This window comes from Cololabis saira, chromosome 19 (genome assembly GCF_033807715.1).
Source record: "Cololabis saira isolate AMF1-May2022 chromosome 19, fColSai1.1, whole genome shotgun sequence".
Taxonomy (NCBI): Eukaryota; Metazoa; Chordata; class Actinopteri; order Beloniformes; family Belonidae; genus Cololabis; species Cololabis saira.
Window position 1 is genome coordinate 32,334,807 of NC_084605.1, and position 65,015 is coordinate 32,399,821.

Below are 65,015 nucleotides of genomic sequence, written 5' to 3' on the forward strand. Positions count from 1 at the left end.
TGACTTTAGAATATAAAACAGGTAACAAGAAAATATTGACGGTGGCCAAACAAATTGTAAACACAGGTCGCACACATGACGCTGCACTGCAAAAACTCAAAATCTTACCAGGAATATTTGTCTTATTTAGTTAAAATGTCTAATTTTTAGTCAAAGAATCTCATTACACTTAAAACAAGATTCATCACCAGATAAATAACTTGTTATTTGACCATTTTCACCTCTTTCAAGTAAATTTTCACTTTTTTTCCAGTGAAGTCTTGTTTTACGTGTAATGAAATTTTTTTTGACTAAAATGAAACATTTTAACTAGAAATAAGACAAATATTCTTGTTAAGATTTTGAGTTTTTGCAGTGTAGTGACGTTTCTGTGGCATAATGTGACGTTATGAAGCCTAAATGTCCGTTTCTCTCTGTTTACAAGCAAACGTGAAGACAGAGTTTTTGCAAATCTCCACTTTGGCCGGAGTTTTCAGAAATGATCGTTTTTGGAGACTTTGAGCTTCGTTTCGTTTTCGTGTAAACGAACGGCCAGATCGCATGAAAACGCCACCGTTTTTGCTACGTGTAAACGGGGCCTGAGACCTCCACTTTCAGCCACTACCCCATCACACAGCACACAACACCCCACCTACAGTATATGTGGTGAGCCCACACCAGAGCGACCCTACATCCCTCTTTCTGACTGAGCCTGGCTGGGCCTTATGGGTGAAAGTATCTCACCAACGCTAACCAGTGGACTAATTTCCAGACCTGGCTCCAGGGTGAGGCCCCAGGGACCCATGTTTGGAAAAATTAAATTATGCTCCTTGATTTAATTTGTGTCCATATATAGTATGTACTCATGAATTGATTAAAATTAATGAATTTCCCTTTGGGGATGAATAAACTATTTTTGATTTGATTTTGATTTGATTAAATTTGTTCTAAGCCTGGTCCAAACTGAAGGACCAATTTGCCTTGAGACACCCTACAAGAGGTAATAGCCCCAAACGAGACTCATATGAGCATGGAAAGTAATGGCGAAGGAAAGAGAATCAGTTGAACGAAGAGGAATCAGTGCATCGTTTTACTTCCCTGAAATACGACACATGCTGTGTGATTGTTAGCTCACTATCATGGTTATTGTAGTCTCTACTTACCAAGGATCTTACTGAGATCAAAGGTCTTTTCTGCCAAAACAGCAATCGCATAATTACAACACAAGAGCACTTGACAAATACACAAAACAAGATTAAATGTGAATTAAAAATACATTACTGAATCACTAAGAGTTATGTTATAGTTTACTAGTTTCCAGTGCTTTGAAAATATTGAGTCACTCCAAAAGTAAAAGAGAAAAGCATACTGCAAGCAGGTGTCGGTTAGTGTGATTGTGCTCCATGAAACTGCTGTTTACACCTCAGTTGTCTTTTTAGCTCACAGGGATGCAGATGCATTATTGACCAAGCCACTTGGAAAGTCTGGACAGAGCGATTATGTTGCACATTGGCTCTCTGCCTGTGACTCTCCCTGGAACATCTCAGTCAGTGCTAATCACGCCATTTCAGCGACATCGATGAACAGATGAATGCTCATCCTGTTTGTAAACACTTCTCTAAACACTTCCATGTTGCGAAATTACATTAAAAACTGTTCAAATTCATTAGTGTGTCGTAAATTATTAATGATCACACGTTTGTGCTTTCCTTAAGAAATTAATAAGAAGAACGTGGAATGCTTCATTTTTCAATCAGCCATAACACGTAATTGCATAATAAACAATTATGCATTTGTCTTCAGAGAAGAGACTAAAAATATATAAATACCCAGTTTACAGCGGTATCACCTGAACACACCACTTTGAGCATGAAGGGAGGTATTATTCAGGATAAATGGATTATCGGGGACATGAGCATAAATGGCTCGATAAAACTGTTAAGCAGCCAGCCAGCAGTGGCCAACATGATTAACGGAGGCGTTCCAGGGCTGGATTCACTCTCTGTTTTATTTTTTCCTTTAATGACTGCCTGCGAACACCTCTCTTAATATATCGTCCATGTTTCTAGATTACCAGTGACTAATGAGATTTCAAAATGTGTGTTATCTTCATTAATGTGTTTTTATTCAAAAAGTCAATAGTGCTTGTGTGTGAGAAAGAAAGATTCTTAGTGGTGATCAGTTATATCCAATAGAAGCGATTCTGGAAAGGTGCGCTGGTATTCATGACAGTATGCAGCATATTTCTTGGATATTTATTCACACAAATTGGTCTAACTGTTTATATATAACTACATTTTCCAGCCCCCTAGGTTCATCTGAATTGTGAAAAGGCTAAGTTGCCACTGTTTCTTTTTTTCTGCATAGGATCAATGTTTTGCATCTGTTGGATAAATGAGGCCATACTTCACATGGTGTTTTAAAAGCCCGTGGAGGTAAAGTCTTGATAGAGGGCTTTTGGAAGTGCTTGTGTTGAAGCAGGGAGCATAGCTCAATTAAATGAAAAAGTCCAGCACAATAATGACCCATCTGATTCATATATTCATTAAAGAAATCAATCCTACATGAGTTAAGTGCAGAAACAGGATCCTCAGCAGCCTTAAATCTTAGCAGCGTGTAGTATGCACTTAACAACAAACTCAAATGTGCAGAATAAGACAAATTGTGTTCATTACGGAGCTTAAAACACAAATGAGGACAAAGCAGTGTCTTGAATAACAGGTTCTTAAGAAAATGTATTATCCAGGTCCAAAAAAAGTTAAACCACCAGACAATTCTTTTAATCTATGATTTAGCACAGCCCAACATGACTAGATGGCACCCAGGAGACGAGTTGATTTCCATGTTTGCCAATCTTTTCCTTTATACTTGCCTGTAGGGACCATGAGTACACTTTTATGCCTCCCGGAGAAGAGCTTAAAGAAGCAGTTTGTTCAAGTCCTGCGTAGACTCGCATAGTAATATACTTGATTGACGATAGCAAAGTTTAGAAAAGACCCCAGAAGAGTTTCCAAGCCTCGTTTATTTGGGAGTTCTATATTTGATCACAATTCCCGCTAGGCTGGATTTCTGTGGGTTTTAGGAATCCACTTCTTTGACTCTTTCAATGGTGCAGTTTACTGATGAGGAAAAGGCCAAGTAGGGACATTGGTCATCTTAAGTAGGGGCCTTCCTTCATCAGAAGTTGAGAGGCTTCAGGATAATTGATGGGTAAGCTTCATACCCCTATGACTGGGAAAACCTCATTTAGACCACAGCCAACAAGTATTTTATTTTTATGTATTCATTTCATACTAGATATTATCAGTACTCGAGTTGTAAAAAAAAATCAGGGGGGATGGTGGATTTTGTCATATGGGGACAGATAATTTGTGCTGATTACAAATAATATAATATATTACAAATAATAACACTGACCAAAACACCTCCAGAAATACTGCAGGAATGACATAGCAGCAGTTAAATGCAGCCTTCTGTAAGCTTTAAATATCCACTGGGCTTACATTAAATACATCAAAACACAAAAATAAAAACAGTTTTCTGTACTTATCAATATGTCTCTGTCCTTCACAGCATAAGTAAAATGGATCACTGCAAAAATTCAAAACCTTAACAAGAATATTTGTCTTATTTCTAGTTAAAATGTCTCATTTTAGTAAAAAAATCTCATTACACTTAAAACAAGACTCATCACTGGAAAAAACAAACAATTTTCTCCTGTTTCAAGTAGATTTTCACTTAAAATAAGTAGAAAAATCTGCATGTGGAACAAGATTTTTTTGCTTGTAATAAGAAGATAAATCTTGTCCCACTGGCAGATTTTTCTACTTATTTCAAGTGAAAATTTACTTGAAACAGGTGAAAATTGTCAAATAAGTTATTTTTCTGGTGTTATTTTTCTGATGATGACTCTAAATGTTGAAATAGCAGTAAAACCACATTCATGGATGAAATGACATAAGGGATGGAAAGGGGGGATGGAAGTTTTAACAGGGGGAATGATTTTGACCGTTTTTATTTCAGGGGGGATGCCACCCCCCCTCATCCCCCCTCAACTCCAGTACTGGATATTATGAAGAAGAAGAAAAAAAGAAAAAATGTAGTCATATTTAAACAGTTTTGGTGTTGCAAATTCTGTAATATTCAGTAATGATTTATTTAGTCAGCCCAAGCAAGTTGGTGATGAAATTAAAAGCACTCTTTGTGAATTTTCTTGCTAAACATACAAAGTTGTGTTTGCATTAATAATGCACATTTTGTTCTTGGTCCCTGCTGAACACAGCAACCGTAATCACCCCCTCACTTGCAAGCTCAGAGCTTAAAAGTTAACCAGTTGTCATAAGTGACATTTGTTTAAAAGAAGCATATTTTAAATGACAGGAAAGCTTGTTGTCCTAAATGTCAGCGTCTCACCACTCCTTAAACACTCCAGATACTAAACCGTGACTCAAGCTGACATGACTTTGTACAAATTGCAAATGACCCTCTGTCAAAATAAAAGCCTGCTAGATTATACATAGAGAAGCAATATAAAAGGCAAATGAAGAAGAAAGGTCAAAAGTGATTGACTAATTTTTGAGACGCCCAGCAAAAATGTAAACTTTAGACCTACAAAAGAAATGAAAGCACGGATCTGTTTCAGGTCAGCTCAACTTTACTTTTTTAACCCAATATTACACATCAATTTTTGTTCAAGGAGCTTTAATATCTAAATATGAAGTTTGTTTATTAATGCTGCTAAGTAACTGTCACAGAAAAATACATTTAAAAAAATGCTGTGCTTGTGAACCCTGTCAAAAAGAAAATAAATAAAAGTTATTTCTGAATCATGACATTTCCACGATTAAATAAAGTATCAACAGAACTGCCCTAACGCCTTTTGTGTTATTTCCACTAAAAACGCACAATGCCCTGAGCAAAATGAACGAGGCTGAAGCAGAATGAACAAGCGGACCATATGCTAACAAATAAGTACACTGTAATGCAGTAGTTAGAGTCACATTACAGCATTATCAGTCAATAACAAGATGATTGGTTGGCAGTGGCATGTCTAGTTAGCGGGACATTTTTGCGCTTGACATTTATCATAGCTCTAGGGTCATGAACTTGAAGCTAAACAAGTGAATCATTAAATTTGAATGGCTGCAGATTTGCCATCTCTGAGGCACTGACAGAAGTGTTTTCATGCTGAAATGAGTGACTAACTTCCGCTAAGCTAAACACATCTTTGTTCAAACTGGAGCATTACGTGCTCTGAGGGGACATATACCAATGGTTTTCAGTGAAACAATGGCCACTTTAACAAGGGGATCATTTGCTGGATGTGATTTTAATAAAGAGGACTATTATAAATTGATTTCTGCTGTGAATCTAGTCATGTGTTTTATCGAGAAAAGCCAAAAAAAGGAAGTTTCATTTCTTTTTAGTAAAAGAAGAACACGGTTATTTTAGCATATGAAAACCATTTGGTACAAAGACAGAATTGTCCCTATTAGCATCAAAAGAATCATTTCAACAGGCTTTCAAAGGGGTAATTCAACTCTGTTTTACCTTATCAGAATCATGTTTAGTGGCGACATTTGAAAAACTCCCTCTGCAAGTGGATCTAAAACACAAAATTCCAGTTATTCTTTTTTTTTTTTTTTTTTTTTTTTACCTTGTCTGCACACATATTAATGATTGATACCATGACGGTAGAAACCAAAGGTATATATATGTGCATTATTACTATATTTAATATATATACATATATATACGCATACATATGCATACAAGCACTGGAAATCTGCAACAAAAAAACTACAAACAAAGTACGAAACCGAACAGAAGAACACGGTTATTTTAGCATATGAAAACCATTTGGTACAAAGACAGAATTGTCCTTATTAGCATCAAAAGAATCATTTCAACGGGCTTTCAAAGGGGTAATTCACCTCTGTTTTACCTTATCAGAATCATGTTTAGTGGCAACATTTGAAAAACTCCCTCTGCAAAAAAACACAAAATTTCAGTTATTCAATGAATGCTTTGAGTGGCAGAATCTCCACTAAAACAACCAAATAGCATGTTTTCCCTTCTCAATCCATCAATCCACTCATTTTAATCAAATAGGCCTCGTCATAAAAAAAGAAAAAACAAAAACATAACAATAGCAAGCGGACGAAGAAGCTGTAGCCTTCATTTAATTCTCTTATCTGTGGGATTTAGGGGACAGGGGTGATGTTAAACTACCATACACTAAATATTAACTTTGACTTTGTGGGTGGTTTATGGCATTTCAGCAGCAAACCACAACAGCAGTTCAGACGCAGCATGCCCATACCTTCTGCCGGATGCGCGATTTATAGCTTTATTACTCTTTGTCTTAAAGAACAGAGAAACATAATTGAAAGGAAGAGATAGCAGTGAGTGAGTGGAAGAGCTGGAGAGGTCATGCAGGAAGTGAGAATCATCAATGTTAGAGATGTTCCACAGTGACAGATTTACGACTAAAAAGCCAACCCCTCTCTTTTTTCTTTTTCTTTTTTTTTTGTGTGAATGCCCTTTTTTTACCGAACAAGTAAGATCCAATTTTCTGATTCATCTGCAAACACTCCAGATTGAGTTTAGCATTCTGGTGGTGCATTTAAAACGGGCATACATGAGTTTAGAGGTCACCAAAAGGGCTCCGACTAGAAGTCATAAGTTTGCACCCACACCATCACAGGCCCTTCTCATATTTTTGCCCCCGACTGACAACAGGCCTATTGTTCTCTCTGATAAGGCTTCAGTGTGCACAGTAATAGGAATTAAGCGGGGCATAAGTCACGGAAAATTGGGTGACAGCAGATCAATAGATATTGGTGAGGCCCCAGGGTCCATTAGTGAAGAAGACCCCTTTGTTTGTCCAGCGTAAGAGAGAGTTAGTGGATGTTCGGTTCTGAATTAAGTGTCTGAACTAAGAATACAAGAAGCTCATGGGACGAGGAGAAAGCTGCTTCTGGCAGAAGTTCACTAGCCTGACGTCTGTTTCTGTATAAATAGAAAAACACAGGCGATGTACTGTTGTTACAGGATGTAACGCAGCATTCTGTCACCCCTGCCGAGGAAATGGATCTTCGGAGAAAGTCATGTTCCCACTGAAGTTTTATTATGCGTTCACACTGAGATCAGTGCAGAGATGGGCTGCAGTAATGAATTATCCCTTTAGTAAGATTTTGCAAAGGTTACATGGGTCAAAAGCCATAAAACTCTGTTTCACTGTTTCATCTTTGTAAATCTCTTTCATGAGGGTCATGGGGAAGCTGCAGTGTACCCCAGGTAAAGAAACACCAATACAGATTATTTCCCACCACAAAAAAACTAAACAAAAAAACACCATCCAAGTGGGATATAGTAAGATCCACCAATGAATGAATGAAAAAAAATGTATTGGTCACCACCAAGCATGTACACTTAGGTCACGACCAAAGGGGCAGGGCTGAAGCCTCGGCTTATGAATGCCCCCCCTTCTTACATATAAATATAAATAAATACAACAAATGAATAATAGCTAACAACAACAAAAAACATATGCATATTTACATGCATACCTAACTAGTTATGTACTAACATACGTACCTACACATATATCCATACATGTACATACATATATACGAGCACATTACATATCCACATACATATGTACACTACACATGCTTACACTTACATACATGCATGTATCTGCACACACATGTTAAAAAAAAGGATTATTTAAATTATTATAAAAAAAGGATTAAATCAGTCAGTCAAACTTTATTGTCACACAGCTGTAAATACAGTTGTGGGGGAGGCAAAATGAGAAAGTGTTTCTCTAGGGTTTGCCCAGTTAAAAGGCTTTTTAAAGTATTTACGATCACACACACAACCCTACCAAGACCCTCCTTCCACTGCACACACACACACACACACACACACACACACACACACACACACACACACACACACACACACACACACACACACACACACACACACACACACACACACAAGACATAGTGACTGCGTTTTCATTGCAGTTAATAACCCTTTTAAAACCCGAATATTGGCAATAACCCGAATTTGCACGGCCATGTAAACACCAATAACCCCTTTGAATAACCCGAATTTGCTCATATTCGGGTTTTTAAAAACCCCTATATAACCCCTGGTTTACTGTTTTGTTTTCTGCGCATGCTCTGTTCGCAAGGAATCCTTGAGTCCAGGAAGTTCTTATAAACACGGAGAAACGCAAGACCAGGCCACACTTTTGGAGTGAGGAGGAGACTAATCACTTCATAAATGTAATGAAGGATATGAACATTTTGGCATTTGTAGACGGTAGAAAGTACCGGGATAGCCAGATTTACAAGAAGGTGAGCAAAAAGTTGCGCGAAGCAGCATTTGTTTTGAATTTGGATACAGGAAGAAGAAGCGGAAATGACGGGAATTGCGTCATGATGTTCTCCACGCGTCGCTGGTTTGATCCAGATATCCCGAATGAGTAATTACCATGTAAACGGAATATTCCGAATGTTTCAGTAACTGGAATATTAGCAATAACCTGAATTTTGACTGCATGTAAACGTAGTCATTGTAGTGAGAACCCAGTAGCAGACTCATTGCTGCAGCCTATGAATAACGTGTAAGTGTCGTTTAAAATGACCATGTGGTTAAAGTGATTAACTGATAATAGATACTTAAAAACTAAGAGTACAAATAAATAATGAATAAACCCTGACCATGACTCAGACTATAGATAGTTCAACATCCCAACAGCTTTCATGAAAAGGCTATTTGTCAGTCTGGAGGTCCTGCCTTTAATGTTACGTTACCGTCTCCATGGCGGCAGCAGCTCAGAGTTTGTGGAGAGACTGTCCTTTACAATGTTCAGCGCTTCTGCAGCAACTCCTACTCAGACGGGAGGCAAACTCTGATGACCCTCTCAGCTCTTCTAACAATCCTCTGCCAGGCTTTTCTGTCTGGCACACTGCAACCTGAGTACCCTGTTGACATCCAGTACATCAGAACATTCTCCAGTAGGCCTCTGCAACGGGCTTGAGCGTGCTGGAGGGGACACAGGTTTCGTTTCAGCCTCTTCAGGAAGTGTAATCTTTGCTGGGCTCGTTTTGTAATTGCTGAGGTGTTTTTATTCCAGCTCAGGTGCTCCGAGTTCTGCACACTCATGAACTTGCTGTTCTCTACCGTCTCCGCTGGGCAGCCACCGATGCTGAAGGGAATGTGCTCAGACAGAGTCCTCCAGAAGTCGATATCCATCTCATCATTTTGTCTACGCTGAGCACCACATTGTTCTCCCGACATCAGCGGTCAAGGTTATCAAACTCCTAGCCCTGGTGAGGGATGTTATTTGTTTGGTTCTTTGTGTGGATTTTCAGCAGGGTTTACATGAATGCTTTACCAAACATAGTGCATGACCTAACTTGGAAGTTGTGTTGCTCCAGAAAATGTTTCCCAGCCTTTGAAGACGCGGTGTCAGACTGTCCTGGCTCCCGCTCATATAATTTACATTATGACGTGGGCGTTGTGGGGTGAAATAAACAGAAGACTTCTGCCTCCATCCCAATATGGAAACTGGAATTTTGTTTGCAAAGTGTCCGTGGCAACAACTGCCTCAAGAAAGATTATCCAAATCAATGCCAAATTGCACATCGCTGCATAGATTTACAGACAGGCAACTCCACAGGATTTCAATGGTATTTTTGGACACAGTAGGGCACAAAAAAGAAGACAAGACACGTTAGACACCATACTGGTGTTTTTTTGTTTCTTTGTTTTTTAATCAACAATGACCCATCAGAAAGATAGAAAGATAAAATGAAATGAAATAAAATCAAATACTGGATTTGGGTGTTCCTGAATCACCCTCGATCCCAAATACATTTTCAAAACATCACTTATTACAGGTACTTCATGTTTGGGTCGTCCAGTTTTTCTAATAACATCAATACTTTTGACTCATCTTGCCCTTTTCACAGCCAAAATAATAAACTGCATAAATATACATACAGGACTGTCTCAGAAAATTTGAATATTGTGATTTTCTGTAATGTAATTACAAAAACAAAAAAGTCATACATTCTGGATTCATTACAAATCAACTGAAATATTGCAAGCCTTTTATTATTTTAATATAGCTGATCATGGCTTACAGCTTAAGAAAACTCAAATATCCTATCTCAAAAAATCAGAATATTCTGGGAATCTTAATCTTAAACTGTAAGCCATAATCAGCAATATTAAAATAATACAAGGCTTGCAATATTTCAGTTGATTTGTAATGAATCCAGAATATATGACATTTTTGTTTTTTTAATTGCATTATAGAAAATAAAGGACTTTATCACAATATTCTAATTTTCTGAGACAGTCCTGTATATTTGAAAATGATAATGTCCACAACAATCCACGACAGATTTTTTTGTTGTTTTTTCTTTTTAAAGAAGGTTTCAAGTGTAGAATCAATTTACTTTCCACGCCCCAAAAGACCATAACCAAAGTATATCCAGTCGATAATAATCATAGCATAAAACTAATAAAGCCAAAGTTTAAACTTCAGATGCCAGAAACAGCAAAATCGTGCTATATTTTCATGAGAAGTATCTCAACTGAAGATAAAGACTGGAGGTCACTGCTTCTGACTAAAAATGTCATTACTACAGGCAATGTAGCGATTAGTCAGGAAATCTATGTCCCTTTCACTCGTTTGCAGGATAAAGTATGTTACTAAGAGCATGTGTGGTATACAGTATTGTGCGCTGCTAGAAAAGTGTGCATCACAATTAAAAACACCCCGCAGTCTCATTCTGGAGCTAAAAGATGGAAACGCATTAGCCTTAATCTTTACAGTGTTCGACATGATTAGCAAGAGCATGTGACAACTCTGATAAAACAGATTGCAATATTAAGTTATTTTGGCAAATGCATATTGTGGCCATCACTCCAGGACATTCTCACTTAAATGCACAGATAATGTTGTTGCATTGCATTATTTCTACCCCATAACCAGACCCCCGCCGAGTGAGCAACGCGCCAATGATAACTGAGGATATTAATTAGTATAGCACATTTGTGGCACATGTACTTTCAGCATTAATAAATTCCAATCCATCAGGTTGTGATTTAATTATAAAATTATGTAAATGGTTGCCATGAATCATTTAGGTTTAAGCATTTTATGCTAAATGAGAGGGCAGAATATAACCATATCACAATGATGAGAATTTACAAAGTCAAGTGATGACAGCACAAGTACACGAATATTTAATGAATAGATCACAACTTCCTGTGGCCGTGCATTAATTGCATAAAAAAACATCTAACACTGATGAATTAATCATGGAGCTCTTAAAATGACAGACAGACAGCCTGAAAACTGGATCTATTACTGTTTGAAGTCAGTCTTGAACCTTTGAATGTCAGGAAAAGCACATTTGGGACCTTTCAAATTATTGATATTTTATATACTGCCTGCCAGGCCTACGGTTAATGTCTGCAAATGATTGTGCAGAAAAAATAGTGCAGTCGTTTTCTAATACAGCAGTTAATTTTGATGTATGTATTCATTTATTTATGTCAATGTCACCCTGTGAAAGACTGGCGACCTGTCCAGCGTGCACCCTTGCCTTTCACTGGTGCTGGACTGGGATGAGCTCCAGCAGACCCCTGTGACCCTGGATAAAGTGGACATACAAAATAGATAGAAGCTATTTTTGCAAGAGTATAATGAAAATTGTTATATAAAAAATGTACTGGTCGTCATTTTACTTATTGATTAAACATGCTCAGTCATGCTAAGTTTGATGCATCGGCACGAGTATTCTCTGCAAATCCAGTTTCTATAACCAACAATGTCTGTCGATCATGAATGTGCTAGAACTCCTGACAACACAATATTGACTTCTCTGGTTGAAAGTGAAACACTGAGAGATGTAACTTAAATCAAGACTTAATATTTCCCCAACTGAAATCAAATCATATGATGCCTTAACCTTAAACAAGTAGATGCAGAAACCTAAGCGTGTGGTTTCGGTACACAAACAGAACAAAATTCAAGTGTATAAATAAAAACAAGGGTAGTAAAATATAAGTGACGATGATCACTGATGACGGATGACAGATGTCACTAATCTGGACAGAGATTCTTCCTGAGGATGCTTTTTTGCTTTCATTATCATTCCAGTTTCGCATGTTCTCGTTTTCCAAAGTTGTCACGTTCATGAGTGAGCGCTCTGATGAATTGTAATGATTTTTTTGTGTCAGTGACATGTCACACAGCAGCTTTTATTATCTATTTCAAATCAAATCAAACTTTATTGATATAGCCCTTTTCGTACAGTACATAAAATGCAGCACAAAGAGCTTAACACTAAAAACAAAGTCGACCCCCATTTAAATGTCTGCCCATTTAAATGACCATCATTCGGTCACAACACATTAAATGCTCTGTTATGTTTCTGACTAAGCACATTATAAATGGCTGTTGTTAATCATAGCAGGGAGGCCAGCATGTTGTGAGCGGTGTCCACGTTCGTGTTTTTGACACCTTCAGATTGACCACCGTAAAGCTACATTTGTGGTACTGGCCTCCATCTGGAAGGTGTAATGTATTTTGAAAAACTAAAGTGTACATAAAACAAAGAAGGAAAAGGTCATTATTAAAAGTTATAAATGACTAGCTACATTTACGGTCTTTTCAATCTGCTGCGGAAGCACGTTGGCTGTGCAAGCACGTGTGGAAACAAACCTGCTGGTACCCTTCCATTAAAGACACAAAAACCCACACTAGTCACTGAAATGACTTGTTACTAACAATGAAACCAATAGTTTATTATTTTCTGAAAACTGATGCTTAACTGTGTCCTGTAATTAGCATCTCACGAGTCTTTCTAGCAGATCATATCAGCTCATGTGCAAATATGTAAAAGTGAAGGCTTCAAAAGAAAAGAAGACTATCTATTGTGAAACACAGAGGAGGCTCGGTTATGTTGGGGGCTGCTTTGCTGCATAGGGTGTCTTAAATCTGTGCAGGTACAATGACATTTCCTGACTATCAGGGTATTATGGAACAAAATACACTTTACAGTAGGGGTGGGCAAAAATATCGATGAGAATATATCGCGATACTTTTCCAGCCGATTCAATATCGATATTAAAAATTTAAATATTGATTTTTTTATTTTTTTTTTATTATTTTTTATCCCCGATTTTTTTCCCATTATATCACCCAGTGCTCCTACCTAAGTGACAGTCCTGGGCATTGCCACTCTCTACCAACCCTGGGAGGGCCCTGCACTGAGCTCAGGTTTTATTTCACGTTTTATTTCATTTTATAATTTATTTTTTTATATAACACAATTGCCTGTCCTTAAAAAATGAAAAATAATGGACAGAGGTTTATTTATTTATGGATTTATATCTATACTGACTGATCACTGTGCCTGTCCTTGGTTTTAGTACCCATCTTTCTTGTGTTTATTATCATTTGCCACATAATTAAAGCAACCTCATACTAAATTTAATGTTAATTTCATATGATGTATATAATATGAAAAACATATACAAATAAGTTGTAACTTTAGCTTGTATAGTTATAATAAAACATATATACAACTTGGATTTTAAGATGTGTAATGCATTTTTAAATTTTTCGGTGAACTATGTAGAATATAATAATCGGGATATCGCAATGTGTATCGTATCGTGGCTCAAGTATCGTGATGCGTATCGTATCGTGAGGTCCTTCCCAATACCCACCCCTACTTTACAGTGTCAGAAAGCTTGGTCTCGGTTGCAGGTCATGGGTCCTACAATGAGATAATCACCCAAAACAACCAAGAATGACTGATAATAAAGCACTGGACTATTCTGAAGTGTCCTTCTATAAGCCCTGATTTATCAAAAAACTTGAAACATGAAATCTGGACAATCAACCCTTTGAACCTGAGACAGCTGGAGCAGTTTACTAACAAGAAGTGGGCCAAAACACCTTTTTAGAGTTACAGAAATCACTTGATTGCACTGATCGCCTCAAAAGGTTGTGCAACAAAGTATTAAGTTAATGTCCTATAAATTTTGTCCAGGCTAGTTTCATTAGTTTTTGTCTGGTGTTTATTATACTTTGTTGGTTCTTTAAATGATTCAGTGAAACAATGATTTGTATTAGTCGGTTTTCAGAAAATGATGAATGAATGATGATGATTTTTAAGCGACGTCAGCGACCATTGTGGGTTTTGGTGTCTTAAAATTGAAACAAACTAATTTTTACTGACAGATTTGGTACTGCTTGTTTGCACGCTTCTGTATAAAAAGCTAATTAAACAAATCCTACAAAAGCTGAGATTTCATTGAGTTATAGATTCCATATTGGCACCACCCCAATTCATCAGTTTTAAACATTTAAATGTTACATATTATTGTACAAAAGTATTGAAAAAGCTTAGAAAGCATGATGGGAAGAAACTACCTGGAAGGCTTTTTTTCTTTTCTTTCACACTGAAATGTATATCAGAGTATAGATGACCGAATCATGTTTTTTTTATTACCATCTTTCCTGTTGTCAAGTTGATGTAGTGCCAGGAACAAGGAGTATATTTGGTCTGAAGAGGCCTGTCAAATCAGACTGTCCAACTGCACTTTCTGATGGAGCTGTACCGCTCGCTCATCTGTCAGTCAAAGAGAAAGACTGCTGCCAAAGTCAAACTTGGGAGATGAGACAAGAAGACTTGCATGACATTTCATCGTCTGTGAGAGAGAAGAATGCGAGGAGCAGAGTTTGTGGGGCATCTTTGCTAAGTAATAAAATGTAACAGCGAGTAACGAGGAGGACGGTTAACACAGCATGTCACTTGACTCATAAAGTGCTCTGAAATGTTATGTACGAAAAGATCATTGTCTCACAATTTCTCTGAAAGTGGACCATAAAAGCAGATTATTTTCTCATCACACTTAGAAAGTAGGTTTGCACATTTCAAGGAACATCATTCTCACTACAAGTGAAGTCATAAAACATGTCATAGACTTGAATCAGACTAGCCTATAAATAAAACGGAATAAAATAAAATAAAAGTCATTGTTCTGACAGACCACAAAATTGATTAATAGTGTTTACTCACCAAAGAGCTTTGCCCAAAGGCAAGATGCTCACCTCAGCCATCCAGCTGTAAAGTTCCCAGCAGCAGAGGCACCTGTGGCCAGGCCTGCTGGGTACTGCAAAACCAAGATCAGGTATTCATCAGGGCATGACAGACAGATAAACATTTAAAACACACACACACACACACACACACACACACACACACACACACACACACACACACACACACACACACACACACACACACACACATACACACAACAGAACCAGATCTTGATGAAAAGAGCACCTTAAAAATCAACTATACAATCTTTTTCTTTTCCAATATTTTCTTCTACATGGTCGTGATTTGCAATCACTGCATCTCAATGTTTCAAAGTCACACAGTTGTAAGTGTGTTATTATTATTAGTAGTAGTAATAGTAGTAGAAAGTAGGAGTAGAAGTAGTAGCAGTATTTTAACATTATCATCATTTTTACCTACTGACATTTAGAAAGAGCATTAGAGAGTTAAAGCACATTGTCATATTGCTACAGCAAAAAAAAAAAAAAATTAAATCTATATTTGATTTGATTTGATTTGATTTGATTTGATTGAAAAGAAAAAAAGGAAAATTAAATTTGCCCTGATGTTCTGAAAGATCAACAATTAAAAAAAACGCACATGTAGTTTGACTTTAAATTTTGTATTTAATACAACTCAATATTTAAAGGAAAGCTTTCAGTTACTTAGTCAACCTAAGAACTAATCTGCAGTCCACAATAATTCACTTAGGAGATGTCTTAACAGTAGCGCAAGCAAACGTCATTACCAGGACAATGCCGCCCCTCGGTGTCCGAACATCTGCACTACATCTGTATCTTCAAGCTTTTGTTGACACATTTTACAAGGAAAGAGAGGAAAGAAAGTCAAAGGCTTAAGGTTTTTTTTTACTTGTATTATTTTCAAATATGTAAAACACTTTGTGCTAAAGTTCTATGTATTGAAAAGTGCTTTAGAAATAAAGATGTATTATTATTATTATTATTATTATTATTATTATTATTATTATTATTATTATTATTATTATTATTATTATTATTATTATTATTATTATTATTATTATTATTGTTGTTGTTGTTGTTAAGGTTTTTGTTATAAAAATATAACAAATGATTTGATGCATTTTTGTTAATTTCCCCCGTGCTATGTATTAGTTATTAATGACTAGGGTGAATAAATCCCACAGATAAACTTGCAAAAGAAGTTACTCACTACGCAAAGCCATTTAATAAACGGTATTAAAGGAAAGCCAGGAAAAAAAAAGATTGTTGTTGGTATAAAAATGTATATAGAAGGTAAACACCTTATCTCAGCATTTGGCAGCTCTGGTTCTGGAGGCTTTCTGCATGTTTTACATGTTTCCCCACTGAACACCTGACTCAAATAAATGTGTCAGCTTATCAATGATGCAGAGACAGAAACAACCAATTCATGTAAATCAAGCGTATTACCGAAAGGAGTCATGTTAAGAATTCTAGGCTCACAAACATTAGGAAAAACAGATTATACATGTTCAAAGCTCATAAAATGATCACATTTACCTGAGCAATGCCTGAAATGAACTGTAATTATTTGATCTGTGTTACTGGATAACCGATCAGCTGGTGAGACCAGAACAATGTCCCACCCTAAACACTTAGGATGCATCACGCTGCAAAATGCGAAGAAGCCACAAGTGCAACAAAACAGCTCATAAAAATAATCTATTTATTTTTACCATTTTTTTTTTCATATAAACATTATTTGTGCATGTACGGCTGTGAAATTAATTGTAAAGGAATCTAATGCAAACATGTGTAAAATATAACATTTAATGAATAATAGCTGTAAAGTGTAAAGTTAAGAAAACATTACATTATTCACTGACTGTAATTATCAGTAAAAATGTAAATGTTCTTTCCTCCGCTCATCTCGCTTATCAAACTGATTAAAATACAGACGGTACTACACTCTCATGACATATTGTGAAGCTTCATTATTTAGCCAAATGTAAGGCAAAATGCAGAAGATGTGTATAAAAAAACTATTGATTGTAGAATCAACCTTAGAATCAGTAACTTTGTAATATATTTCCTTAAAAACATTATCAGTCTCTCATGTTGAAAGAGGGATTACAACCCCTCCTTTTGTTTCAGCAACTTTGCATGAATTTGTTGAGGTTTGCATTTGTTTATACACTGTTATCCACACAAGTCCTGCAACAATATGCCAACCAGGTTAAGGTCTAAACTTTGACTGGAACATTCCAGTACTTTGATTATGCTCTTTTTTTCAGCCTTTCTGTCGATTTTTCTGTCCTTGGGATCATTGCTCAAAACTAGCCCAGAGTAAACACAGTATTGGCAGAGGACAAGCTAATGGTGAATGAGAATTGATGGATAGTCCAATGAAGAACACTGACCTAAATTGTAACTAAACTAAACTAAACACACCTCTTCAACAGTGGCTGAAAATCCAGTTACATGTTAATTACAATGATTTAAAATCCAAATGATGTATTAATAATGAGATCAGTTCACAGGCATCACCAGCAGAGGGCCATGATTACTCTTGCTTTGTACTAAAATATGTAATAGAAGCACATTGAGTTGTCCATAAAAAGGTGACTTTTTGGAGAAGCCTTAGAAGTGTTTCCTAGAACATGTTGAATAAGTCTTTTATAATTCTGGGTTAAAGGGTGAAGTTTTACCTAGAGTCATGTGATGGGCCAACAGCACCAGAGCCACTACTCAAAGAAACTAAAGAAACTGATGAATAAGGCTGGCTGGGTGACTTATCTAGAGCCCAAAGAGATGCTTGAGGGAAGGATGTTACACAAGATCATGGACAGTGCAGTATTCTCTGAACAATATCAATGAAGTACTTCTCTCAGAGACTTTGTCAGCAATGCTGCAATAGAGATAAACACAAAAGAATCAGTATTTATTTAATGAAATTAAATATCTGTTCAATTTGCTTATTATTTTATTCACTTAACTTATCATGATTGTTTTATTTATGTGCCTTGTGCCTTATGGTGTTTTGTCTTCCATTTGCCTGTCCAGCACTTTGGACCATGTTGGTGTTTTTTAAGTGCTTTATAAATAAAGCTGACTTGACTTGACTTGACTATTACACGATTAAACAATTACATTTCCTTTTGGCATTATTGAAGTACTTTTCAATTCACTTTCAAAACACAATTTTTCTTTAGTAAAAACATGGTTATGCATTCACCTATTTAGACAACTTTTAAAGATAATTTCAAGCTTTAAAATTAAGGAAAACATCTTCCGGTAGAAGTTTGTGTATATTCTTGCTTATTATAGGCTTTGCCTTTTTTATTAACAGGTTTATGTAATAAATACATATAGGTTGTTGTATGGCTCTAGTTCCTTTAGTACACAATGAGAAGATGTGAATGCATAATGTACATGAATTAAAAAGATATTTGCAATCATGTAAAGTAAGGTACTTATGCCGCGTTCCATTTGTCCTCGGAAGTGGGGATTTCCCAGTTCCCAGTTGGATTTTTGAACTGGAACGCCCTTCGAAGTGGGATTTCCCACTGGGAAAGTGGGAGAGTCTTCACCACCCCCGAGTTCAGATTCCAAGTTGGCTGCCCCGGTTGTAAACAGTTAAGAGAGCTCTGTAAAAATTCGTAGCACTTCATTCTAGTTTTGGTCACACTAAATCAGTCGTATACAAGTATTGTTCGGCATATATATGCTGCTATAATGTAATTTACATTTTTCATGTGGTATATGCGAACTACAAACTTGTTTTCCTACTTTGTAACTGGAACGCTGATAACTCGGCTGTGACGTCATTCCCAGTTCCCAGTACCGACTTCCGAGGTAAATGGAACGCAGCATTAGGTAGTTATAAGAAATGTGAATACCATTGCGCATGACATTTATTTGTGAGAGATGACAGTAGAAACGTTCTCAATGCACTACTCTTTTATATAAGTGTGCAGGGTCTTTTCTTTCTTTTTTTTTTTCACTTCAGGGCACTTCTGACACAATCTTTGTAATAACTCCTGACATCCTCCAGTAAATGGGCCATCTGTGTGTGTGCACGCCCCGTTACAGTTGGACAGAGGGCGTTTGTATTGTGGATTGTAACCGGTCATGTGATCATTTTCATCACACATGCACGACTGACCATCTCATTATTGTAGGAAATTGTGCATTTAGTGTCTGGACCTGAAGCAGACCAGCCTCTTTTACTGCTACAGCGGTGAGTTTGTTTTCGTGTTGTTGCTGGCTGATGTTTCAAACAGTTTGTGGGTTTAAATCCCACGCCTTGGTCTCCGTGCAGCATCTATAATAATGTAGGAGTTTGGGAACAAAAAGAGCTGAAACTAAACAGTGTCCTGTTCGTGAGCCACTACAATGTCAAGTTTGTTTGGCTGCAGTCGACTTTGTTCTCCTTCGTCATTGCTGGTCGGTGTTACACGCGCTTTACATTGTTGGGTCTTTTTTAAATACACTTGACTAGTTGAATTATTTGCGTCCCATTCCTGCGTCGCGTCTACTACAGTCGTTACGGTAAAGTCAACACGGAAGCGTTTGAACTGCAGTCGCGTCCCGTGATAATGAGCTTGTCGTTCAAACTTTAATAATAACCATGACTTTTCACAATGTTTCCCAGCAGGCGCTGGTCGGATCCGTCACACTGGGGGTCGTTTTTGTCGTAGGCTATTTCTTTGGTAAGAGCGATGTCGTTAAAGTGCGTTTATGTGCCGGTACCTGGCAGGACTGTACCTTTATCAGCAGGTAACCTTGCGGGTCACGGCGCGGTTGCGTAATGCCGTCAAAGGAGGGAAATAATTAAATTAATCTTTTTATACGGATTAGATTAGAAGTAAGCTGAGGATGAATCTATTTTCTCTGCGTGTCTTTCTTTTCTCCCCAATAAAACTACGGGTTTATACAAACAGATTCGCTCACATGGAAACGGGTTGGTTGTATTTATATCGTAGAATAAACGTGTTGAATCTATGTGTTGCGTTATCCAGTTGGACCGCAGTTTCATGACTTTCTCAGTGTTTTCCAGGTCGCTTTAGAGACAAGGAAGTTGTGTATTGATAATTGTGAATGGATGCAATCCATAAATAATAGTATTATTGCGAAAAGAAGTTTGTGTTTTACTTTACTTTTTTTTTTTTTAATTATTTTATTTTATTTTATTTTTTTTAATTTTTATTTCTCTTTTATTTTTATTTTCTATTTTTTCTTTTTTTTCTAATCTTTATTGTAAGCGCTTTGAGACTTGTTCTTCAGGTGAAAATGCGCTCTATAAATACAATTTATTATTATTATTATTTTAAATAAAAAAACAGCATACCTGTAGGAAAACTAACATTTCAGTGTTTACAGTTCCTTAAGTCACTTAGGAAATCCATCTGGTGCAATTCATTCCTCTTCTTATTCTACAGCTGTCAGTTTGCATTGTCTCACAATTTGCTGCATTAATTCTTGCAATAATTCAATTATGCCCACTGAGATCATCTCTGTTAGGTATAATCTAAATTAATTAACTGTGTACTAAAAGATGTATTGTGTGGCTGGATGGTTTCCTGACATTATTGTGTTCTCAAGGGAAAAATGGTTATTATTTTCCTCAGGAAAAAGTAAATCTCCCAGAATGAGCATCGCCAAAAGTCACTCTAGTCGAGTGAAGGACCCGCTGCTGCAGTACGTCCTGGATCACTCCATGAGGGAGCATCCGGTGCTGAAGAAGCTCAGACTGGTGGGTATGGCTCAGCATCTGGAATACTTGCTTAAGTGCTCAGGCACAAGCAGAGGCCAGTATCATAAGATGTAATCAGGTTTTACAGAGTAATCGGAGAAATCTATGCAACTGGTTTCTGCTTGTTGTTTTCAGAGAACGATGGAAGACTCCTGGAACATCATGATGGTGGCCTGTGAGCAGGCGCAATTCATGGCCAATCTGGCCAAACTAATAAAAGCAAAGAAGGCAATAGAGATTGGTAAGTGTATAAGGTTCAAGCGTTCAAGAATGATGATGACGATGATGCCACTGTGGAGTTTTTTCCCCACAAAGCATGAATTTTATCTAAAATAATGAAAGTGTATGGTGTTATAAATTAACTTATTCAGCTTCATTTATACCTTGATATTTGGTTTGGTTAGTCATATTTCTGCATTTTTTTAAATACGTTTTTTATTATTATTATTACTATTATTATTATTATTATTGCAATCAATTAGTTGCTAATAAGTTTTCATGCATACATCAACTGTGGTTTATAATTTTGCCTTGCAAGCTTCTTCTATTATAAGGCCTCATATCAGTTTTATATTATGGACCTGAAAAAAAAGTAATATCTACTGGAATTTATTTCCTACCTTTTGAAATTAAGAGATATTTTAATTTTAAAGTGGAATTAAATTATTACAGAAAGAAAAAGAACACATTCTTGCCTGTTGCTATTGTCTCCTTTTATCCCACTGCGATGCTGTTGCAGCCTGTCCAGCGCTGAACTCATGTAAAAATGATTAAAAAGCCTGGTTAGACGTATCTGCTGCCAGGAAATCAGCTTTCTCTGGGAGAAATGCAGCTAGGGGAATTTGGTCATAAGATAGAGGGAGATGTAGTAAAAGCATTTAGGACAAATATGTGCTATCGTGCTGTATAAATTAATTTGTCTTTAAGTTTTTCATTTACATCAAGTGAGATCAGGCCTGCCAACGAACGCAAATGTGGCCTTTTTTGCATGTCTATAGTTAGACTATGATTAAAGGCACGTTCTCACTGCATTTGCAGGAGTTTACACAGGCTACAACACACTAAACATGGCACTGGCCTTGCCTGAAGACGGAGTCGTGGTCGCGTGTGATATCAATGAAGTCTACACCAACATTGGCAAACCCTTTTGGAAAGAGGTATATCTCATGTGTATTATGTGTTATTATAAACTCATTATTATGTTGGTGTGTAAAATAGTTGTATTCCTATACTACAAAGTGCTGACAAGTGCAGAGGATTATCATACAGCACCGGTAACACGCAGTTACAGTAGTCCTGCTTGAAATGTTTGCATAAATCTGAATGTGGAACTGTTGTCAGTCTTTTCATGGTTAAACACAGCAAGGGTTTTAATCTGGCCAGCCATACCAACTCATTTTCTTTCTCATTAAAAATGGTTGTAGTATTCTTGCCATTCACAGCCATGTCCACTGGTACAGAATGTATCGAACCATTGGCAACAAGGTGGGGGAGTGCTTTACATGCTGGCGGGAAAGTCCAAAACTGTACAGACGTTGTATCAAAGAATGAAGGAATCAGGATTGCTGTGGCCGTGTACACAAGGAACAAAAAGCCCTGAAAACAATGTCTAGCTAGTTATTTATTTATTTATTTTACATTCCTCTCCAATAGGAAAGGCTAAAGGCTAATAATAAATAAGTTTTAGAAGGCAACAGTTTTGATGAGAAATTAATCCTTGAAGTCATTCAGAAAAAAAAAAATCCAGATTGCTGTCCTTTGGATGGCGTTACTGGACTGCTCCTCCCTCTCTTGACCCAGACATTTTAGCTAATTACTGTATAGACCACTTCTAACCTTCCATTTGTATCTAAAATTGTGGAAAAGGTAGTTGCAAGCCATTTATGTGATCATTTGTATAGATATATATATATAGATATATACAGTGTATTTGTATATAAATTATCTATTTAAAGTTTTTCAGAATACATCGTAGCACAGAAACGGCACTCGTTCGAGTCACAAATGACCTTCTTATGGCCTCAGATAAGGGATTAGTGTCCATACTGGTTCTACTGGACCTCAGTGCTGCTGTTGTTGGGATTAAAGGGACAGCTCTACGTTGGTTTAAATCATATCTGACAGATTCCAGTTTGTTAATGTACTTGAAGTTTCTTCAGAACGGACGAGGGCCTGCTATGGTGTCCCACAGGATTCCGTGCTAGGGCCATTCTTGTTCAGTTTATACATGCAGCTCTTGGAAAGTATAATTTAGAACCACAGAATCAGTGTTCATTGCTATGCTGAGGATACGCAGCTGTATTTTTGTATGATGTCAGATGAAACAGAACCATTAGCTAAACTTAAGGCATGTCTACATCAAGGACTGGATGTCCACAGATGTTTTGCTTGGAAATTCAGATAAAACAGAGGTTATTATTTTTGGTCCCAAGCATCTTATGAAGGGATTAAATTATTTTGCGATGGCCTCCAGTACAACTGTGAGAAACCTTGGAGTTATTTTCGATCAGGATCAGTCATAGCTGCAGCTATAAAACAAGACTACAGTATATTAGTTTGTCTCAAACATATAGCTTTGTTGTAGATATGCTGCTATAGGCCTACGCTGCAGGGGGGCACCAACACGATCCACTGAGCGGTGCCCATCACCCCTCCTTCTCTCCTCTTCTTCTCTTTCCTTTATTCAGATCAACCTTCAGTTATTCATTTGAAGTATCTCATAAGCTTCATTGTTCTCCATTGTTCATGTAGTTTGTTGTGCTGGTCTGCCCCCTCCTTTTTTCTTTTGTGCATGTTTGCAGGCCGGAGCTTTAGGAGCTGCATGCTGAGCTGCAGTCCCCCCTCTGACCATCCCACTGCTGCTTCCATCTCTCTGTGTAGATGTCTGCTATATGCTTGCTGACATCCTGACCTGCAGTCTGACCGCCTCAGTGTCTGCTGTCTACACCTGCTTGTGTGGTCATCCCTTTAGTGCACCAGTTAGCCATTGTGTCTGTGTCTCTCCTTTCTCTGTTCTTCATTCTCTCTGTCTGTTTTCTCTTTTCCTGCTCTGCCTAACTGGCCTCCAGCAGGATTGCCCCCCCTTATGATCCAGGTCCTGCTCAAGGTTTCTTCCCTCTTAAAGGGGAGTTTTTCCTTGCCACTGTTTATGTAACAATTGCTCGGGGGTCATGTTCTGGGTCTTTGGAAAGTGCCTGGAGACAACTTCTGTTGTAATAGACGCTATATAAATAGAATTGAATTGAATTGATAGGCGAGCAGTGGCTGGGGTGACGTCCCCCTCCTGATGCAGAAGTCTCCACATGATGGGGTTTCCTCTCCGGTCCCGCCGTGCTCAGACTTTTGTTATTTTAATCAGGGCTTTGCTAGGGGGCAGTTATAGTGTAAGGTTGGAATTAATTGAATTTGTGTTTGTTATATGTGTCCAGCCGTGGGAAAAACCAGGAACACGTCTCCCGAGGGTCATTTTGAGTTACAGTATGTACAGATTCTGAAAGTGTAGTTTATGAGCTTTCCAGCGATGTCTATCTGAAAATAATTGAAGAAGATGTGACCATTTGAATGTTGCCATTTCCCAAACTAGTTTTTGTGAGAAATCAGGCCTCAAAGTTTTCAAGGATTAAGATGTGGAGTGGAAACAAAAGCTGTCCACATTTGCATTCATTAGCTTCATACACACCCCTTAAATGGTTGTCAAAAAGAGGTTACCAGGTTACTAATGTTGTCACTTTAAACCACTTTTTGAACTGATAAGGGAGAAATGCAGAGGCAATAACTTGAATTTTTGTCAGGCGGTTAGCAAGATATTTATTCATAAATGCTCACATGTTGTATACACATCTACAGTATTGCCCCACAGAATTTTCCATTGACATAAAATATATATATATATATATATATATATATATATATATATATATATATATATATATATATATATATATATGTATATAAGTAGAAAAAAAGTCCACAATTAGTGTATCTGGACCAGTTAAAAGGTGTGCTGCGGTCTGAACCATCTGCAGATGAGCAGTAAAACATCCCCGAACCCCTACATAGAGAGCATTACCGTAGTCCAGCCGGCTGGTGATAAATGCATGGATTACTGTTTTAAAGTGCTGCAAATAAGGATAAGTTTAAACTTTGCCAACTGCCTGAGCTGGAAAAACTGCAACCCTAACGCCTGCATATTGACCACTGTATTCTGTCCATTAGTCAATATGCACTGGGGAAACTAGTGAGTTCAGACCATCATCGTGTTCTGTGTGCTCTTCTGGTCTGGGGCTTTTGGTGCCGGGCATGTAATGTCTCTTGCATTGTCCAAACATAATGGCCTGATCTTATCATAGAGACCATCAACAGGGGGCAGAACTCCTGGGTTGCGCAGTTGGGCAAACTTGTTAGACTCTAGGAAATTATTTGGTGCCAAAATGAACTGGAACAGAGGCTTAGTCAGTGGGGAAAATAAGTTTATTCTTATTGTTTACAGTAAAGAAGAGGTTATTTCTTCCTTGTATTATTGTTCAAAATGTACCATATGTCATTTTGATTCAGCATATTCCATAAAAGAATAAAAATGCAAGATGTCTACATGTATGTGTGTATGTATGTATATGTATACTGCGTCTTTTATGTTCTTACAAGATAATAATTTCTTTGTTGTCTTTTTGTTCGCAGGCTGGAGTTGAGCATAAAATTAACCTACAGATTCAGCCAGCCATGAAAACTCTAGGTATAGTCATTTTTCTCTTAAATTAATGTGCACATTTGACTGGAATTACACTGTTTTATTTGGATGTTTTGATGTCTTCATTTTTCCTTGGATAAGGCTCCAGTTGTCAGTTAGCATGTGTGGCTAACGTAGCTCCAGTTTAACATGGTGCTACCTAAACCAGAACATTTTGAGTTAACTTAATCTATCTAATCTAATAATTGAAGGATGTGATCTCAACCACCAAGTGCTCAGTCTGGATTGTGCTTGAACCGTAACCATTGACATGAACTGGCACTTTCAGGAGCACTTGAAGTTACACAGACTGATAAGACGTGAAAGGACCTCCTAATAGCCTCAATGAGCAACTCAAATCTGTCGCATAAAATTGCAATTTAAGCAGAAGCCAGGAATTATAATTGATATGCTGTAATGAACCTCATTATCACACATGCCCATGAAATCAGTCAAACAGCAGACAATGTACCAACTGGCAGACTATAGACTAATTAAAGTCCACAGCTGGTTCATTGGAGCATGTGAAATTTAATTGACTGATCTATGTATTGATCATGGAAAGAGACAGAGAATTATTGCTGAAGATGGCTAGAGCTGTGTCTTTTTTTTTTTTGTTCAAATAAAAATAAATGAGGGAAAGGTGAGATACATGTCTACTTATGATAAAGAAATGACTTGTGTTTTAACTAACCTGTATCAGGTTTAAGCACAGATGCAGGAAAGAAAAGACCTCTAGTAGTTGCTGGGACTGTTTTTTTAGGACATTGTAATTAAGCCTAAACCTCAGCTGCAGGTTAGACCGCATGTGCTCTGGGGTTTTAGATGACTGTCTAATGCCCTGCAGGGGTTTAACATGGAGTTGAAATATAAACCCTTAGCTAAGCTAGAGACAGTGCAACTGTCCAAATATGTCTTGTTAAGATTTATGTTATTTCACAACCACAGTTTATCTCATTTCTCTGGAGCTGTCAGTCCTTTTGACTGCAATTAAACCATAGTCCAAAGTAAAATTATATTTAATCAGTGAGGCATTTCTTTATAACACATCATTAAAGGAACTTCTTTTATTTTTAGCTCAGTGGGTCGTCTTATAGGCACTTTGGTTAAGTCGCTTTTTTACGACGCTGTCCAACATGACTTGTTTGGTCTCTTACTCGGTCCCGCTCTTCTTCTCTCTGTAATCATTGTTTTTTTAACCTCATCAGCTACTCCTGAAGTTAAACGTTTCTCGCACGTGATTTCACAAGAAGAATAATAATGCGTCAAGTTTTAAATTAATTTTATTCTTATTTCTAGTAGTATTTTCCTTAAAGGAGCTTGAGGCAGGATTTATGAAAAAAAATCGTATACGTTTTAAGTTTTCTAGTAATAATGTCAGATGAAGCGTTCCAAACCAAAAAGAATGAGCCCTCTAGTGTATCTCTCCGTTGCCTTGAACAGGCTGTGTGCTGCAAAATGTGCTGCAATTCGCATGTGCGTTCTCCTCATTCTCCTGTGCCGGCTTCACTGTTGGCTGCAGTACCCCCGACGGCCGTCGTGGTGAAGGGTGGCGCTAGAGAGTCTCATTTCTTAAAAGGAGCCTCATGCTCCTTTTAAGTAGTTTTGTTTCCAGTAAGAGGATATACATATTTCAATTCATACCTGAACCAGCAGCATTGGTCCCTCTAGAAAGATGTGAAGTCAGTAATTTAGACATCCAAGGCTATAAATACTTCTACATGGAGTAACCATACACGTAGAGTTAATAGTCATCAAAATAATCAAAGATTAATTCCTGTACTGAGCCAGTGTCTAAACATCTGCTATAAAAATGAGTGATGATGCAGCAGATGGTAATACTGCAGAGGTTATTTAATGGTGTGTTTGGCTTACAGGATGTTGAATATATGTTTTGTATTAAAAGACCCACTTCATAACAAACAAGGTTTAGGTAGGGCCAGTCAAGGGCCCCTTCGTTTCCATTAAAGCCATAAACCCTCAAAAATAAATGTTTTAACGATTTTCTAGGCATTCAAGGCAGTGAAAGCAACATTTTTTTGGATTACTACAAACACAGCAGTGAAACTTGCCCCCACCTCTGCAAGTCTGCCTGATGAAGAGCAGCTTACAGAGCTTAGAGAGCGAGTCTGAAGACAAGTCACCGTATTTCCTCGTTAGTAGTGGCTACAATCAAAAGCACATAAAAACCAACTCATTCCTCTGCACACCTCCAGATGATCCATCTTCTCTGTTGATGACATATGATGGAGGATTGACATAAACGGACCGATTGAGAACTTCAGGCAGCGTTACAACAAAATGAAAATAGCTAAAATCAGCCTTTAGATGAAATTTAGATTTACAAAATTATTCTGTAATTTAAAAGTTGAATTTAAGAGAGAAATAAGATGTAAAGCAGGCAATCTTGAAGTCTCTTTGCAACATTGTTTAGGTACAATATCAGAGTAAATTACATAATGGCTAGGGGCTAAATGCTACTGCTGGAGATGATCTTTTTATGATATTATTTTTCATTCCAAAAGCTTACCGATTTGTTAATCTGCATTATGGTGACCTGATCTGCTTAGAGCTGCACATTGTTCTGCTGTACCAGCACCAGTGCCAGCTTGTCTGGGACAACAGCCTCCAGCTGTGTCTTATTTCTGATTTCATCTTCTTTCTTCCAGATGATCTCGTCTCTTCTGGCCAGGCTGAAACGTTTGACTTTGTCTTTATTGATGCAGACAAAGTTAATTATGACCACTACTATGAAAAGGCCCTGGAGCTCTTGAGAGAAGGGGGTATTGTTGCAATTGACAATGTAAGAGCTTCAACACGACAAAAATTTGAGTTATTTCAAATTGTAAGTTTGTCTTAACGGATATCTCTCTGATGTTGCAGGTGCTGTGGGGCGGCCAGGTTCTTAATCCATCTAAAGGTGATGCAGACACTGTGGCTATTGACAAGTTGAACAAGAAGTTGCACAAAGATACTCGAGTTACACTGAGCATGCTCCCAGTGGGAGATGGGCTCACGTTGGCAGTCAAACTGTAAGAATTATTATTGACAAGTGCTAAAATGTACTGATTTTGTCAAGCTGAAAAACCATTGCAGTATAATTTTAAAGTTACGATCAACATAATGATTACAGTATGGTGGTCAGAACATGGTAGGGAAAACAGAGTGTGATTACACACCACAGTATGTTCATTATGTTACATATATTGTTACATGTGCCTATTTTATAGTTGAAAGTGTAGTGTTTGAATTATGTAATAAAGAGATTGAATAAAACAAATTCCTTCTGGTTTCATTGATTGAATCCTTTGCTCGTGATGTAGTGCATTCACATTACATGACAGAAAAAAAAAAGGTTTAATTCCTGGACTTTATTGTAAAGGTAGACACACAAGAACACACAAACTGCTCCCTGAATAGTTTTGCAGTCCTCACATGGCAAGGGACGTGGGAGATTTAGCCAGCCTTTCACTTGAGTCACAATGAGGAAAATAAAAAGGCATTCAGCATCATCTTGCAGCTAATAAGCACTCTTAATAGGGGTCTAAAACCCGTTATACAGCATGATAAAGCCTCTAGGAAAAAGAAATGAAGCATTGGCTTCACTCTTAAAATCATATATTGTTAAATTCACCTTCTGACACAGCACAACACTACGAAAATATAAATGTAATGTGCAAATAAAACAGGAATAAGAGCTTGAATAAAAGGTATATTCTACTGTGCAAAGAAACAGCTCAGATTTACATTCCTACATGATCAAACCTCAGCAGTCACAAGGATTTGCCTTTGGAACAACTCCTGGATTGTCAAACTAAAGAAGCCAACTTTCAACACCAAGCGGGGAGTTTTTCTATCATCATGGATGATAAACTTGCAGGGTTTATTGATCCTTGAAGTGACATAATCACAATAACATTATAGTGGGAGAACATGATTACATATTATCGGTGCTTGTGTACAGGGATTCCACTTTTTTTTTTTGACCTGATGGCTGTTGCGGACCAAACAAACGCTGGAGGCCTGATTCTGCTATTTTTCCCTCTTTTGACATGAAAGAAGGTGATCCTCATGCTTCCAGTTCCAGACCCAGCCCGAGCTTGTGACCGCCAGCATTAATGTTCTTCCCATCCACCAACGCTGAGAGGATGAGTTTCATACCTGCAATATATTTCAAGTAATTGACACGATATGCATATTTCCAAGTGATTTTATAACTTTTTCTGTGACGGAGATGGTTCTTACCAGGCCGCAAAGTCTGAGTGTAACCAATTCCTACCAAGCTGGCATTATTCACCTTAGCCTGGAGAAAAAAACATTAAATCGTCAGCACTGGATCAGTCCTTAAAATGCATAAACTTTCAGCAAACGGCAGTTTTTCAACTGGGATCTTACTGATATGGAAGCGGTGGAGTCTAACTGGTATTTAGCAGCGATTCCAAAGCGAGTGCCGTTGCTGCCTGCCGTCCAGGCGAGATTCACAGCGGTCTCCAGTTTGTCATTTACCTTCTGATAAATGGATCCACCAAACTCTGAACCATCATTTCTGAGTGAAAACAAAGAAGAAAGTTAACACCACTGGAAAAATGGTTTCACCTGAAATATACAACCGTGACTAAGGGAGTTCTTCAGGCTTAATTCCTCAGAGTTAAAGTTCTACTGTTTCATTCACGTGTTTTAACTATTTTGAAGTCATACACATTGGTGTGGAGCTGGAAGTCCCCAGTCTTGTAACCGATAGAGAAGTTGCTCTGGGTCATCTTAGATTTGGCTGTGTCGAGGGACATCTGGTAGCCCGCCAGCCATCCTTCATAACCAGCCACTGCTGCTCCATGAATAGTGGGACCAGCGAAATCTAAATCTACATCAACTCCGGCATTGACGTATTCCCTTTTATAAGCGGTCTTGACCTTTCCGCTTTTCTTCCTGTGAAAAGAAGAAAAATGAAAACTGAGAATATGAGAACACAAGTATTCTTCTTTAATTAATTACAAATAAGGATCTAACTTGCCCAGTGTTGGGTGAAAATGTAGTATCAAAAGTAAGTTTCAGTCCTTTGGTAATCTGAAACGACAAAGGAATATTTCCGTCAGTAATTTAGAACTTTTTAACAATTAGGACAATCGACAGCAGAGATTTTTCTATTTACCTGATCTTCAACACAAACTTCCGTTCCAAGTGTGTTTTCTGTGGTCCACTTCTCTGTGAACGTCAGCCCATATTCAGACCATTTGTACTTGGTTTCCAGTGCACCAGTGACCTTGCTGGTGTCTATGTTGGACAAGCCAGTCGTTTTAAATTCCTGAAGGGAACATTAGAGGAAATTAACCGGGAAACACCACAGGTTGAAAAGTTTCACTATTTTGCCAGGCTGGAATACACTTGTGATTAAAGACTGGTTGATACTACCCAGATCTAAGGGTCGTACTCAAAACAATGTTTCAGCCAATTATTAAACACTAATCTGATTGGTATCAGATGGCACATATGTGAATAATTCTATATCTCACATATCAACAAAGAAAACAAAACTAAGCAAATAATCATGGACAGTACACCATTATATAACCAAAGTAACATTTAAACTTACCACTCCATTTGATGACTTGGTCTTCACATCAAGCTTAACCAGTCCAAACCCTGCAAACACAGTGACAGTGAGCAGCTACTTCCTGCACTGGGAAAACTACTCAAACGCCAGACCTCTCTTCTGCAAGTCAGCAAATAAACATTCAGGGAAAGTCATTTATCTTGCCAGTTACCGTATCCCTTGTTGAAGATATCCTTGGCTGATTTTCCCAGGTCTGCATATGTTGGAGGAACTGCCATTATGCCTGTGATAAAAGAGAGTTTTAGAGTACAACAAAAACTAGAGGCTCATTTATATGGACTTTTCTATGGCTGGTGCTGATTTTTAGAAATCTTGACAGCCGATGACCCATTTATGATGCCAGTTTCTTTCTCTTTCTTTCATGTGTTTATTTATTAAATCACGTCAAGCTTATTTTCTTTTTTGCATCCCTTTGAAATAACAAATGATGCCCAAATTCACTCATTTAAGCATTACTACATACATTTTAAAACCACATTTGATAATTAAACAAGGCACAGTGTCACATGTTGAACAATACAGGGCTGCCTGGAGATGTGCCTGCCTGTTAATCAGCTGGACGTTTCCTGATATTTTGGTAGATATTCTGGACTATCCCAATTATTTAGTTACTCAGCCAACTACATTATTGGTCCAGCTTTAATAAAACAGGTTGTTACTATCATATTATAATAATAAAAATATTTGAAAAATACACAAATATAAGAAGATTATATTAAATGTGGTGTTTGTAACCACTGCCAATATCAATTTTATATTCACAATAAAAACTTGTACCTGCAGACATGAACGCTGGCTTTTTTTGTTTTGTAGCAGCATTGCAGTTTTATTCCCTATTATTTACTTTGCAAAAGAATTGAGATTGTTTTTTTGTATTTTCTTAAGGGCTTCACTTGTGTTACAAGTGCAAAGACTAAAATTGGTATTAGAAACCAAAAGCAAAAATTGCAAAAGAAATAGCATTCTACACATGAATGTATATTACACACATGAATAATATTATGATAAACTATGTTTAATATGAATGGTCTGGGGGAGAATGGCTATCTCACTAGGACAAAATTAGCAGTTAGCAAAGTCACATTGAAAAGAACTACATTGTGCAATACAGTGTTGAAAGCTATGGGAATTACACGAATTTCCTTCGCTCCTTCGTATTTATTTCCACAAGTCGGGGTTAGTTTGGTGGCGGTGACACCACGTGACCCGCTCGTCTAATGGGTTATGAAGTTTAAACTCCCCAGGGTTAACTGGGGTTCCGCCGGATTAATGGACGTCTGAAAGCCGCCAAATGAACCTCACGCTTCGTTACCTACCGAGACTCGTTTCTTCTTCTTCAGTACGTCGCAGTCAACTTGTCAGGTTAGAAAATCTCAGGAAAAGTGAGAGAAACCGGTGTAGGACGTCATGGAGGATAAGGAGACACCGCTGACCTCGGCTCGGCAGGACCCCTGCATATGGCTGTCCACTCTGCGCCTGAGGGAAATTACAACGGCATTGCGACGTTTTAGTCATCTGCCATATTGTTCAAAAAGCGATTGTGTGGTTATTTGCAACTGGAATTATAATTATTCCCATCTGTCTTATATCATCATCTATGGTACATTTATGCTTGCAGCACACCGGCGAGCGAAAGACTTCTATATCACCATGGTAACCAATACGCCGAACGCACTTCCGGTAATGTGGCAGCTGACTGGTCAGGTGGAGCACTTACTGAGAATTTAACTTTTTAGTTTAAAAACTGCTTAAAGTATATAACCTTAAATATGTGACCTTAAGTGCAATTAGCATTAATTTTCGTTATGTTAGAATTTTGATGGATAGTTCAATGCCCTATCAAATCATACTTAAAGCACATCTATGCTTCCACCACACAAAACTAACAATATTGATAATATGTTACGTGTCATCTGAGGCCTTATGTATATGATTTTAAGATCTGTTGAGAATCAGATTATTCCTCATTACTGGCCATATACTGGATTCACAAATAACACAATTAAATACAATGGACCTTAATCTAGTAATCTAGAATAATCACTTTAAACAAGTTGGGGTTTTGTTCTGTATGTGCTATATTTGGTTATTCCAGAATACATTTTTACTTTCCCTCGCAATTTCATACATTGTTTTTCTTTATTGCACATTCATATCATGGTTTAGCACCAAGTGGGGCACAAAAAAATGTTGTAGTTGTTTTTTAAGCTCTTTAATGATGGAAATGACTGACAAGAAACAAGTTAGATTTTAACAAAAAAATTCTTTCTTGATGAAAGAATATGTTAAATTTTTAACTCCATTCTAACATGCTGCAATGACCAAACTAATGGTCTCTATACAATGGCAAGTATCACTCAAGAAAATTAGAGCACATTGTGAAATCAACATTACTATTCAATAGCATGTTGTATTACAAATAAAGATCAAAGCAACTGTAAACAAATGTCTTAATGTGCATGTTGCTATGACTCTTTATAGGGGAATATAAAAATAACATTTATAAAATGAAATAAATTAATATAAACAAATACTTACAAACTTAAGGGTCTGTTTCGTACAGATTAATGTCATAGGATTAATGTCAAATCTACAATTTGGAAATTTACAATGCACAATGAACGCTTTTACTTAAAAAATTATACATATCCCAACAGTGAACATAAAAAGATCTGAAACATATCTACAGAGCGAGATCTATTATTTTAACACCTAAGGTAATTGGCAAATGTAATTCTAAGAAAGAGAAACTCTTCCTCTAAAGTATTTGGCTGATAAAACATATTTTCTTGAGCACATCTTTAAAAAGAAAAAAGAAAAGCATTGCTTAACCATTATTGAGCCATAAATTTCAGTCTGAAATATTGTCAAAATACAAATATGATTTCAAGAAAAGAAGATGTTTTAGACACTGATTTCTTAATATCACAAAAACTGGTATTTACTGTACAGCGTAATGGAAACCTATTTGTATTGCTTTAATATTCCAGGAAGTGGCGTTTTGATCTATTTAAAAGAGGGTGGAAAGAAAACCTTTTTATTAATCAAACTCCAAATGACCAGTTTTTTTTTACTAAAATAGTAAATAACTTCAGACAGGCAATGATTGTTTTGCATCATGTGCTGTCCAAATACTCTCTAAAATGTACTATTTTACTTAGAATCCACTAAAAGAAAATGCTTTTTAAGCTATATCCCTTAATTGATAGAAATAAGAAACTTTTAAAACAATACTTATTTTAAGTGAGGTTGCGTTAGGCTAGTGTCTTACCTGCAGTAACACAGAGCTCACAGCATTTTCAGATAGAAAATCAGGGAGGATTTATGATGGACACATCCCCTGTCAGTTATTCAACACGAAGGCCATAGAGTAGACAACTGCCACCGTTTAAAATAAATAAATCATAATTTCATAGCTGCTGAACTAAAGAACAGCCGTAGTGCATCAACATATTTTGTGACCTACGAGCTGATTCCTTCAGGAGTTGGAAAGCTTATCATGTTTAAAAAAAAAAATAAGCAAAGCATTTGGGATTTTTTACGTCCATCCAAAAGCATATAATTATCGTACCTTTCATGATCACTCATTTTTACTCTCTCATAGTTGTCGAAAAACAGTGAAAACTGAACAAGTAGTGTCTGATGAGGCGGCATAAATATGTCCAACATAGTGTTGACTTGACTTGGTTTTAGATCTTAAAACTCACTTCTATGTCGTTCTAAGAGTGCTGTGACTGCGATCTACTGCAGGTAAGACAGTAAATTACATACAAGTAGTTCACAAAATCCCACTTCTAGAAGTAAAATGTCCCTTTAAGTGTGACGGGTCTCAAATGTGTCCAATCCAACAATAAGGTGATGATGGAGCTTCCCAGGAACTTCTTTTTTCATTTTTAAGAATGGACCTAAAATGTGTAACAAAAAAAGCAGGGAAGAAGTCATGCTCCAAAAGAAGACGTATGGCTCTATTCATCCTATCAGGCCACTGTGCTAAAAGGGATCAAATCACGTCTTTGTTGTTGGAGGATGTCACAAGCCTCGTCAGTTGGCAACTTCACAAAAGGAGACAGAAAGGGCATTGAGTCAGACTTGTGTGACGGGACGGCTGCTGTTCATTATCCAATCATCCTCCTGAACACAGTCGGCTTCGAGAAGGGCCAGCAGTACTCGTTGGGGACTGGCCCGTTGACGTTGCACTCAAAGAAGGAAAACATGGGGAACCAGATGCGGGCTCGTCGACTCTGCTGGTAGGCCCGGGTGTTGGCCAGTGTGTGGTAGTACAGGAAGAGTCTGGTAGTGATGTAGAAGGCTATGAACACGTCAATGGAGTAGTGCTCATGTGCAGCCAGGATGAAGAAAATACCGAAGAGGTTCAGGACCCAGGACAAGGTGTGAATGAAGTTCCAGCTTCGTGGAGTGTCTATGGGAAAGATGAGCAAACGTCAAGTTCAAATGACATCCACAGATGCAGCATACTGTTAACTAAAAGACTTGCAGTAACTTAATTTTTTTAATTGCGCTTGCAATTAAGGTCACTGGATGGCAGCACAGAGTCACCACTCTTCTCTTATTTCCTACTTCACTACCTGGAGTCAGACTTTTTAAACAGCTCATTATATGCTCGAAACCTGTTAATACAGGCAAAACATGCGATTGACGTCTTTCAAAAACATATATCACATAATGATTTAAGGTAAATGGACCTGTATTGTGTTTTTCAGTTTTGTTGACCACTTAAAGCAACTTTACACAATAAGCCACACTGATCCATTAAAAACAGACATTCCTAGTCTGTACAATTTTACTATTTAGTCAGTCCAGCCCTTTTTCATCTACAACACAAACTCGTATATCTGAGGAAAGAGACCTTTATAATATAATATGTAGGGGATCGTACCTGTGGCCTTCACACTGGCAGACAGCTTCTCTTTGTCTACACTGTTAACATTTCTTTTATAAAAACTATCACTTGATATGGATATTTAATTATAATGGAGGTCATAAAGCAGTTACAATATTCATTTTAGAGGAATTAAATACAGTAGCAGGCAGTTTTGAGTAAAAGGCTGCTTATTTAGAGTCAGGTAGTCTGGTCATGTATACTCAAAGTACTAATCTGAAGAAAGAGAAAAAAAAAAAGAGCAGAAAATCAAATTGTTGCCTTAATCTGACCGATATCAAATTTTTAAAAGCCATGCATATACCATAGCTGGGCTGTAGTCGAACTGAACTAAAGCTTTTGAGATCGAGCTATTACTTCCAGATAATGCGTCCTAATGAGAGTTATTCCGGCATAGACCCACGCTTAGCCGAGCTAGCGACTGCCCCGGGACTCTCCCTTCTGGAAGTGACGACACCACGAAAGCCAGAATATCAACACAGTAGGAGAAGAAGAACAATAACAACAAAGAACTAACCGGAAGAACGCCAAAACAAAAGTGTATGTGGCACCACCTAGCATCGCGGAGTCGAACGCACCTCACTCAATAATCGATTGTCTTCTCGCCCAGGTATACTTGGATTTCTAGGAAACTCCAGTTTAATCCTTAGCTACATTGTTGCCAATAGCTTGATTTAGATGTGCATGTAACCGCACTGAGTGACTTCTGACGAAGAGTAAGCACATAAGAAACAAATCCTTTTGTTTACAAGTTAGAATAAATGACAGTGACATGACCTGGAAGCAACTGGGGGCCATTTAAGAATCAAATTTGGCTCAGAGTTATTAAAAAGTAGTTCTCAGGCCATTCTGCCTCGACTCAAAGGGGAAAAATTTTAACTTTTCATCTTATAAAATATATCGCCATTGAAAACAAAACACAAACTCTCAGGAGGAAAAAAAAAAAAAGGTGTGAAACTCACAAAAACACTGGGTCAAAAGAAATTACTCACACTCTGTGACAAAGAAGTTCAGCATAGTGAGGACCACGGTGTGGCCGCTGAACATGTAGTCGCCACACGTGTGCACTCCAGTCAGAGTCATCCCAAAACCACTCCAGATGGCCACAGCCCGCTGAAGTTTGGCCCACATATCGCCGTATATCTAGGACAGAAAACCAGTAAACTGCTAAATCATCTTTTTTTTTTTATTTTAAAAAGCAAAAAAGATGCAGTTTAAGATATAATATACGAAATGTGTCAAGTTACCTTTCCTGAGCACTGCAGGTGCTGTCCTGGCACCGAGAGAGAGGTGACAAACATCGTAATACAGCGCAGCATGAACACCGTGCCCATCAGGCTGCACAAGCGCCGCAGAAGAATGGACCTGCAGGACGTAAGAGAAACCGTGAACACGAGTCTGATCCGGTACTGATGTTAGGGAGCACTACCTCGACGTCCAAGAACAGAGCTGCTGATTTCATGATAATACACTGATGTAAGACAGCGTGTCACACCTGTGTTTATGCAGCAGCAGAACCAGCAGCCAGATGTTGCAGAGGATCACGCCACACGCTTCAGCCATGGCAAAGGCCCACGGTATTCTAGGCACACTGTTGAGAGGGGGGGGGGGACCAGGAATCAAACAATTACATTAAAAAAATCAGGCAAAAGAACAAATCAACTACTGGACAAATTAGGGATTAAAAATCCAGCAGTAAATAAAACAATATCTGTTGTTCCAATATGAGGAAATTCTTTCTTTTCCCATTTTATATTAAAAAAAACTATTAAAAAAAAGGAAAAAATAAATAAAATTGAACAATAATAACACCCCTGGCTGTCTTAAAGAAGATTTTCCAACTTTCCAAAAGTTATGTTTATTAATGACTCATAGATCAATAATATTAGGCCTTCAATTATTAAATCTAATTGGGTTTTTTTTACTCCAAAAAGATGCTCACTGACAAATACCATAGTTAAATGTCACTCATTTTAGTTACCTAAATCATTATCAAAAATAACCAAATCATTAACCACAACTGCACCAGTATGATCAGGTACAATAAATCCTACTGGCTTCAAACACAAACAAACCAATAAATACAATAGATACAATATTTCCATGGCTTGTTTGTCATCAAAACTCATATTTGACTGACTTTTAGAAATGTTAAACTGAGGCAGCTGAGCTGAACCTAACAACTTGGCTCAGCATGTTTCATTTCTCCAGCTATTCTCTGAAATCGAGTCTCTCATTAAGCGGAGATATTCCATAAAAGCTCCAGGCTGGTCACAAACAGCAGCTCACATTTCAAAGTAATAATAATAACGTATACTTATATAGCGCCTTTCATGATACCCAAGGTCGCTTAACAAAGGGGGGGCAAACAAAGTAGTTGCTTTAAGAAAATGTTACCGATTTCTTTGAACCGAAGTCGCTCCATCCGGAGTATGTGAGGGCGATATGAGTAAAACACCCATCATCTGGTGTGGTGCTGACTAAACACTCACTATTTTACTCTCTGTGGTTTTTCACAGCTGATTTATGTGTTTTTTCTTTATTTCTTTGTGGCACAATGAGCCGTCTGAAGTGTCGTGACCAGTCACACCCACCTGTCTAGGAAAATGTCTGGCAGGGGAGGGTATGTGCGCATGTCCGGCACCCGTTCGTGCACTATGACCATGACAAAGGATGTGAAGCCGAACACAAACACCACATAGACGGAGCTGAGCACCGTCTTCCAGTACTCGGGATCAAGGCGCCTCATCTGCTGCTTGTATTTGCCATTAGTGTACTGGTGGTACTCCTCTCCCACCGGCGCTGTGTCGGTACTGTCACAGTCCCTGCCCGGGTCTCCGTTACACAGCCAGTCCAAGGTGCCTCCAGAGCCCGTAGGGGAGTGGCCGTCGAACGGTACGCCCAGCTCCTCCAGCACGTCCAGGTTCTGTTTCTGAAGCTTGCGGATGGAGACCATCAGCCTCTTAATGTCCCCCAGAACCTTGAGCTCCAGAGGGGGCGAGCGGAGGTCGTACTCGCTCAGGGCGAGCAGACTGGTTCCGTCCAGTCGGTGCTTGTTACACAACAGGTCAACATAGTCACAAAAGCCTTCTTCCTTCAGCCACTTGGCAACATGCTTCGGTGTCCAACGACGGACGCTCAGATGGGTCATTTCTTCTTCCGTCTGAAGGCTGGATAGAGGAACACAACTCAAATAAACAGAATAACCTAGTTTCAGTCAAACTTTTTCATTGTGTCAGCACTAAAAAAAAAAAAAAAAAAAAAAAGCTATAAGACTGCAAAGTAGACAGAAACTTAAAAGTCTAACACAGAAAGCATTAGACAGTTTAGTTGAAACATGTGAAACCTGACAATTTAAAACTTGAGCAACTGTATGAGGCAAACACTGGTATGAATTGGCTAATTTACTGCACTTTACTGGAAACCACACCCCAAACTGTAAGTGAAAGAGCAGGAAAATCCCCCTCGTCAGGCATTTAATTATGCATGTATAATGATTTGTGGGCTATTATCCCCATATTATCAACCGAGACCATCATTTACACTTGAAATAAATCATTTAATCCAACCTGAGAACAGATACAAATCAGGATTGACAAATATAACTATAAAACCTAGCTGATCAAATAATATGTGAGTGAACTGTAGCCTCCTTTTTGCAGGCATCTCAGTTAAACATCATCTTCTTAAAACCAACATCAAACAATACAATAAATAATCACTAGCGAGCAAATACGATGAGATCAGAGAGGAAAGCTCCTGCTTCTCAGCCAGCATTTAACAGCAGTCTCTGAATAAAAACCAGCATTATAGGAGCAATCAAAGCAGAGCAGCTCGTTTTCCATCACAACAAACCTTTATCTGCTGCAGCTAACGCGGCTAGCCCGCTGCTGCTAACGTGATCAATAACGTGATTAACTCACCACCGGAGGTGCAACCGCACACGACACGGAGCTTATTTATTCGGCCAACTGACTAAGTGGCATCTCCCGAGGATTAACTGGAACCGTGTCAGCATAATTTGCTGCGATAAAGTGAACATGGTGAACATCTTTTCGCCTTATTATTCGCGCTGGCTGCCCTTTTACTAGCGGTAATGTGTGGAGAAGCTGCGCACGCAGAAACCGACGCCACCCGCCCAACAGCGACACCCGCTGGTGGAACATGGGCGGTGCACCGTCTGCTCTAAATTACATGGCGATTTTTGACACGTTGTTCATTTGAATATTTAAATAAATTGATTTAATCTGCATACTTTAAGATTAAGTGAAGCGGCGAGCTTGTTTTAGGCCACATTTTATGCTTTTTTTAATGCTTCAAGATAAGTTATTTTTAGTAAGACATAAAAGTGACTGAATGTTACTGGAAATGCATATAACTTATGTTAAAATGTAATGTTTTACTGAACCAAGTGCTTTATTTTATAATTTCATTTATTATTTTGAACTTTAAAAATATCTACCCACCAAAAAGAGCATTTAAACTCAATCTGTTGTTTTGTGGTGTTCATATAAGTGTTTTATATTTTATTTATAATAACAACAAAGGGAATATCATAAGAGTAACCCAGGCCCTGCTCGTATTTACACAAGAGGGGTGTTACATAAGCATAAAATAACAGTGAAAAATACTATTTACTGTCCCCTAATTGTATTCCTCTGCTGTAAGTCACTTTGGATAAAAGTGTCTGCTAAATGTAATGTAATGAAAAAATATTGCACCTGATATTAAAAAGATGAATAGTTTCTGGAAAACGACTTTCAATTCAACAAGTATTAATTTTTCTTTTTCAAACATCTTCTTAAAACACCATTTGGACATTCATTATTTACAGGTGGACAATAAAATTACCTTCTGGCACAAAAATTAAGTTTGTGTTGTGTGTATTCTTAGATGTGTATTCAATTTTGTTTCAGTTTTTAACCAAAGGCAACACGATTGACTTTTGTCTTTTGACTTTTGTTTAGCAATACAATACTCTCTCAAAATGCTTATATTCATTCTACAATTTAAATGAATTAAACTAAAGACACAGTTTTTCATAAAGATAACTTAAAAACAAAGACAATCATCAGATTATTTGCCAGTTGGAATATTGGCAATTTGGAAAGAAACAAAGGTTATTATGACCGTACAGTATTTGATATTGACGGAGTCAAATCAAATTACCCTTTCAAAACAAGCAATTATCCATCTTTTTACATAACCTCAAATCACATTTTACTCTGCTTTGACTTCTGCTGACTATGAACAATTATATTTTTGTTTAGTCAAAACCATAAATTGAAGATTTATGACAATAAAACTGCACCTCATAAAGATTTAGAGGTGTAAATCTGGCTAACATCTAGAATATAGGTCACCGTTTTAATTTTAGAGCTGAAGCACCTGTTCCTGTCAGTAGCAACATGGCTGTGCCAAAGCTTCAGCAGAGTTTGGGAATAAATATTCAGTGAATTAATCATCCAAATAGTAATTTCAGAGCAGTGTTTTTTCTGTTTGTAGTCAAAACTTAATAACATGCAGGTGAATAGTACAGTTACTCCTGCAACTCCTTCTGTGAAAGAGCTAGAGAAGGTTTTGTATGGAGGCAAACGATTCGGAAACCATGTGGATGAAGTTTGGCCAAATCTCTTCATTGGGGACATGTGAGTCTTTAATATTGCTTCAATGTAAATGAAATAAAGCAGTGGAGGCTGTTCTCCTCTCATGCACTTGTTATAATCCCCTGTTCCCTCGTCCCCAGGTCAGTGGCTAATGACCGCTACTCTCTGTGGAAGCTGCGGATCACTCATGTTGTGAACGCAGCTCATGGGAGGATGCACTGTCAGGGGAGTCAGGACTTCTATGGACCTACTGTGGATTACTACGGAGTCCCTGCAGACGACTCGCCGTCTTTCAACCTCTCTCGCTATTTCTTTCCTTCTGCTGAGTACATTCAAAACGCACTTGACACAAACTGTGGTAATTGATTCATCTTTTTACTTCAATATCAGAGTTTTTTTTTTTTTGTTTATTTAAAAGGATCCCCATTAGTCTTCACCATGGGAAGACTATTCTTCCTGGGGTCCACACATAGACATACAAAAGATAATATAAAAGATGATAATATAATAACAATATAATAACATGACACTAATAAAGACGACAATAATCCAACTCAAAAAGGGTGAAAAACCTTCACTACAATTCCTGAAATAATAAATTGAACCAAAAATAAAAGATTAAGTAACCAACCATCCACATCTTAAGTAGCAATATTTGCTACTGTCACCAGATCTGTTCTGCTTATGAACAAGATAATTTAAAACGACTTAATAATATACCCATCCCTCTATTTATAGTATAAATATATATTACATATCATAATATACTCATACATTATAATATACTCATACTTCTAAACTATATATACCCTCATAGCCTACAGAGATTTAGAATATATTTACTATTAAATTTATAATATATATAATATACATACAATTTGCACAATAATCACAATATATACCTCGGACTGATCATAACTTCCTTCTGAACTACAGCCTGCTTCAGTCTCCTTTTAAAACCTGACATCTTGTTTATTGCAACTATACATGGGGGGAGATGGTTCCAGTGTGCGACTGCTCTATACATTACTGTTTTTTTCAAAGCATTGGTTCTGGGCATAGGCAGAGAAAAGTGATTACCTAGAGTCTGTACAAGTCATTCATCTCATCTAGAATTACAACACCAATCTCCCTGCAATCATTTTCTTTTTTTTTCGCAGCTCGAGTTTTAGTCCACTGTGCAGTCGGAGTGAGCAGGTCTGCCTCCCTGGTCCTGGCCTACCTGATGATCCACCACCGCTATAACCTGCTAGAAGCCATCAATAAGGTTAAAGAGCACAGGTGGATTTTCCCAAACAGAGGATTCCTCAAACAGCTTCGGGCTTTAGATATGAGACTGCAACAGACTTCACATCAAGAATGAGCTGATAGTCTAACTCACAGAACCTTAAAGGACAGTTTTCATGAAGAAGAATGATGGAGTGCTCTCCTGCCAGCGGAGGGAGACACAGTGCTTTGAGATTCTACGGTTTGTTTAAAGAATGGTGTTGGATCACATGTATTTCCTCTCTCTCTCTCTCCCTTTCTCCCTCATTCTCTCATTCTGATGCTGTTTGATGTGAATCATGCAGCCTCATGCTCACAGAAGAGAATCAGAGGATCACTGCGGTGACCTCAGCTTTCTTTAAACATCAGTTTAAACAGCAAAAATAAGATGAAATTACCTGTTTCACCTCATGTTGCAGAACAATTTTACCCAGAATGTTTTAGGTTTAAATGAATCTGCAAGACAAATTATTTGATTGAAATCATGACTTTTTTTATCAGAATATTTGTGTCAGGTCATCATTAAAAAATATTCAATATACTTTATCTGAGCCTTTTATCTTGAAAGTTCAAGATCCAGTTGGACACTTCTGTAAGTTCTTGCTAGTTCGTGACATTTAGAGTTGGCGTCCGTCCACATGAAGAGATATCTGTTTTTCCATCCAACTGCAAAATTTGATGCAAACATCTGAAATTTGATCTCACACAAGATTTGTTTCCATTTACTGGTTTTATTATGGTGTCGTTGGCAGGTATAACAGCTGATTGTTGATGTGATCTGTCATGTAAGCCACCTGTTCACTCCATCAGGAGTAATTGTTTCCTTCCCCATTTTATATATTCCCATATTCACCAGCTTTTTCATGAAACAATTAACAAACCACCTGAAGCAAGCGTAATAGTTTACAAAACTGAAAACGTTTCATTTTCAAAGTTTGATGCTTACAGCAATGTTTTGTGGTACAAAACAGACACCCATTCTTGCTGTATAGGTGACCCCGAGCTGATTACAGTTTGTCATATTATCTCTGGATAAGGAGGTTTTCTGGATATGGATCAAAAATGTCATTCCCATGATTGCTGAGCCAAATGTTTTGGGCACTATAGTGGCCTTTATTAGACAGTGTACACACAAAAAGCATGGCTGGCGGAGGGGGGGGCAGCAGGCAGCAAGCAGCAGAGGACACGCAGGTAGGAACTCAAATCTGGATCAGCTGCTGGGAGAACTTAAACCTTTGTCATATGCGGTTGAGCTGCAAGGAGCCCTGCAGAGCCATGCTGTTATCACTTTTGCCTTGTGACATGGCGATCCATCATGCTGGAAAATGCACGGATGGATAGATCATCACCTACACCTACATCATCTACATTGTTTGGATGAAGGTCCATGTGGAGGAAAATTTAGTATGTCTCCGTATTCATGTCGGAGTTTAAGTTAAACCTCTTCTTTAGATGAGGATGTTTCACTGCTGGACTGATACAGCGTTCGTCTTATGTCAGCAGACAATTGATTTTCCAGATTTCCCAGACAGCTGTTAAGAAGCTTCATTGAAGACAATAGCTTTGCACCAGGCTGTTTCCTACAAGATTTCAGCATGTTGTTGATTCAGTTAAATTCAATTTTATTCATATAGCATCTATTACAATACAAGTTGTCTCTAGGTGCTCAGGTGGTGTTCTAGGTGTTCTAGGTGCTAGGAGACCCAGAACCTGACCGCCGAGCAATTATTGCATAAACAATGGCATGTAAAAACTCCTAACTTATAAAACTAATAATATTAATGTCCAGATTTATAGTTAATATACAGTAGCTGCTTTGTTGCGTAGACAACTGTGATGCCCCCAGCATTACCGTCTTCTTGCCTGACGGTTTGACTGAATTTTTCCCAGATAAAGAAGAAGTCCACCACCTGGCAGTTAAACCATCTAATTACATTTGTACGGCTCATAAATGCATATATGCCCTTTAAGGACTTTTAGAATATTACAAAGTAAATGTGTTATAACCATGGTATGCGAGACAGTCATTTTTACACAAATCCCCAATTTTCCACGATTCATGACAAGTTGGAACTAAGTATCGAGGGAAATTGACTCGGAAGAAAATTCAGATGACCCAGGTTTCCACCAGCAACGCATCATGTACGCACAAATCAGATCTCCTCATGCTGATCTGTGCATGAATGTAGTTTTGTGCGTGTGTATCAGGCAATTCGTGTATGCGTAGTTAACGATTTGTGTGTGTAGGAGGCTTTTTGATTCATAATAATCATTTTGTCCATAACTTTAGGTATGTTACGCACAACATTTTCTTTACGGTTTACAAATCATGGTTTAGACATACAAGTACACAAAGCTACACACAAATAGGTGTACACACTCACAAATCAAGAACAACGCATAAATCTAGTAGCACACGCGCACAGATATATTGAGTCGATTTTCTCTGCATAGTTGTGACTCTTTGTCAGCCTGGCTACAGTGCTGAACACAAAACCTGGGTTATTTTTATTATCCTCTGTCAACGATGAATAATCAGCTGTTCTCACCTTGCAAAGGGCTTTATTTATATACACTTAGACCACCTTCCATACAAGATCAGAGACTTACAAGAGTACCACTTCCTTTCCTTTTTAGGCTCTTTTTGTTTCAGCCTATGGATATCTGAATTATACCAGGGAGTTAAGTTTCTATGGTTAGAGACCCTCTTTTTCAAAGGATCAACCGCATCTAAAGCTGAGTGCAGCAAATCTGCAGCGTTACTGACAAGGATATCAACATCTGGAGAGGTAGAACTTAGGTCACAGCCCTCCACTACTTCATTATTTTCCACTGTGGTAAGTTGAGCGATGGCCTCCCTAAATTTAGCAATAGTTTCATAGGACAAACATCTGCTAAAGTAATACCTCCTATTTTGCGCTTGAACATTGACAATGTTAAAATTAAGATATTATTAAATAGTGGTTGTATAGCAGCTTACAGGCGATACTGACATATTATCGGGTTCTACACCGTAGGCGAGGACGAGATCAAGGGTAGGATTAAAACATTGCGTTGGTTTGTTTATTTTGTGACATGTCCATCGATTCTAGAAGATAATTAAAAGCTAATTTAAGATTATCGCTGTCAACATCCATATGAATGTTAAAGCCACCCACTATGATGACTTTGTCTGTACTGATCAATAAATCAGGTAGGAAATCTAAAAACTCAGACAGAATCTCTTGATAAGCCCCAGCAGTACTACCACTAACAGAACTGGCTTCTCTGATTTCCAGCTCAGGAGTTTTAGACTAAAGTGCGAGTCTTTCAAACGTATTATAATCACATTCAGGTTCAGATTTTATTTGAAGACTGGAGTTATAGATCGCTGCTAATCTTCAGCATTGATGTTTTGTTGGAAAGAAGTGGATCCATTGACACCACAAGACAGTTATGCAAAAGTCTTGATCCCACTGGTGGTGAGATGATTCCTTTGCTGAATCCTTGCAAGGAAATAGTCCTGGAGCTTGCAAGAGACTTGAACGTCTAGACGCTTTCTACACTGCAGCTGAACATCTTTCTTTGTTCTTGATAATGCACTAAATGGCTATTTTCAGGTGCAATATTTTAAGCAGAGGTGGGTAGAGGAGCCAAAGATTGTACTCAAGTAAAAGTACTGTTACTTCAGATTAATATAACTCAAGTAGAAGTAAAAAGTAGTCATCCAAACAATTACTTGAGTAAAAGTAAAAAAGTACTTGGTGAAAAAACTACTCAAGTACTGAGTAACTGTTGAGTAACGTCTGATTTTTTTTTTAACACAACCATTCAAACAGACAAAAGTACAAAATAATCATCTTCAGGCAAATTAAATCAATAAAATAAAATAAATTAAAATTAATAAGAAATTGCTTAAATTAAAATAATCTTAAAGTAAATTCAAGTACTTTTGTGGCAGTATGATGTCCTGCTGTGCTCAATTCTACCACAGGTAGAATTGCACTCAATTTCAGGCCTCAGCCTATTAGCACGGAGGGTGAGGGAATAAAAGGCGGGTTGTGTTCCCTCCCCTCGCCCTCTCACTTCCTGGTTCCAAGCTCTTCCGGTTTCCCGGCGTTCATTCGCAGCGTTCAGTGCAGTGGTTCATTGTGGTCTAGTGGATGGTGGCGATCCTCTCTATGCGTGTCACAAGCTTTGAAAAGACAAGTGCTTCCTGAACGCATCGCCAGCGCACCACAACACGGAGCTGTGTAAAGCCTCCTCGGTTCTCATAACCGGAGGACAACTGCTAAAAAAGACCCGTGGCCACTGACTGAACTCAAGATAAGGACAGGGGACACTGCTGCTTCGCATGCCCTTTTCATTTGTGTGATTTGTTTGCTGTGGACTTTATTTGCTGTGCTCCGTTTCCTTTTTTTGCTTTGCCTGTCGCTCCCGGCTTAAACTCCGACGCCGCTGTGAGCATATTGCTTGCGGGAGCTGGGTGTTCTAGTCCTGGTCCCGGGCTTCTTTCCCCGAGCCGCAGACCCGGGCTGTAGTCTCCCTGTCTGGGCCGCGTGTGTGGGTGTTTGTGACAGAAGTTTGTAGCAGTTGCTGCAACAGTGTGGATGAGAGTGAGTGAGTGAGTTTAGTATAGGGCTGTTTTGTTTGTTTTGAGATTAAGCTGGATATTTGTTTCAGGTTTATTTTGTTGAGTTGGTAACTCTGGCCAGAGACCCCTCTTTCTTTATTTCATTTACACCATTTGGATAAATTGCTCATTACTTTTGCTTTAGTTCTTTGGTACCTATAACAGCTTTTGTTCATTGTGTTAACAGTATTTCATATTTTCTTTTGAATGAGTTGTGTATTATTGTGTCTAACTGTTTTTCTTTTGTTGTGCAGCTGCTGAGAGCCGGTGGTGGTGGTGGCATCCCCGGTGGTGGTTTCCCTTCGTGTGCTGTGGTTTTTTTGTGCACCTCACCTTTTGCTGTGCGTGTGTGAGTGGGGTGTTCCTTTTTTAATTTTGGATTCCTCACCCCTGTTCCCCCCCTCACCATCGGTAAGCCTCAGCTATTAATACAACCTGGTGTTATTTCTGTTGGCCCTTTTGTTACAATTTTAACCTGTTTTTATATACAAATAAATGGTCTATGGCCTGTTGAATGGTGAACCACGTCTCTAGTATTTCCTTTGTATAATTTACCTGTGTGTCCTTATTAAATTTAGTTATTTAGAATTCCCTGGGTGAAACTCCCAGGGTGGCGTTGTTGGTCCTCCAATTTTGTAGATTCTGCCCTTCATAAAAATAATAGTAGCCCCTCGTAACGCCACACTTGGCGTTGCTGGCAGGATATACATTGTGAAGGTAGAGACGTGTGTTCTGTTTTGTTTTTGTGTCCTGGTTTGCCATTCTGTGAGTGAAATTTGTGTATGTGGAGGCATTGAGTTTGAGGCGAAGCAGCAGTGGGTTTCCTGTTTGTCGCGGTAAGTTTAGTGTCCCGGGTTTATCGAGAGCGGTAATATAATGGAAGGAGAGCTGGAAGAGTTGAGGGACTTAGTGGCCCAGCTGAGGGCTGAGAATGAGAGGTTGCAGCGGGAGCGGGCTACGGCCGCGCCGGGTACTAGTGCTGCACCTCCCAGTCTCACCGAGCCTCCGCCAGTACCTTCCACCTCTAGCGCTTCTGTCATGGAGAGACTGATCTTAGTACCCCGAGATAGGAAGTGTCCAAACTTCAGGGGTAGGTCAGGTCTAGGGCTAGAGGAGTGGATAGAGGAGGCTCAGGCATGCATGAGAGCTCGCCATCTGTCCCCATCCGATCAGGCATTTTTTCTTTTCGACCATTTGGAGGGAGAGCCTCGTGATGAGATCAAACATCGGTCTAGCGCAGAGAGGAGTGACCCAGCTGAAATTATTGCTGCTCTGCGGGAGCTGTATGGTTGTTCTGACTCGTACGTTGCTTTACAGGAGGCCTTCTTCTCACGACGCCAGCAAGAAGGGGAGACTCTTCAGGAGTTCTCCCTGGTGCTCATGAATCTGATGGCTTCTGTGAAGCAACAGGCTCCAAGCGACACGCTAAATACCGATGTTTTGCTGCGGGACCAGTTCGTTGAGAATGTTATCGACGGTTCCCTTCGTCGAGAGCTGAAGCAGCTTGTACGCAGGCGGCCGTTTGCCTCCCTGCTTGAGGTAAGGGCGGAGGCAATTAGATGGGAGAGAGAGGGGTCGCCGGGAGGTGTGCGGGGCCGGAGCCATTCGGTTCCCTCGGTGCTGGGTTTACAGTGTGGTGTTCAGGGTGCCCCTCTGGTGGAGAAACCATCCCAGGCTGGTGAGCTACGGGAAGTGAAAGACATGTTAAAGCTCCAACAGGCACAGCTTAACAGGCTCACCGAGACTCTTGCCCAGCTGCAGACCAGCCAGCACCGTTATCCTTCTCCTTACCGTGGCCCATTGCTTTGCAGGCGGTGCCACCAACCTGGCCATTTTGCAAAGGAATGCAGAGCAGGGCATAATCCACCTCGCCCTACATCTGCAGCGCCTGCTTCCTCTCAGCCAGGCATGCAGTATGAGTCAGCTCAGCATTCGGGAAACTAGCGCCCGCCGAACTGCGGAGTCAAAGTTCGGAGGGGGTAAACATCGGCTCACCTGCTGTGGGAGGGGAAGAGGCTAAGCTAGTCGCTGCTTGTCCACATATGGATGTGATCATGGGGGGAGTAGTGGTTCCTTGTCTGGTGGACACAGGGTCTATGGTGTCCACCATTACGGAGAGCTTCTTCCGGCAGCACTTTGGGTCTTGGGACCAAGAGAGGCTTCAGTCTTGCCACTGGTTACGTCTCAGAGCGGCTAATGGGTTGCCTATACCCTACCTCGGTTACCTGGAGCTTGAAGTCGAGCTTTGTGGCGGGGCGTTGCCACGGTGCGGGGTATTGGTGGTCAGGGACCCTGCGTCGGCTGATGAATCCCTTCATGCGCCTGGTGTTTTGGGGATGAACATCCTGCGGAAATGCTACGGGATGCTGCTTGGGCAACATGGTCTCGCCCTATTTGACTTACCCATCATTACAGAAGCACCAAAGGCTGTGGTGCAGGCATTGCAGAGGTGCCATCACGCCCCTGCGGGCCCTTTTTCTGAAGCTGCTGGTAAGGTCAAGGTGCGAGGCCGGAAGGTTTGCCGCATCCCTGGTGGCACCATGCAGGTGGTTCTGGCTACCTGTTCTGCACAGTACTCCGGCACTGTGGCGCTTTTTGAGCCCTCAGACCAGGGATTTCCTGCTGGCCTGCTGGCCTCCCCGGCACTGGTTCACGTTGAGGACGGTACTGCACACATCCCCATTGTGAACGTGGGTTCTTCCGACGTGCTTTTGTACCCACGAACAGTGGTAGGTGTCCTTAGTGAGGTTCGTGTGGTAAGCTTGCCCCCTGGTGTAGAGGAGGTTTCGTCTCATACGGCCTCTGTGGTTTCCCAGGTCGTGGCTCCCCCACTACCAGATCAGGTGGAGGCGGTCGACTTGTCAGCCCTGTCTTACGACGAACAAGAAGCGCGAGGTCTTCTTCGGAAACATGTCTCTGTCTTTTCATCTCACGATGGTGACTTGGGCTGCACTGATTTGATTTCCCACGAAATTCCTCTCTTGGATGACGCCCCCGTCCGCCAGCGTTACCGTCGTATTCCACCGTCAGAATACGAAGTGGTTAAAGAGCATATCAACCAGCTGCTGGGCGCACAGGTCATCCGCGAAAGCAGCAGTCCTTTTGCCTCACCGATTGTGCTGGTTAAGAAAAAGGATGGCAGCCTGCGGTTGTGCGTAGACTACCGACAGCTGAACAGTCGGACAAGGAAGGATGCCTTCCCTCTTCCGCGTATTGAGGAGTCACTTGACGCGTTAACCGGAGCTCGTTGGTTCTCCACTATGGATTTAGCCAGCGGCTATAATCAGGTTCCAGTTGCGGAGGCCGACCGACCCAAAACAGCTTTTTGTACTCCCTTTGGGCTGTTCGAGTGGAACCGCATGCCCTTTGGGCTGTGTAACGCACCTAGCACCTTCCAGCGGCTCATGCAGAGGATTTTCGGAGACCAGCAATGTCAGTCCCTGCTTTTATATCTAGATGACATTGTGGTTTTCTCCTCTACCTTTCAACAACATCTGGAGCGTCTGGAGGTGGTGCTGCAGCGGTTACAACAGGAGGGCCTGAAGGCTAAGCTGTCAAAGTGCTCCTTTTTCCAGCGAGAGGTCAGTTATTTGGGGCATGTCATCTCTGCCAGTGGTGTTTCCACTGATCCGGGCAAAGTGGAGGTGGTAGCCAACTGGCAGCCCCCCACCACCATCTTGGAGTTGCGGTCCTTCCTCGGTTTTGCAAGCTACTATCGCCGCTTCGTGGAGGGGTTCACCAAGTTGGCTGCCCCTCTACACCGTCTTGTGGCAGAACTGGGGTGCTCTAAGTCCAAGAGGTCACGTCCGGTGTCGGACAAGTGGACATCAGAACATCAGCAGAGCTTTGATGCCTTAAAGTTTAAGCTCACCAATGCCCCCGTGCTTGCCTATGCCGACTTTACCCTCCCCTTCATCCTGGAGATAGACGCCAGTCATGGAGGTTTGGGAGCGGTACTCTCACAGGAGCAGGAGGGAAAGGTGCGGCCTATAGCATTTGCCAGCCGAGGTTTGAGGCCGACAGAGCGCAACCCAGTTAATTATAGCTCCATGAAGCTAGAGTTTCTGGCTTTAAAGTGGGCAATGGCGGAAAAATTCCGTGAATACTTGCTTGGGCACAAGTGTCTGGTTTTCACGGATAATAATCCCCTTAGCTACTTGTCCACAGCTAAACTTGGTGCACTGGAGCAACGCTGGGCAGCTCAGCTTGCAGCTTTCGATTTTGAAGTTCGCTACCGCCCTGGTAAGAACAATGCAAATGCAGATGCCCTGTCCCGCTTGTACCCCCCTGTTGCAGCGAACCTGGAAACTGTACTCCCTGGTACGTCACTTCCACCACCCTTGAAGCGAGCTCTACAAACTCGAGGGCCCGAAGCTTGTCAGGCTGCTGTCCAAGCTCTGCCTCAGCACCTTCCTGCTGACATTGGCGCACTTCAGCAGGGTGATCCGGTGCTTTCAGAGGTGTTGACGTTTTGGCAGCAGCAACAATATCCCGACCAGGGAGAAACCAGGCGGCTGTCCCAGCTAGCGGTGGTGCTTCTCAAACAGTGGGATAGGCTGACTGAACAAGCGGGGGTGATCTACAGAAAGGTTGCACGGCCCGATGGTGGAGAAGCCGTTCTCCAGGTGCTGTTACCGGCTGCGTTAAAGGAGAAGGTCCTTACCGAGGTTCACCAAAACCATGGCCACCAAGGTGTAGAGAGGACCTTGGAATTACTAAGGCAGCGTTGCTACTGGCCGGGTATGACCGCCGATGTGAAGCGTTGGTGTCAAACCTGTGAGCGGTGCCAGGTGGCCAAGGACCCAGGGCCATCGGTCCGAAGCTTTATGGGGCATCTGCTAGCCTCAGAGCCAAACGAAATTTTGGCTTTGGATTACACCATGCTTGAACCAACCCATAACGGGCTGGAGAATGTCCTTGTGCTGACCGACGTCTTCAGCAAATACACCCTTGCCTTCGCCACTCGTGACCAGAGAGCGTCTACTGTGGCCCAGGTCCTAGTCACCGAGTGGTTCTCCAAGTTTGGTGTTCCAGCACCAATTCATTCGGACCAAGGTCGGAACTTCGAAAGTGCGCTCATTCGACAGTTATGTGAACTGTATGGGATTGAAAAGTCCCGTACGACTCCGTACCATCCCGCTGGGAATGGGCAATGCGAGCGTTTCAACCGCACGCTGCATGACATGCTGCGCACCCTTCCAGCCTCTAGAAAAAGAGACTGGCATTCTTGTCTACCACAGGTACTGTGTGCCTATAACACCACTCCCCACCAATCGACTAGGGAGTCGCCCTTTTTCCTTATGTTTGGCCGTGAGGCAAGGCTCCCAGTTGATTTCCTGTTAGGGAGAGTGCAGGCCCCTGTTGGTGGGACTGTAAACGACTGGGTGCAAGAGCACCAGTCCCGGTTGCATCTGGCCTTTGACAGTGTTCGAGATAGGTTAAAAGTCGCAGCTGAGCGCCGGAAAAGGAACCATGATCAGACTGTCCGGTCTGAACCCCTGGCGGAGGGTCAGTTAGTGCTGTTGCGAGATCTCGGCAGGAAAGGTCGTTGTAAGATCCAGGACAAGTGGAATCCAGTGGTGCACAGGGTGGTTCAGGCTCCTCTTGGAGAAGGTCCTGTGTACGCCGTTGCTCCACTGGATGACCTTGCCAAGGTCAAGCGGGTGCACCGCACGCTGCTTAAGGCAGTTGTGGGGATTGCTTCTCCTCCTACCCCACCTGGCCAGCTGGAAATGCAAGACGAACCATCAGATGATGATCTGTTGGCCTTGGTTAGGGAACCTCTTCTCCCACCAGCTGGTCCAGGGGAAAGAGAAGCTCCAACTGCACCAGCCTTGGCTCCACCTGCAGCTGCCACAGGACTTGTGCCCCCTTTCCATCCAGCATCCTCAGCCGCGTCTCCCCCAGAAAGCAGAGGGTCTGAGTTGCAACGTACACCACAGCAGGCGATGTCTCCTCCTGCTGATGTGGTAAATTCCTCACCCTCCGCTCATTCTGCCCCCCCAGCAGTCTATTCCACGGGGAGTAATGAGACTGCAATACGGCGGACAGCCCGATCTACGCCTGGCCATCACTCAAATCTCCATCATCTCCCCAGACCTGCCAACGAAGGGGCCAATCCGACGCCCCTGGCAGCCCATCTGAATGCAGTGTCTGCCTTCTTCAGACCTTGGCACTAACCCCTACACTTTTCTAATGCATCGTCGGGTCGACGATGAAAAAGGGGGGGGTGGATTGTGGCAGTATGATGTCCTGCTGTGCTCAATTCTACCACAGGTAGAATTGCACTCAATTTCAGGCCTCAGCCTATTAGCACGGAGGGTGAGGGAATAAAAGGCGGGTTGTGTTCCCTCCCCTCGCCCTCTCACTTCCTGGTTCCAAGCTCTTCCGGTTTCCCGGCGTTCATTCGCAGCGTTCAGTGCAGTGGTTCATTGTGGTCTAGTGGATGGTGGCGATCCTCTCTATGCGTGTCACAAGCTTTGAAAAGACAAGTGCTTCCTGAACGCATCGCCAGCGCACCACAACACGGAGCTGTGTAAAGCCTCCTCGGTTCTCATAACCGGAGGACAACTGCTAAAAAAGACCCGTGGCCACTGACTGAACTCAAGATAAGGACAGGGGACACTGCTGCTTCGCATGCCCTTTTCATTTGTGTGATTTGTTTGCTGTGGACTTTATTTGCTGTGCTCCGTTTCCTTTTTTTGCTTTGCCTGTCGCTCCCGGCTTAAACTCCGACGCCGCTGTGAGCATATTGCTTGCGGGAGCTGGGTGTTCTAGTCCTGGTCCCGGGCTTCTTTCCCCGAGCCGCAGACCCGGGCTGTAGTCTCCCTGTCTGGGCCGCGTGTGTGGGTGTTTGTGACAGAAGTTTGTAGCAGTTGCTGCAACAGTGTGGATGAGAGTGAGTGAGTGAGTTTAGTATAGGGCTGTTTTGTTTGTTTTGAGATTAAGCTGGATATTTGTTTCAGGTTTATTTTGTTGAGTTGGTAACTCTGGCCAGAGACCCCTCTTTCTTTATTTCATTTACACCATTTGGATAAATTGCTCATTACTTTTGCTTTAGTTCTTTGGTACCTATAACAGCTTTTGTTCATTGTGTTAACAGTATTTCATATTTTCTTTTGAATGAGTTGTGTATTATTGTGTCTAACTGTTTTTCTTTTGTTGTGCAGCTGCTGAGAGCCGGTGGTGGTGGTGGCATCCCCGGTGGTGGTTTCCCTTCGTGTGCTGTGGTTTTTTTGTGCACCTCACCTTTTGCTGTGCGTGTGTGAGTGGGGTGTTCCTTTTTTAATTTTGGATTCCTCACCCCTGTTCCCCCCCTCACCATCGGTAAGCCTCAGCTATTAATACAACCTGGTGTTATTTCTGTTGGCCCTTTTGTTACAATTTTAACCTGTTTTTATATACAAATAAATGGTCTATGGCCTGTTGAATGGTGAACCACGTCTCTAGTATTTCCTTTGTATAATTTACCTGTGTGTCCTTATTAAATTTAGTTATTTAGAATTCCCTGGGTGAAACTCCCAGGGTGGCGTTGTTGGTCCTCCAATTTTGTAGATTCTGCCCTTCATAAAAATAATAGTAGCCCCTCGTAACGCCACACTTTAATAAATAAAATAATAAAAAAATTAATTAAGCACAAGTAGCACAACATTTCAAGCCTTTGTACTTTTCTTTTTTAACCAGGCAGAACTAGAACAAACATGAACTCATAGAAACTCTGTGTGTGTTTGAGTCTGTGTAAATGTGACAAAACATGCAAAAACAAACATTTTTCCCAAAGAATCACCCAGTGATGTTATGAGATTGACGCGTACGTGGATAAAAGGGATAAAAGAAAAGTAACAGCTCAACGTAGCCTAATGTAGCGGAGTAAGAGTAACAGTTTCTCCTTCACAAATCTACTCAAGTAAAAGTACAAAGTATAGTGATTCAAAACTACTCCTAAAAGTACAAAATTTCCCAAAACGTACTCAAGTAAATGTAACGGAGTAAATGTAACTCGTTACTACCCACCTCTGATTTTAAGCAACAACTTCCTTGCACGTAAGACCATTTTGCTGTAAGGTTATGATGTATGCTCATATTTCTTCTACAAGTAATCATCTCCAACACCGAAGGTTTGCGTTCTGAAATGGCTTCACACACACACACACAACAGTCTTGAAACAATGTGACTGACCACCACAAAGACTGTAAATGGTAAAAACTGTTGAAAACAACTTTTGGCCAAAGCCTTTTGGTCACAACTGCAGCCAACAAAAAATGTTTGCCTATGTTTAGGGGAAAAAAATATAGCTGAGTAAGATTTAAATTTGTCCCATTGTTTTACTTTAAGCCAAACTGAGACTAAACACGTTTCAGTGTCGTTGGATTGTGCGTTTGTCTGGTGAAGGATTTTAAAAATCATAATTGGTTCACACTATATGACTCCTTTTTGAAACATAACTGTAGATCATGATGACACATTGGACAAATGATTCATGGCCGGGTTTATTTTAGTTTGTTTGTTTTTGTATGCCCAAATATTGTCTCAAACTTTAAAAAAGCGATATTCCTCACCTTTAATTGGTCTATTAACATACCAAGGTGTTGAATAAAAATATCAGAGTCTGCGCTCCATAATGACTATACAGCACATTTCTGCAAATGTATCTTTAGCTATGCCAGCAGCATGGCTCCATGGCTTCTTGGATATCCCATAATTTGTGGTTTGTGGTAAAATGCCCCCCTTAGTTTTTCATGTGTCACCAACATCAGGTCAAGCTTTCAGTTTGTCTCCCTTTATTCTTGCTGGCGATGTGTTCTGTCTTTACTGTGATTAAAGTGACCAGACAATATAACAATCATTTGCTTTCTGTGGACGCAGAGGAATTTTTTTTCTGAGAAAATCTGATTCATTAATGGCACAGAAACCTTTCCCTCCATGCTGCTGCTGCTGCTGCTGCTGCTGCTGCTGCTGTCAAACACAAAAGCAAATTCCTGCCCGCAGGATTCTGTGGAACTCATTAATAATTGTCTGTTTCAGGGAAACGCTGTTCTTGTAAAAACATCTTCTGAGCCAGAAAGTGTCACGCAGAAACACACACAACTTTCACGTGGATTACAGTTTTCACCAACCATCCTGAAAGACATTCAACATATAATTTTATGTAGCCGACACATCAGCTGGGATTTGTCCTATTACACATACTAAGCAGAAGCAGCAATTTAAATAATCAGTCAATAACGTTCTCCAGGTCAAACATGACCAGCAGACATGTATTGAGCGATTTTACATGCAGCATCGGTACTGACATTAAAGATTCATGATCCTGAAGAGGAAAAAGGTATTAAATTTCATGGAGTTAGAGAAAAGTTAATGAAGTTCTTTCTTTTTCAGTCCAAAAACTAAAATGGGTGAAATTGACCCGCAACATAATAAGAGGGTTGAAAGAAACATTTGAACAGTATAATGGCAATTTAATATCACTTACAGCCAACAGCAAAGCATCATTTTCTTTCTTTTTTGTAATTTTCTCATATCTAAAGCTGTAAAGAAGTGTATTTCTCTCCTAAACAGGCTGGATAAGCAATGCACTTGAACAATTTGTCTATAATTACCCGGAGGTTATTCACTTAGCGTCCCGCAGCAGTGTGAAAACAAGAGGCCATGCTGCAGCGTTTGCTGCTCTGCCCTCTGTGCCAGTAAGACTACACGCTAGGCTAAGCACTAAATTGGGTAACTGTCCGGTGACAGCACCTGCTCGTACTGATCATCTTGAGCCGGAGAAAGAGTGGAGCTGCTTTTTCACAACAAAACATTTCGCCCTGCAGTCGACCCAAGGCGAGGGATTTGGACTTGAAATGGCAGCCCTGAACGACAAGAGGAAAGAATATCCCACTGTGAAAGACCTGCAGAAGGTTTTGGACTCTTGCAAGATCCATCTCGGTCAAATCGATGAAGTCTGGCCAAAGATATACATAGGAAATGTGTAAGTATGCATAAAAATTCAGACTAACAAATTCCACCCCCTTGCAATTATGTGTATTGATCGCTGTTCTCTGAATCTCTGCTTCAATCCTTGAACATTTCTTGCTGTGATGCATCACCACCAAACAAGCCTTGAACCTCTTTCTCTCTTTGTCTTGCTAGGGCAATTGCCCAAAACAAGTCTGCCTTGCTGAAATTAGGTATAACTCATGTGTTAAACGCTGCTCACTCCAAGCGAGGCAGCATAGGAAACCGAAGCTTTTATGGCAACGACTTTGTGTATTGTGGCATTCCAGCAGATGACTCGACACACTTTGATCTGGATGTTTACTTCAGGCCTGCAGCTGATTTCATTCATAAAGCTCTGAAGTCACCTGGTGGTAAGACCCCTCCATTCCTCTGTTTAACTTGAACGATAAATTGCTAGTTTTATCTTTGAAGTTCCTGCACATGACCTCTTTATTACACACGGGTAATAGAGTTGACCCGTCTCCTGAAATGTTTTTTCGTCACGCTGCCTTTTGAGTGTCACCTGTCTTCACGATGTAACACAACTTGTACTGGTATGTAAACACATTTTTAGCCAGCACTCATAAGAGTCTGACCTTGCAGAATTTAAGTCTATAATTTGACCACGGCTCATTTCAAAGAGGCTATCAAACTGAGGACAAGTTGGGATTAAAGAGACAGTCGGCTCCATCTGCAAAGAGACCTTAAATGAACAAAGACGTTTGAATTGTGGGGTCTATTTTTAGCTCACAGCAGGGGGAAAAAGAAAGGCCACAGTTTGAGACGGGCAGTCATGTGTGATATTAATAAAACTGAGACTTCTTGCTAATCCTTCTTTCACACCTCCCTCCCTTCATCTTGTTCTTCAGGGAAGGTTCTGGTGCACTGCATCATGGGGATGAGCCGCTCATCGACCTTGGTGCTGGCGTACCTCATGATCTACCATCACGTCCCGCTCAAGAAGGCCTTGCAAAAGCTGATCCAGAAGAGAGCCATCTACCCCAACAGGAATTTTCTGGCTTTGCTGCTGGACCTAGATCTTCAGCTGGAAACTAAAGAGAAGACGTGTCAGATCCTCTAGTCGAGCGCCGTTTACATTTTTCAGATACATGGCTATGTGGTTTCTGGGTGTGATGATGTCAGCCAGTCTGTTGGTCCACAAACTGACACATTTATAGGGAAAAGTATGTTTTGCCGTAAAGGTTGGCTCAACAGATACCTATATTTCTGTAAAACTCAGGTCAACATCAAAAACATATCACGCTAGAATGGCAAACTGAAAAAGGAAAGACGCACAGATAAGTCGGTTGCATTGCCCTCATTAATTCATTTATTTCCCCTCATTAATCAACAATCAATCCACCATAATGACAAGAAAAAACAGATTGTTTTTGTTTTTAACTGATTAAAGGGAAAGTTTCGTTTTTTACAACATGGACCTTATTTCTGGCATTTTTTATGGTCATATACTCACCCAGAAAAGTTTGGTGTCATTTGGAGTCCTTCGGAAGATATTAGGAGTTTTGTGCGAGCCGCTTCTCCATATAATGGTAGCGAATGGGGGCACAGCGGGACACAGACGATGCAGCGTCTAAATAACACATTATTGCCACGAAACTCGTTAATTTCTTTTATGAATCACTAGATCTGCTTCTGGCCATCTTCCAGGACCTGTTGTCTACAGAGCTGTGTCTGGGATGCGCGCACAGAGATGACGTCATGAGTTCAGAAGTCTTGTTTACAAACTGATTTCTTTGTTACACACACAGCCCCGGATGTAGACAACAGGTCCTGGAAGATGCACAGAAGCAGATCTAGTGATTCATAAAAGAAATGAACGAGTTTCACGGCAATAATGTGTTATTTAGACGCTGCATCGTCTGTGTCCCACTGTGCCCCCATGCGCTACCATTATATGGAGAAGCGGCTCGCACAAAACTCCTAATATCTTCCGAAGGACTCCAAATGACACCAAACTTGCCTGGGTGAGTATACAACCATAAAAAATTCCAGAAATAAGGTCCAGGTTGTAAAAAACGAAACTTTCCATTTAAGGAGAGAAAACCTAAATATCACATTGAAAAAAGGGGGTCCAACCCTTTACTCAGTCGGAGCACCTTTAGTTCAGTTAAAGCACGCAGCCACGATTCTTCATGTCTTCAGGTCTTTGAGGATTTTCTGCAGATCTTCTCTCCAGATCCTGAGGTTCTGACAGGTTTGGTGCAGACCATATGGTGAACGTTCTCCCTCATTGTGGTCTTGAGGGATTATTAACGGGTTTTCCACAATAATATTTACTTGTACTTTAATCAGCTTCTCTTCAGCACCGATCAGTCCTGTTCTTCCAGATGAAGGATAAAGCCACCACCGTGCAAAATCATTGCTTTACAGTTGATTAGTCACTTGCAGCTGTGATATTTAGTTCAATCCAGGTTCAACCATCTTTTTTTATATATATATCTTTTTTCTCACAGCCTATAGAGGAGGGAAAAAACACAACCTTTGAGTTGGCTTTCATGTGCTTTTCTCTAAGGAGAGGCTCCCTTCTTCTTCTTTTTTTCTCTCCCTTCTTGCCTTTTGAAAGTCTTTATCTCCAACACGATACAGAGCACTCGGCCAGAGTTAGCAGGTTCAGTTGTCAGCTTTCAGATGAGGTTAAAAGTAAGGAAATATGGGGATAAAAAGTACAGGGGCCCTACTAATGTTTGACTGCACTGTGTGTTTAGTTTAGATAGCTAACTTATGACTAACTAGTTAAATGTTACGTGTAAATACATGTAAATAAACTGGCAAATAAAAAGGCTTTGTTAAATGTAAATAGGTAAAAACACTTAAATATGCTAGCATTACAAAATGTACATCTTGAAATGTAAACTTAAGTGAGTGTGCGTACTAATAACAATAACATGCTTAGGTTATTGTGCTACTGTTACCATTAGCACGTTAGCAGGCCCCAGCAATCTAACTTCTGGGATGAAGCCAACCTGGAAATAATAGTAGTTGGAGTTCATCGACTGACCACTGGGGTCCATTAACCTCCATGTTTAGGTTTAAGTTTGCAGCAGAAATAAACATATACTAAGCCTGGTTAAAAAAATATTATAGATGGAGATTTTTGTCTCAGTACCTAGATTTCACATCCAAGACAACTAGGGGGGGTGCGGTGTTGGTTTGTACCATGTCAGGTCAATTTGTATGAAACACATTTATTTATAATATAAGAAAAAAAACACTTTTGATTGGTGGTCAGCTTATCCAATGGCTATTATCACTTCTTCATCAGTCATTGTCGCGTCACGTTGCTTAGTGGAGCAATTAGCACTTTGTACCACCGTGAAGGAGCTGCTAGTCAGGCCTTTATGTAGGCCTTTGATTGACATAAAGTGGGCGGGTTCCAATGATCTTCACAGGCTTGTTAAAGGTATAGTCCGTAATCGTATTCAAAAACATTTATTGTTATACTGGGTGAAATGGTCCTTCCATCCTGAGAGTAGCCAGTGAATAATGTGTTCAGAAAAAGGAAAGACAAAAATCCGACCTCTCTGACAGCTTTAATCCTGTAAAAACTCTAACCAATCTGTTTTTTGCGCACCGAATGAAACAGATTGGTCAGAGACCAGAGGAATGGCAGGGGGGAAAGAACCAATCAGATGCCTTCATCTTAAACACAGTGCCCATCCAATCAGAAACGGTACAGATATTCTGTGATATTTTTTTATATTTATAAAAAAATAAAATTATAAAAAAATAAAGGATCGCCATAACTTTGATTGGGTGGGCAGGACGCACGTTTGCGTGGGCACAGCCCACCCCTGCCCCCCCCCCCTAAATCCGGCCTCGCTTACAGGTGAATGAGATATGGGGTAGTTTTGTTGAAAATGTGCTGTCCAAAATGTCCTGGAAAACTCGACTCCTGCAATTGCGCGTTCCCCAAAGTTTGAGGGGGCGTGGCTTTGGACGGAGCGCTGACGGGAGGGGGAGGAGGGGGCGGGGCTTAGAGGAGGCGCCACTTTCAAATCTTTCTAGCTCTCCAACATCAAGGATTATACCTTTAAACCTAATTTATGCTTCTCAGTTTACAGTAATTGACCACATCTCAACACGGAGCCTCTCCGCCAACGCAAACCTCACCTAATGTGCGTCTCCAAAATGTTCTGACTATGCATCGTATCTTTCCGATTACTATTTCTTTTTAAACAATAGTTTACTGCAAGATTTGTAAAAAAAAAAGACTAATGGTCAACATTTATCAGCTCCTATTGCGTGAAATGTACTTCATTTGTTCCCTTGGTATGTCGGAGCTATAATCAGGATGTACACAAAAGGAAACTGCAAGCTACTGCAGCAGAAAAGACCGTCCAGTGCCGCCTGACGGTTGGTTGTGTAATTACCGAGCAACGCAACCAATAACGCAGAAGTATAACCGCCAGCCTCAGCGTAGGGGGTGTGTGTACCTGACATGTGTTGCTGCTATGCAGAAGCATAGATCAGGCTTTCGTTTCAGCCATCTATTTACAACATGGAGATGTGCAGTACGAGGAAAAGGATGCTTTGACACCGCTCTTCAGAAAACCTCACATCACGCACAGTCTGGCCGGTAATTTGACTTTCTAAGGTCAGTATGTTGTAAAGGTTACAGTTTTGTACCAGCCAGGATCCCAACATGAATTATTCTTTTAGCCTACTTTGCTATAGAATCTGAACGTCTACGGTCTCTGTTAAAACAGTTTAAGATGTTTAGATTTAGATTGATGTTAACATGCCACAAAACAGCAGTTGGTTTAATCGTGTTGTCTGCTTGTTCAGTTGTGTGTCAAAAAATTTAAATGACATCAGTCAGATTTCTCCACAGTCATACTGTACTGGTGGTGGTCTCTGAAAAAGTAAATTCAACCGCATTTAATTAATTTAATTTTTTTCTCAGAATCCCAGTGAACTATGGCACAAATATAACTGCATATCAAAGCCTTCAAACAGTCGTACTCAAATGATTCAAGGTCAAACTAGTTGCCTTTTCAAGCTGAGAACAATGAACAACAGCAGAATCCGGTTAGCAGTTTCAGACAAGTAGTTTACTCCACAACTGCTGTACATACATCATTACATGCAAAAGTTGAAACATGTTTTATATTTTTAAGGTCACTTTACAGTTAATGTTATTGAAGGAATGTGTGTCCACAACTGAAGTGTATCTACACTTATGAACAGACGTGAATTAGTGAAACAAATAGACAACAATAACGTCATTTTTTGGATGGTACGAAAAAGTCTTTTTTTCACCTTTAATTACAGCAGAAGGGACCAAATGTACTGTTTTTACAAAATAGAATATTTTAGTAAAGTTCAGTCAGAAATAAATAAAAAAATCTGCAACATCTTTCTGAAATTATTTTGTTGCATTTGTCATTTTATTCATTTTGTTTATATGCTTTGTCTATGAAGCATTGGAAATGTCAGTCACACAAACGTACATCACAACACATTCATAATTAAGAAGTGCATTTTAAATAAACAGTTCATAGTCAATGACATCCCCAAATATCACAAAGACAGTATGTTTAAGATTTCACCACACAAGAACAATATCCATAATTTGTACTGATGTATTCGCAAATTCAATTTTTGTCATTTTATATATAAGGACAAAGAAAAATATTTGCAAAGAAATATTTATGTTGTTTGCAAACATTTTCTTCTCTCTACTAATGCATTGCTTCAGGAATACATTTTTTTTTTGCATTCATTTAGTTTTAAATGTAATGAGGTTTTCATGACTGAACAAAGAACCCTGTCGATCAGATGAGCATGTAATGATTAAAACATTTCACTAAAGAGAAGTATGTCAGGAAAGTGTGTTACAAATATATCCAAGCACTGATCTAATTTTAAGGCTATTGAGAAAAAGAATATTTTTTTAAAACAGCCTGATCCTATTCACCCTCCTGTGTTGGCAGCTCAGATAACCTTTAAGGAATGCAGAAGATGATGCCAGAATTATTTTGGGTAACGATTCAGATGTTAAAATAGTAGAAAACGTTGCAGGGTAGATTACCAAGGAGAAAGCAGACAGTTGTGCTGTCAGCCTACATGTAGCTCCAGGGCAGAGAGACCACGAAAAGCAACGATTCCAGTCGAGGCAAGTGTCATAATGTGTTCTTACATAAGTGTGAAATATTAATTATGAATAGTATGGATTATATGTGCAGTTTTCCCAATCATAAATGTGTAATGTATCCTGTACTTTTATTTGGAGGGTAAACATTTATAAAGCACTTTTATTAATGAGTGTGCACTGTAAAGATACTGCAATGCCTGATGGATTTTTATTCTTTCTTCTTTTATTAATTTGCCTACAAATCCGGCTGAACGGCATCTGAAAGGCTAGAGAGAGGAATGTAATTCATGAAAACACAGAGAAGAGGCCCGGAGGAGGTAAAAAGTCCTTTTTATTTGCCCTCTATGTTAACCGCAGGCACTTTCCCATACATAGCATATTTAATTACACAAAAGTGGAGCAGGAAGGACAGGTTAGCCTGAGGGGGGAGGCTGTGGAAGCAGCTCTGCAGCTCTACATGGGCACCGGGGAAATCACTTCTCTAACCCTGACTGTGGGAGGGAGGCAAGGTTTGTACTTATAGATCAATGAGGAGAAATAAGAACAGCTGGACACATGTTGTGCAAGAATGTATGTCACTCCGTCTTTGATGCTCACATTCTCACATGCGTGGAGCATGGACTGGGTCACTTCTTTTTTTTTTCTCTCCCTTGCATGCACATGGACTGACTGATACACAGCGGGTGTATGCAGAGATTGATAAAGCCATCATGAGTGCACCTCCATATGCCATGGAAGCGTTACAAAAGGTCACTGAAACAGATTTGGTCTCTGTGAGTCATCCCTGTGGACAAAAAGTCTCCAAAACCCAGAGAGTCAAATTACATCTTCACACGCGAGAAGAATGCAAATAAGAGACGGAACTGCCAACAGTTTCTTTGCTATAACAATGCGTACAGATCACTTGTACATCCTCAGCCTTAAGCACGGTTGCACACCTGCCTAAATTGATGCTAATGTATACAGTAGTACAGGATAAATGTCTCCAAAGTCCAACTTGTGCATTTATAAATCATAAATGCACAAGTTCAACTTGACTGCTGGAAACAATAAGCAGTTTTAAAGGTCTTAAGTAACAGTTTCTGTTTGAATTAATCTACCCGGTGCTGCTGGACCTAACATAAAAAACATGGGAGCATCATAAGGTCAGGTTATGATTATGCAATCTTCTGGTCCTGCCAGTGTGGAGTTCATTTATTAGCATAATTGCAGTATATATTTATAGGCTGCTGTATATTGGATGTTGCGGCCTTCTGATCGATCTTCACTTTAACCTCATATTGCATTTATCTTTGTGTATTACCAAAGATGATGCCCTCATTTCATTTAAGTG

General features: G+C 39.8%; 6 protein-coding genes across 8 annotated transcripts in view; 4 read left to right on the forward strand and 2 right to left on the reverse strand.

Annotated features, from left to right (window-relative positions):
- The first annotated feature begins 19,239 nt into the window (after positions 1–19,239).
- On the forward strand, positions 19,240–28,865 carry LOC133419388 (catechol O-methyltransferase domain-containing protein 1-like). 3 transcript variants are annotated; one of them, XM_061708546.1, is made up of 7 exons: positions 19,240–19,352; positions 20,743–20,867; positions 21,003–21,108; positions 21,906–22,024; positions 25,545–25,599; positions 28,263–28,396; positions 28,477–28,865. In XM_061708546.1, the coding sequence occupies exons 2-7, from the start codon at positions 20,763–20,765 to the stop codon at positions 28,627–28,629; spliced, it is 672 nt and encodes a 223-aa protein (XP_061564530.1). In that variant the 5' UTR covers positions 19,240–19,352; positions 20,743–20,762; the 3' UTR covers positions 28,630–28,865. The 3 variants fall into 3 exon arrangements, with proteins under 3 accessions (XP_061564530.1, XP_061564529.1, XP_061564528.1); XM_061708545.1 differs by lacking the exon at positions 19,240–19,352 and adding an exon at positions 19,675–19,824; XM_061708544.1 differs by lacking the exon at positions 19,240–19,352 and adding an exon at positions 20,051–20,075.
- Positions 28,866–28,945: 80 nt separating this feature from the next.
- On the reverse strand, positions 28,946–32,678 carry LOC133419146 (voltage-dependent anion-selective channel protein 2-like). The gene is made up of 9 exons (XM_061708159.1): positions 32,521–32,678; positions 31,356–31,427; positions 31,184–31,233; positions 30,743–30,895; positions 30,605–30,657; positions 30,292–30,519; positions 29,989–30,139; positions 29,839–29,896; positions 28,946–29,754 (listed from the first exon to the last, which is right to left on the reverse strand). The coding sequence occupies exons 2-9, from the start codon at positions 31,420–31,422 to the stop codon at positions 29,663–29,665; spliced, it is 852 nt and encodes a 283-aa protein (XP_061564143.1). The 5' UTR covers positions 31,423–31,427; positions 32,521–32,678; the 3' UTR covers positions 28,946–29,662.
- Positions 32,679–33,322: 644 nt separating this feature from the next.
- LOC133419247 (sphingomyelin synthase-related protein 1-like) lies at positions 33,323–40,212 on the reverse strand. The gene is made up of 6 exons (XM_061708306.1): positions 40,028–40,212; positions 38,699–39,274; positions 37,600–37,695; positions 37,352–37,469; positions 37,097–37,247; positions 33,323–35,624 (listed from the first exon to the last, which is right to left on the reverse strand). The coding sequence occupies exons 2-6, from the start codon at positions 39,253–39,255 to the stop codon at positions 35,320–35,322; spliced, it is 1,227 nt and encodes a 408-aa protein (XP_061564290.1). The 5' UTR covers positions 39,256–39,274; positions 40,028–40,212; the 3' UTR covers positions 33,323–35,319.
- A 1,364-nt stretch (positions 40,213–41,576) lies between these two features.
- LOC133419248 (dual specificity protein phosphatase 13A-like) lies at positions 41,577–43,414 on the forward strand. The gene is made up of 3 exons (XM_061708307.1): positions 41,577–41,752; positions 41,851–42,068; positions 42,871–43,414. The coding sequence occupies exons 1-3, from the start codon at positions 41,625–41,627 to the stop codon at positions 43,071–43,073; spliced, it is 549 nt and encodes a 182-aa protein (XP_061564291.1). The 5' UTR covers positions 41,577–41,624; the 3' UTR covers positions 43,074–43,414.
- A 13,925-nt stretch (positions 43,415–57,339) lies between these two features.
- Positions 57,340–59,139, forward strand: LOC133419260 (dual specificity protein phosphatase 13A-like). Its single transcript, XM_061708329.1, has 3 exons — positions 57,340–57,559; positions 57,721–57,938; positions 58,437–59,139. The coding sequence occupies exons 1-3, from the start codon at positions 57,432–57,434 to the stop codon at positions 58,646–58,648; spliced, it is 558 nt and encodes a 185-aa protein (XP_061564313.1). The 5' UTR covers positions 57,340–57,431; the 3' UTR covers positions 58,649–59,139.
- Positions 59,140–63,488: 4,349 nt separating this feature from the next.
- The window catches only part of LOC133419259 (dual specificity protein phosphatase 13B-like), a 7,446-nt gene continuing 5,919 nt past the window's right edge, over positions 63,489–65,015 (forward strand). The window contains exons 1-2 of the mRNA XM_061708328.1: positions 63,489–63,703; positions 63,948–63,999. Of these exons, the coding sequence (XP_061564312.1) occupies positions 63,970–63,999 (30 nt within the window). The 5' untranslated portion in view covers positions 63,489–63,703; positions 63,948–63,969. The remainder of the gene's footprint in view (positions 63,704–63,947; positions 64,000–65,015) is intronic.

Bases quoted from the DNA above. Each gene is read 5' to 3' on its own strand.
- LOC133419247 (XM_061708306.1), bottom strand. From the start codon at position 39,255: ATGACCCATCTGAGCGTCCGTCGTTGGACACCGAAGCATGTTGCCAAG. The intron at 37,470-37,599 runs GTGTGACACGCT...TACGTCCTGCAG, and splicing joins CTGCTGCTGCATAAACACAG to GTCCATTCTTCTGCGGCGCT. The intron at 37,248-37,351 runs GTAACTTGACAC...TTTCTGTCCTAG, and splicing joins ACCTGCAGTGCTCAGGAAAG to ATATACGGCGATATGTGGGC.
- LOC133419146 (XM_061708159.1), bottom strand. From the start codon at position 31,422: ATGGCAGTTCCTCCAACATATGCAGACCTGGGAAAATCAGCCAAGGAT. The intron at 30,520-30,604 runs GCAAGTTAGATC...TTCTTTTCACAG, and splicing joins ACATTTTCACCCAACACTGG to GAAGAAAAGCGGAAAGGTCA. The intron at 30,140-30,291 runs GTATGACTTCAA...GTTTTCACTCAG, and splicing joins TTCCAGCTCCACACCAATGT to AAATGATGGTTCAGAGTTTG.
- LOC133419248 (XM_061708307.1), top strand. From the start codon at position 41,625: ATGCAGGTGAATAGTACAGTTACTCCTGCAACTCCTTCTGTGAAAGAG. The intron at 41,753-41,850 runs GTGAGTCTTTAA...CCTCGTCCCCAG, and splicing joins AATCTCTTCATTGGGGACAT to GTCAGTGGCTAATGACCGCT. The intron at 42,069-42,870 runs GTAATTGATTCA...TTTTTTTCGCAG, and splicing joins CGCACTTGACACAAACTGTG to CTCGAGTTTTAGTCCACTGT.
- LOC133419260 (XM_061708329.1), top strand. From the start codon at position 57,432: ATGGCAGCCCTGAACGACAAGAGGAAAGAATATCCCACTGTGAAAGAC. The intron at 57,560-57,720 runs GTAAGTATGCAT...TTGTCTTGCTAG, and splicing joins AAGATATACATAGGAAATGT to GGCAATTGCCCAAAACAAGT. The intron at 57,939-58,436 runs GTAAGACCCCTC...CTTGTTCTTCAG, and splicing joins AGCTCTGAAGTCACCTGGTG to GGAAGGTTCTGGTGCACTGC.
- LOC133419388 (XM_061708545.1), top strand. From the start codon at position 19,743: ATGACTTTTCACAATGTTTCCCAGCAGGCGCTGGTCGGATCCGTCACA. The intron at 19,825-20,742 runs GTAAGAGCGATG...TATTTTCCTCAG, and splicing joins TGTCGTAGGCTATTTCTTTG to GAAAAAGTAAATCTCCCAGA. The intron at 28,397-28,476 runs GTAAGAGCTTCA...CTGATGTTGCAG, and splicing joins GTATTGTTGCAATTGACAAT to GTGCTGTGGGGCGGCCAGGT.